General features: G+C 38.2%; 2 protein-coding genes across 8 annotated transcripts in view; one reads left to right on the top strand and one right to left on the bottom strand.

The window, feature by feature from the left end:
- The window catches only part of DOCK8 (dedicator of cytokinesis 8), a 94,141-nt gene extending 57,011 nt beyond the window's left edge, over window positions 1–37,130 (bottom strand). Inside the window, exons 1-14 of one of the 3 annotated variants that reach the window (XM_081940981.1) lie at window positions 36,231–37,130; window positions 26,097–26,199; window positions 22,153–22,328; window positions 19,070–19,141; window positions 16,939–17,062; window positions 14,951–15,163; window positions 13,507–13,592; window positions 11,458–11,524; window positions 10,265–10,414; window positions 9,815–9,895; window positions 9,005–9,164; window positions 7,430–7,569; window positions 5,824–5,914; window positions 2,958–3,120 (exon numbers count right to left, since the gene is read on the bottom strand). In XM_081940981.1, coding sequence (XP_081797107.1) covers window positions 2,958–3,120; window positions 5,824–5,914; window positions 7,430–7,569; window positions 9,005–9,164; window positions 9,815–9,895; window positions 10,265–10,414; window positions 11,458–11,524; window positions 13,507–13,592; window positions 14,951–15,163; window positions 16,939–17,062; window positions 19,070–19,141; window positions 22,153–22,328; window positions 26,097–26,199; window positions 36,231–36,283 — 1,679 coding nt within the window. In that variant the 5' untranslated portion in view covers window positions 36,284–37,130. Of the gene's footprint in view, window positions 1–2,957; window positions 3,121–5,823; window positions 5,915–7,429; window positions 7,570–9,004; window positions 9,165–9,814; window positions 9,896–10,264; window positions 10,415–11,457; window positions 11,525–13,506; window positions 13,593–14,950; window positions 15,164–16,938; window positions 17,063–19,069; window positions 19,142–22,152; window positions 22,329–23,562; window positions 23,611–26,096; window positions 26,200–36,230 lie in introns of those variants that run through there. The other 2 variants (XM_081940982.1, XM_081940983.1) reach the window with 2 other exon arrangements.
- A 4,120-nt stretch (window positions 37,131–41,250) lies between these two features.
- LOC309386048 (zinc-regulated GTPase metalloprotein activator 1A-like) lies at window positions 41,251–70,899 on the top strand. Of its 5 annotated transcripts, none has more exons than XR_014174339.1 (16): window positions 41,251–41,364; window positions 42,322–42,478; window positions 44,431–44,517; window positions 44,948–45,044; window positions 45,834–45,925; window positions 52,345–52,404; window positions 53,375–53,412; window positions 56,664–56,710; window positions 57,872–57,958; window positions 60,165–60,209; window positions 65,343–65,399; window positions 65,528–65,579; window positions 67,160–67,228; window positions 67,420–67,456; window positions 68,749–68,875; window positions 70,649–70,899. XR_014174339.1 is itself a non-coding variant. In XM_081940987.1 (16 exons), the coding sequence occupies exons 2-16, from the start codon at window positions 42,337–42,339 to the stop codon at window positions 70,720–70,722; spliced, it is 1,140 nt and encodes a 379-aa protein (XP_081797113.1). In that variant the 5' UTR covers window positions 41,251–41,364; window positions 42,322–42,336; the 3' UTR covers window positions 70,723–70,899. The 5 variants fall into 5 exon arrangements, 4 of the variants coding, with proteins under 4 accessions (XP_081797113.1, XP_081797115.1, XP_081797116.1 ...); XM_081940987.1 differs by having other exon boundaries at window positions 67,420–67,485; XM_081940989.1 differs by having other exon boundaries at window positions 41,259–41,364; window positions 42,330–42,478; window positions 67,420–67,485.
- The last annotated feature ends 1,190 nt before the right edge of the window (window positions 70,900–72,089 follow it).

The raw sequence follows: 72,089 nt of genomic DNA, 5'->3' as shown, positions 1-72,089 counted from the left end.
GGAGCGCGAAGAGAAGAGCGCGAAGTCCAGCAGACGCAGGAATGCAAAAATGACACCTACTACTCCCTTGCAAGGGGAGCGAAGGAAACCGCCTGTGTCTCCACTCCCCGCCTCACCTGTCTGGAATCGCCGAAAGCTTTAGATTCTGGCAGTGGTGCTGGTTTCCTGCCACTTCAGCGTCCCTGAAAGGCGACTCTGCACTCTCCCTTTCCTTTGCCCCTCCTTCCTTCAAAAGCTGTGAGGAGCTTTCTTAGAGCCTGTTGCCCAGCTGGCATGGCCCCGCCCGCACGCCTCCTCCTCCTCACTCCCCAAAGGCTCTTCTCCTCCCTCCCAGAGCTCAGCGGGAGCCGGGCACAAAGGATGGGAGGCTGCTTTTGAAACCACACCTTGGAAAACTTTGCTGGGAAGGGAGGTGGAGAACCAGTGAGGGGGGACACCCTGGAATGCCCCTGTGCTTTGCCGGCAGCCACGCCTCCTAGGCAAGTTCAGGGAGGTCCTAGAAGGCCGGCCACACCGCACAAACTACCGTCCGTGAGCGGCGACAGAATGGGCGGGGGAAGCAAGCGAGGGGGGCAGGGCAGGTGCTCCATGAGGAACCTCTTCTAACCGGTTCGGTAGATTTGTGGAACCTCTTCTACTGAAGAGGTTAGAACCGTCAGAAACTCACCCCTGACAAGCTCTCTCTAGAAAACAGTGTGCATATACAAATCAGTAATCCTGGTTCTCTAAGTAGCAGCACTGTTTTCAGCAACATATATAAACTCTACCATACAACACTTCAGAAGCATTTCTGTTGAGGAATCTACCATAGTCATTCTCACAACATAGGCCTCAAAACAATTAAAATGGACAGCAAACCCCCCAAATCCCCATGTCCTTGCTCTTCTTTTAAAACCAAGCTTATTTCTTAACCTGTTTCAGAGAGGTATTTGTGTGAATTTTTACCTGTTTAAACTTGCATCAACCCTGCAGATAATTTTTGATGCATAAAATATTGAACATAATTATTCATGATATTTCATTAACTACAGTAAACAAAGCCTTGACTTTCTCTTTATTATATGTAATATATATAAATATATATCAAACACACACATATACATACATACATACATACACACACACACATACACGCACACACACATTTATTAGGAAATGAGTTTGTTTAAGCCTATTCAAGTCTCTATTTCTAGAGCATTTCTAAAGAATTTTCTGAATTATTTCCTAAACTAAGAAAAACATACTAGTATAACCCTGATATTGCTGGTTCTTCCATTTCTTCCTGCTCTGCTACCTTTCATTTAATGAGGTAGTGAAGGATATAGCTACCGAAGACTCCTGTATGTTTTTTCTAGCTAGGAAAAAATAATGGCTTAGGATAAATTAAAAAAAAGATCCCTTCAGACTAGATCTTGGTTTTTATTTTTATTTTCCACTGAATTTCAGCAGGAAACAGAAAGAGGAAGGACCAGGGGGGACTACTTGGCACAGACCCAAATCATGCCATAGCTACTGAGACTAGAGCCATTTCCAAAGTTGGCAAGGGGAATATAGACTGAGTTCTAATTTACCATTTTGGTCATTTCCCATTATCTTTGTTTCAGGAAAAGTACTTTCTGCTTTCCAACCAAGCCTTGACCACAATGTCTAACTGGTCAGAGCAGGATTCAGTAGAATCGGTGAATTTAAGAAACTACAAATCTGTACAAGTTTACTCGTGCAGAATGTTTTTTTCTTTTCATTTTAATGAGAGTAATCCAATCAGGGCTAAGCATATTCAGAAATCGTTCTGTGTAATTCTGGGGGAGAATAGAGGAATAGGAAATCCTGGGAAACAACATGGGCTAATTGGCTGCTGCTCTGAATAAAAGAACTAAAGAACTTCAACTTACAAATACTGCTTAAATTGTAAGTTGAAAGCCTAGAAATCCAAACAGTAAAAGCGACAGAAACAATTCTGCGAAAAAGCATCATATTTTTATTTTGAACTGATTAAAAGGGACACACTTTTTTTGAACGTTTGAAAATAAACAAAAATCTTTGCTGCTTAAACACAAGAACTAACTAAACTTCAATATGATATTATTCCATAATAATCAGACCCCCATTTACAATTCCCTTTATTCCGTTACCTTCCTCAATACCTTGGAAGATACAGAGAAGAATCTCTCATAACATCACAATTAGTAGGGTAAAAGAAGCATAATAATTAGAGAACCAATAAAAAGCTAGAAGGGTCTTTCGTTCTTCCTTGTCCAGTTCCTGTTATGTACGTATTTGTTCCTGTATTTATTTTAACATGTAGTGTAGGAGACTCCAATTACTGTAGCTCTAACAACCTAGAAACAGTCTTACATAGTAAAATGTATGCTAACCATTAAACACGCTGTTAGATATTAGCAACTGTCATAATGGTTTCCACCAAGGTCCTCTGTTCCGGGAAGAACAGAGGTTTAATCTCATTGGTCGAAGGGTCTGACAGCTCCCTATAAAAGGGCTGCTGTCAGACTGAACCTTCGCTGGATTGTACATAGTTGTTCTTTTACAATAAAGAGCTGTTGTTGCCTTTAGCCTGAGTGCGCCTTCCCTTTACCCAATCTAACACACACCATCATAAAAACTCTAATTTAGAGAACTCTGAATGGGTAAAACAGAAACTGTCATGGGAAGGCAGTTCCAGAGGCAAGCTGTTCCACAGTCTAGTTCCTACCATGGAAAAAATAGTGTTAGCTATTGATGTCAAAGGTACCTATGAAGGGAAAGCTGCAGAAAAAATACAAAATAATTATCGGTATCTTGTTACAATAGTTCTCTAGCAGCTGTTGTTTCTATTTTCCAAGGTAAATACAGACAAAACATGTTTTCAATCTTATTTATTCATGAAAATCCAGATAACAAAACTATTTCCATCTGTTTTGATTTACACCTGAGTCTCCTAATTCAGCAAGATATCTTACCTATATACAGTATGGGGCACATAGACTTCTCGTACTGGAAACTCCAAAATCTCTTTATAAATACGGCTGCGATTCTCAGTTAATGGCTTTACTTGTAACAGTTCTGGGCTGAGACAACAATTGAGGCCTTCTGATGCAGGGGAGATCTCCAATTTAAGCAAACCTTAGGAAAATTAGTAAAAGTGATGTGGTACATTAAAAGTACAAAAGCCATAAGAAAATTCCTAATCTAACAAGCCTGGTTCACATATGGCCTAGAACTGTGATGGCGAACCTATGGCACGCGTGCCACAAGTGGCACGCGGAGCCATTTGTCAGGGCACGCGAGGCGCTGCCCTGTCAGCTGGCCAGCGCGCATGCGCGCGCTGGCCAGCTGACTTCACCTTTTTAAAAGCTATTTTTCGCCTTCCCCAGGCTCCAGAGGCTTTATAGGAGCCTGGGGAGGGCGAAAAGAGCCTCCCCCGCCCCCCTGGAGGTTTTAGGGACCGTCCCTGAAGCCTTCGGAACGCTTAAAACCACCCTCCGAGCATACCGGAAGTGACTTCTGGGTTGCTCGGAGGGTCGTTTTAAGCGTTCCGAAGGCTTCAGGGACCGTCCGAGGCTTCCCTGATGCCTTTGGAGCGCTTAAAACGACCCTCCGAGCAACCCGGAAGTCACCTGAAGCCTCCGGAGGGCCTCCGGGGGGTCGGGGGAGGCTCTTTTCGCCCTCCCCAGGCTCCTATAAAGCCCCTGGAGCATGGGGAGGGCAAAAAAAACATGTAAAAATGGGTGGGGGTCGCGCGTTTTGCGCGCATGCGCACTGGGGGGTTGCGCGTTGTATTATGGGTGCGGCACGCCCACACTCGACCCCCCTGCGCTCCCCTCACTTGTGGCACGCGAGCCAAAAAAGGTTCGCCATCACTGGCCTAGAATGTACCAGTATATATCCCAAGTCAGCTGACAGAACAAAAGCTTGTTATTTTCCCCTTCACAGAATATTTAGCATGCATTAAAATTCATATGAGCACAAGTGTATGAGAACAGGTTCATCCCTTCCATCTAAGCGGGAAAGAACAGAAAAATCTTAGGGTAAATATGGCCAGGATGTGTTAATCTGTAATAGGACGGCACATTTCCTCTAAGAGAAATGGGTCTAAGAGAAGCCCCTTGGGGAAGGCAAGACTCCTCATGGGAATTCTCCATTATAAGGGCCCAATGTCTTCACTACTATAAGACAAAGACACCTGGATATCTTTAAAAGAGATTGGATAAAATCACAAAGAACAAGTCATTGAACACTCAGTGCTATCTCTAGGATGGAGGCAGTATGTATCAAAATACTAGTTGCTGGATAATAAGGAGGGGGTTACATCTTCAGCACCTATTTACAGTATAAGCATCCCCAAAAGATCTATTTGGCTACACTGAGAAAGAAAATGAAGAACTAATATTGGTTTTGGCTGATAAAGAAGTCGTTTATTATGGTCTTAAGTCAGAGTCACACAAAAATACAAACCACATAAACCAAACTTAAAACACTGTAATTTACTTCACCTCAGTCATTTAAAAAATGCCATAGTCCAGCAAGTTTCTTTTGCTAAAAGGCAAAATTATGTGACTACATATGCAGAAAATGTTTAATATAAAAGTTATTTATATATATGAAGTGGCCTGGTATGTGTTTTTATTATCATTGAGGGCGGAATTAAGCTTGACTTAAAATCAGAATAAACAGAATAGAATAATAGAGTTGGAAGGGACCTTAGAGGTCTTCTAGTCCAACCTCCTGCTCAGGCAGGAAATTCTATACCATTTGAGACAAATAGCTGTCCAATCTCTTCTTAAAAACTCCAGTGTTGGAACATTCACAACTTCTGGAGGCAAGTTGTTCCACTGATTATTTGTTCTATCTGTCAGGAAATCTCTTAGTTCTAGGTTACTTCTCTCCTTGATTAGTTTTCACCCATTGCTTCTTGTCCTTTTGAGAATAGCTTGACTCCCTCTTCTTTGTAGCAACCCCTGAGATTTTGGAACACTGCTATCATGTCTCCCCTAGTCCTTCTTTTCATTAAACCAGACATCCGATTCCAGCAACCGTTCTTTATATGTTATAGCCTCCAGTCCCCCTAGTCAGTTTTGTTGCTCTGCTCTGCGTTCTTTCTAAAGTCTCCACATCTTTTCTACATCGTGGCCATCAAAACTGGATGCAGTATTCCAAGTGTGGTCTTACCAAGGCATTATAAAATGATATTAACACTTCATGTGATCTGAATTCTATCAAGATCACGTGAATAAAACATGCAAACATCATGTTTAATCAATTCAGCCTTTCTAGATTTAAATGACATATTATCTTGAGGGGTATCATTACATCTATTATCTAAAAGTGTCAAGAGAGCTCTATTAAACTGAGCTTTACAGAATTCCTAATATTATTCAGAATAAGTAAACTTAAACTATTTGCAAGAAAGCATCTCTGGGTATCTTCTTAAGGCTCAGTAGATGTTTGTGACTGGACTCAAATCATTTTGGAGTTCTGTGTCCTCAATTTTCCCAATAACGTAATTAGCTCTTTCAAGGCCAGAGAATAAAATGTTCTGGGGTGGTAAGTCATATTACAGCAAATTTTGAATGATATTTTATAGGAAACCTGTCCAGATGTTATTAATGGAAACAACCCAATTGTGGCCAGGCAAAAAGCTCATCCTTACCTTTGCTTGTTGGCTTCTTACATTGCTCATATTAAATTGTAGTTCCCTCAAGCATTTGAGCAGAGGAAAATTAATAAATAAGCCATTGTTTTTCTTGGGGGGAAAATGGTTATTCAAATGTAGGTGAGATTTTGCCATTATAAAGTATGAGTATCTAATATTAATATCAAGCATACCTGGTATAGATTTTGTTCTTCTCTGCAACGAAGACCTTTTGTAGTCAGCTAAAAACTTGAATAAGTCTTCATCACTAAGCCTGTCTCCTTCCTGGAAAGAGCAAGATATTGAATATGATCTGCTGAAAACTAAGTTGCATCTTTATTTGTAATTAACTACATAATTAACTACATATAAAAATATAACGTATGACTTAAATTTATTGACAATGTCACTTTCCTTTTTTCTGGTTTCCATTTATTGTACAGTATTGAAAAATACATTTATCTTTTAATAATTTTTCATAGAGAACACATTTTCTCTTCCTGAACTTCTTCTACTCTGCTTTCTTTTACTTCTTTCCTTTCTTTCTATATCCTTTTTTCCAAAATCTATTCTTGACAGGGCTTTAAAAAAGTATTTTTTCCCACATTCAGAAGTTTTCATCAACTTTTTATGCTTCACTAATTTACTTAAACATTTATAATGAACAATCCAATCACGTTTTTACATTAAATTTCATTCTTTTTTACACATTTGGATGTTTAAACCATGTTTTTAAATAGGTTTTTTTTCTGAGTAGATGCCCACAAATACCAATTAGGTTGCTCAACAGTCCAGATATTTATGTACAGATAGTCCTTGCTTACCTATGGTAATTGGTACCAGGAATTCCATCACTTGGTGACACAATCATAATATATGAAGTCACATGACTGTGCTGAACTATAATGGCAGTTCCAGCAGTCCAGTTGCCATTGTTAGGGTCACACAGTCACATGATCACCATTTGCAACTTTCTGCCAACCTAATGTAACCTAATTCCTACTTTCATATGTACTGACAACCATTTAGATGATATCACAGTAATTCACATTTTTGCAATCATCTCTGATTATTTAACCTGTATCCTCCCTTCCCTTTCCTGAATGTATTCACCAACCACTCTCCACAACATAGTCCACCTTCTTTCCAAAATTTATCATTTTCTCCTTTTATTTTCCAGATTATAATCTTTCAAAGCTACTGGCTCTGCAGTTCATCATAGCATTAATCCATCAAGGTTTTATTATAACACTTTTTAGAAAGTTAGGTAAGTTGTAGACTACATTGGTGCTATATTTGTGCAGTATTCCTTGTTGACTGTAACAGTGTAACCAAAGCTTATTTTTTCCCCATGTAATCGATTTATTCTGTGAAAGGCAGGACCACTAATCTAGAGATAACCATAGACTCTCATATATTTTTGCCAGTTAGAAATCATCCTCATCCTCATCAAAAAACTTTGTCCAATTTCTGATTAGCCAACATTCTAAAACAGGGGTCCCCAAACCCCAGTCTGTGGACCAGCACTGGGCCCGGTATGCTAGCAACCGGTCCATGTAAACAAACGAAGCCCATCCGTGAAATGGAAATACCTCTCTCCATAGAACTGATCCCTAGAGCCCAGGGGACCTCTGTTCTACCTTATCAATCTATTTTGACAAAAGTTAGAAGTCTATAAATCAGGACAATAGTAGCAATATGGACAGACCAGTACTTAGAATCCCTTTATACTACCACAACAAGGAATGAGTGGCCCTTGGAATTACTCATGTGGAAGAACTTCCCAACAGCGTACTGTACCTGTTTAAAAAAAGTGTTGAGAGTCAGAGTGGTGGTTCTGAAGTTCATTGGGCCAGGAATGTCATCTGAGCCAAGGCCTCTTTCAGAATATCTTCTACATGGCAGTGTCAACGCTTTTCGATCGCCACAAGACCCTTTTCCTTCAAATGTAAAAATTTAATTGGATTTTATTTGGCTTAATGAAAAAGGCAATCGTACCTATTACTACATTGTACTATTTCAGAAAATTAATTACAGGTAATCCTCGACCTACAGTCACAATTGAGCCCAAAATAGTTGTTGCTAAGTGAGACATTTCTTAAGTGAGTTATGCTCACTTAATGTATGACTTTACTTGCTAGAGTTGTTAAGTGAATCATGGCAGGTGTTAATGACTTTTCTTGCTAGAGTTGTTAAGTGAATCATGGCAGGTGTTAATTTACCATACATTGTTAGGTTACTCTGGTTATATACATATTCATATACGTGTGTGTGTGTGTGTGTGTGTGTGTGTGTGTGTATCTCAATACAGGTAATCTTCAATTTACAACAGTTCATTCTGTGACCATTCAGTTACAACGGCACTGACAAATGTGACTTATGACCATTTTTCACAGTTATGACCTTTGCAGCATACCCATGTTTTCATGTTATCAAAATTCAAATGTTTGGCAACTGGCTCATATTTATGACCTTTGCTATGTCCCAAAGTCATGTGAACGTCTTTTGTTACCTTGTAATAAGCAAATTCAATGGGGAAAGCCAGATTTACCTAACATCTGGGTTACTAACTTATCAACTGCAGTGAATCATTTAACAGCTGTGGCAAGAAAAATGGAGCAAAATTCATTTAACAAATGTCTCACTTAACAAAGAAATTTTGGACTCAGTTTTGGTCATAGGTTGAGGACTATCTGTGATCTCATTTATGCAACAAACCTGTAGGATATACTGCCATTTTAAATGAAAACAAAGGATGAAACCTGGTAATTTGCTCAACCTCTTACAGGATTAATAATTAGTTTGTATGCTAGAATGTTGAAGATGCTACTGTGATGACTTAATACAGTATAAAGCATAGTGCCAATAAACACATCCTTTTTTCTTATCACAAATGCATGTTCAAAGATTATTCTTTTAATAAGGCAACAGGATGAGGTAGTAGTAGGAGTCTTCCTGCAATTGAACTATTATTTCCAGAGCAAGGATCTTTGGATCAGCTAAAGAAAATCTTTGGATCCAACTCTTTAATAATATAGAGTATAATATATTATGGTAGAAACAAAACACCATGAAGATTTTTTTTTCAATTGTCCATCAATTATGAGGATTAGCTTCCATGCCAGAACACTACTGATTAAACTTGTTTAACTAGCTAGCTAGTTAAGGATATCCTTCAATTTTTGTTCAGTATGTGTCCACATAATTCCATTAGTACTGTTATAAAATTACATAATTAAGAGAGGGTAGACATTTTCTTTATAAAGTAGAATAGAAATAATGGCATTTTATGTATTTATACAGTTAGTAGAAAATAGTTAATTACAGTATCTAGGATGAATTACAAGATATATACACAATCATATTTAAACTTACCATTTAAAACTTCTAACTCAGCTATATCTTTCTCAAGTGTTGGAATACTAAAGAAACTTGCTAAATTTATGGGTATCCAAGCAAAAGGCATGCGGTACTTTCCTAAACGTTGACAAAAGTTCTCTGCTTGTTGTTTTAATTTTTCAATCTTTTCCTTTGTCTAAAAAATAGGCAGAAAAAGATATGCTGGTCAAAATCATAAACATTGATTAAACAGAAAAGACATGACCTAACATACTGTCACGGCAGTCATAACATACTTTTTTTGCAGAATTAAAACAAAAGCCAACAGAGTCAGGAACAAATCTAGTTAACTAAAGCCTCATTCAATAAACAGTAGGCAGAAGTTAGGTGTTATGTTTAAAATATCAGTGCAAAGAAACTGAGAATAACAATCAAATGAGAAACCAGAGATTTATTTACGAAATTTAAATCTGGTATCCCAGATTTTACATCATCAGATGAGATTAATTTAACAACTATCTTGTTTAGCAATGGAAATTTTGGGCTCCATTGTGGTCATTAGTCAAGGATTACCTGTACTGTGTGCTAATTTTTCAATTATTGGAGAGTGCAAGCTTACATCCTAGGACACATATTACCCTATAAGACTGCTGTACTTGTAGAATAAAAATTGCGTGGTAAGATCAATCTTGGACTTTCTGATTATGTACAATTCAAGACATGGGAAGAAAAACTATACCTTGAAATAACACTTTAAATGTCAAGAATAGAGAAAGATGGCTACATAAACATCCCCATTATCAGGGTAATAGTTTTGCAGTTCCAGTTAAAAACGGTGGTATCTACCTTTCCACTTTCACTTTCTTTTAGAAAGATGTAGGGTTCTGCGCAATCTCCAATTTCTCCTTGCTGAAGGACTTTTTCAATCTACAAAAAAATTAAAGGATCTAATTAACAACAATACAATTTTAATAATAGTTTTATCCAGAATAATCAATGCTACGTTGCTTAGAAATAAAAAGAACTGTGGGCTATCACCACCAAAGGGTGCTAAGCTGGTCAATGTTGGTTATAGGCCAGGGGTGTCCAAACTTGGGAACTTTAAGACTTGTGGACTTCAACTCCCAGAATTCTCCAGCCAGCCATGCTGGCTGGGGAATTCTGGGAGTTGAAGTCCACAAGTCTTAAAGTTCCCAAGTTTGGACACCCCTGTTATAGGCTGTCTTGCTTGCTTCCATTACAGTCAATTCTGTCTGGCTCAAGTCAGAAAGTAAGAATAGAAATAATGTGACTCACCTTCAGCACAAGATAGATATCCGATGAAGGATATGTTACCGAAAATACAGCAGCCCTTGCCTGAGTGGAGGAGTCAATACATGGTGTATGGGATCGCAAAAACCCTTTAAATTGTTCAGAGTTCAAATCACAATGAAAACTTTCAGAGATCTTTAAAAAAGAATAGGATGAAAGAGAAGGTGCATTCCATGTCAGTTACAGCATGCATTCTACAATATTGTCACAACAAAAGCTGCAATGATTACACTATATACCATGGTCAAACCTTACAATGCAGAGCTAATTGCTTGAATCCATGAATGTTGTGGCTTAGGAAACAGCAGGGCCATGCCTTTTAAAATTATGATACAATTTCTAATCTTAACTTTCCATTCAAGGGATTATTAGGCAGTTATAAGCAAGATTGCCTGCCCAATAAAAGAATATATAGAATCTCCCACACACTTTACCATCCAAAAATGGATGAATAAATAAGAAATGACTAAAAGGCAAATTCTAAAAATTGCTACACTCCTTGCTTATTTTGTATTATATACAGCATTGCAATCTACTAAGAGTCAGGTTGGCCTTGACAGGTTACATGTGTGTTGAATAAACACATAACATAAATCATTAGCTAATTATATTTTCCAAAACTACAGGCAGTTGTTGAAAATGTGTTTCTGTATGTCCACACCTCAGGTGAGGTAGAACAAAATAATTTCAAAACAAAATCATGAGGAGGAATAAAGTAATTCAGACTGGAATTTTCATTCCCTTGGATCAAAGCATAATTTATAAATCTACATTTTATTATCCTTGGCTATCAAGGAAGTTTCAATCCTGTTCCATTTCCCTGGAATCGGAAGCACAATATCTTGGCAGCCAGGGTAGATGAAGACAAAATTCCAAACCTTTTGTTATAGGTAACTTTTTGTTGCCCAAAAGTTACCTATAACCTTCCAATGTATAGTCTTTACAGTAAAATATAATAAATATTAACCATAATAAATCAGATAATAAACATAAATCAGAACAATCCTGATCACACATAGAAAGCCAGCAAACTGTCTTTCTGCATCAAAACATGACAATGATGTCTACTTTGGCAATGAAACTTCTGCAAAAAGGAAACCAAGCTTAGCAAACACCCAAGATCTCAGCAAAATGTTAAATACTGCATTTAAATGAAAATAGTGCTGCTACGCTCTTACCTTTTTCCTTTCTCTTATATCATAAAGAGCTAAGGTTACAAATAATGGCTCGATTTCAATTTCAAATCTGCAAAGGAGAAAATAAGGCACTAACTATTAATAAAGTAATTCAGGTGACATGAAATCAAGGACAATGGCCACTTAGAATAATACATGTACTGGAAAAAATTAACTCAAAACGTAGTCTTGCTTTATCTACTTAAGTTCAGTGCCAACACTAAACAATTTCAAAACGTAGATATAAGTATATACCGTGGCTGTTTTATTTTTCTATTGTTTTGGCTGGAATCTAACATTTTCTATGAGCAGAGGAATGTTTGCTGTTTCCAATAACAAAATAATGATCGCTTAATAATCAATTAATAATAAATAAATAAATGGTCCCATTTCTCTTTATAAACCAAATCTTTTGAGAACAGAGCAAATTAGATCTAACTAGTCTGTGGGAAGAAGATGCTACAAAGCTGTTTGCTGATCCTCTTTCATCTAGATCTAGAAACTCCACCTATAATGATACGAGGTTTTTGCAGCCATCTTGATACTTTTTTCATAAGGTAGAACAACAGGGACAGCATTTTACATTTATCATTCTAAAAAAAATATGCAGCAATGTTAACAAAGACTAAATGTGTTTAATCCATGTTAAGCTTCAGTTAAACATAGTAAGTACTACACCTAAAATAAAAACTCATTTTTAAAAGATCACAACCTGGCTAAATAACTCCAATGACGTGTGGTGAGGTTTATGGCTGGTGAGGCACTGACACAGTGGTGGGTTTCAATTTTTTTTAGACTTGTGGACTTCAACTCCCAGAATTCCACAGCCAGGCATGCTCAGTTCCAATTTAAAGCGACAGCACTTGTTTTTCTCCTTTGCAAAAGAAGATTCCTTCTTTCTTTTTCTTTTTCTTCTCCCTTCCCCTCCTTCCTCCCTCTCTCCCTCCCTCCCCCCTCTCTCAAACACACACACACACACACACACACACACACACACACAGAAGTTGGATTGGACTATCTTTCCTACCCCCTTCCCTCTCTCATACACACTCTCTCTCAAACAAACAAACAAACACACACACACACACACATACACACACACACACAGTTGGATTGGAGGGAAGAGCACCAGCGAGGAGACCACAGGAGGAGGCAGGAAGCCAGTCAAAGAGCCATACTGGAGCACACACATTTTCCCCCAGCCCTGGAAGGATCCAGCCCAGCTTCACTGATTACAGGTTTGAAAAGGCAATGTTGCTCTGCCTGCAATCAAACCCTAACCCTTCCCTCCAGCCTTTGCCCAAAGCCCCGCACCAGGAGGATGAAGTTTGAATTCCTCCCCCCCCCTTCGACCCACATGTACCTTTTCCAGCTGTTTCAGAGAGGATTTCAACTCTGCTCTTGCCTCGGGTCCTCTGAAGAAACCCCACCCAAACGCACGCCCTCTACTATGAGGCAGGAGAACTGCGTGCCTCACCTACGTCAGGAATTTTTAGGCTTTTAACCCTTGCTTAACTTTGCTCCAGTGATCATAAAACGCCTAAAGTCAGACTAGATGAGGCATGCAGTTCTCCTGCCTCATATTAGAAGGCGCTTTTTTAGAGGCTTTTTAAAACAGTTAAGCAGAGTCATCCACGGTGAGGCAGCAACTAGCTCAGCCTGACCTCAGCTCTCGCCTTTTTCCTTTTACATTTTTTTTTCTTTTCATGATGACAGTGGTGAGGCTGTGCCTGTGCCGTGACCTGACTGCACGTCACTGGATAACTCTTACTAGTTGGATATATATATAAAGATAAGAATAAGCAGAAATAGAGAACTCGAGTGTTTTGCCTACTGCACATGGTAAGTTTTTTAAGTACTTTCCTAAATAAAAAAGTTTTCTGAATGAAGAAAACTAGCACATGGAGAAAATTTATTTTACACCTGTCATTTTCTTGCTTTCTATTTTATAGATTTCATTCTCTCATTCTGTTGTGTGGGTTGCTCTATATGTCATCTGATTGACCCAAACCCTTAAAGCTGTTCCATTCACACCAATGATGTAGCACTTACTTCAGTGTCTGTATTTTCACTAATATCCTATTACCTAGATACTCCTTTGGGCATTCAGGTATTGGTCGTATTTGTACGGAATCCTCCTATTAAAGACATTAAGAACAGTTACTTGTTTTGGTTCATTTTAGCTTCCTGTACTTTGACAGACATCATCTATTGCCATCCCTTCATTTCTTACTTTACAATCAGGCAAAAAATTAATGCAGAAAATGTAGGAAGTCATCAGAATTAAAGTCAAGCCAGGGAAGTTTGTTTAGAATGCAGCATTCTGCACAGTCGCAGGGACAATTATGATACAAAGACTTTGCATCATTGCTGCAGGAGCTGCAGTGGTACTGGTATGCAATTCAGCAATCAGCAATTCAAAGCATTCTATCAAGCCTTTAGGACTTGTCGCAAATAACTAATAGAATCATAGAATCCTACCTCTGGAAGGGACCTTACAGGTCTTCTAGTCCAATCCCTTATAAGAAATTATAAAGCAAAAGACATTATACCATCCTGGACAAATGTTTGTCCAATCTTTTGTTGAAAAACTCCAGCAAGGGAGCATCCACAACTCTGGGTAAGAAAGCTGTTCCACTGTTAATTGTTTTCACTGTTATGAAATTTCTCCTCGGTTCCAGGTTGGATTTCTCTTAACCCACACACTGCTTCTTGCCCTACCCTTGGGTGCTATGGAGAATACATCAATGCCCTTTTTTTCTGTGACAGCTCCTCTGTCAGGCTTCCAAGTAATAAGTTCCCCAAATGAATAATCCAAGGCAGTCATATTCAACCAAAGTCTATTTATTAGGAATGTATCAAATTGGCAAGGTCTTGGTGTAATTCCAGTTCTGACCAAACCCCGGAATTACACCCAGCAAAAAGCAAAAGTTTGAAACTTCCTCCCAGAGTCACATTCTCCAACCAGCTCACAGTCCAACTGTCCAGTGACTCCAAAATCCACCTTCAGCCATCTGCAGGCACATTCTCTGTTCCCATGGGAAAGAATGCTAGCTAGCCATAACACCTCTTCTTATCTCTACAACCCCCCCCCCCCCTTCCTACTGCTAGAACGTGGCAAGTCTGAAGCCTCGTTAGATCCCCTTACAGAATACCTAGAAAAAGAATAGGAAATGACTACAATAAAACATGGCTACACATATGTCAGCTTCAGGGTCGACATCCTCAAGACTAGAAACCTGCTATCATATCACCCCTAGTCTTTCTCTTTGTTAGGCTATACATATCTATTTCCCTTAATGATTTAGTCCTCAGACTCTTTATCATCTTTGTTACTTCTTTTTCTTCAAATGTTTTTGAATGACAATTGCCATAGTTAATTACACCATCTGGGCTGAGTGGAATTAATGTCTAACATATACCATCCTTTGTATTATAGTTCCTTTGAAAACCCAGATGGTTGAAGTATAGTTGTGCCAGAAAATATACGGCTTACCTCATCTATACTGGGATACAGAGCAAACAACTCAGTAGGCCGGTTGGCTTTCCGTGCCTCTTCATTTTGCCTTTGAATGTCTTCTGCTTTAGCAGTCTGCAATAGGTTGGTCAATCGGGGATCAAGTGGTAGGCTGCGCAGGCAGATTTCTCCAGATGTCAAGGTGGCTTTATTGGATTCATCACAGAGGACTTTTAAGTGCCTGGGACCTCTCTGCTCAAGCAAATAGGGAATAGTTGAACAAATTAAACATACCGAATATTGAGCGTAAAGGTTTGTTCTCTGAGCCTAAACTCCACTGAAGATGTTACCTAGTCTGGTAACGAAATGTTCAGAAACCCAACCTACAAACTCAGAGAATGAACCTTCACCTGAGCTATACATATTCGCCACCATTGTAATACTGAATATTTCTATCATATTTCTGTGTCATATTTCCATATTTATCCATTGCAATAACAGATATTAGATTTCCAATACCATGAAATAAATGTTAAATAGAACTATTAACTCTCCTTTTAACACAGCCATTTATTTCACGCAGAATAACGGAATTACAGAGTTGGAAGGGACCTTGGAGGTCTTCTAGCTCCTGCTCAAGCAGGAAACACTATACCAGCGATGGCGAACCTTTTTTGGCTCGCGTGCCATAGGGGGGGAGTGGAGGGGGGTCATGCGTGGGCATGCCGCATCCATAATGCAATGCATGACCCCCCCCCAGTGTGCATGCATGCATGAGAGGCGCTCCCCCTCATTTTTTACATGCTTTTGTCACCCTCCCCAGGCTCCAGAGGCTTTATAGGAGCCTGGGGAAGGCGAAAACAGCCTCTCCTGCCTCCCCCGGAGGCCCTCCGGAGGCTTCAGGGACCTTCAGGAGCCTCCGGAGGGCTTAAACCGACCCTACGAGCAAACCAGAAGTCCGTTCCCAAACTTCCGATTTGCCCGTAAGGCCATTTTTTTTGTGCTCCGGAGGCTTCAGGGAAGCTCCTGAAGCCTTCGGGGGGCCTCCGGGGGGAGGGAGAGGCTCTTTTCGCCCTCCCCAGGCTCCTATAAAGCCTCTGGAACCTGGGGAGAGTGAAAAATGGCTTTTAAAAAGGCTGAATTTAGTTGGCCAGTGCGTGCAAGCGTGCTGGCCAGCTGACAGGGCACTGCCTTGCGTGCCCTGACAAATGGCTCCATGTGCCACCTGTGGCACATGTGCCATAGGTTCGCCATCCCGGCCCTATACCATTTCAGACAAATGGCTGTCCAATCTCTTCTTTAAAAACTAGTTTTGGAATTCCCACAACTTCTGAAGTCATTCCACTGATTAATCATTCTAATTCTGAGGAAATGTCTTCTTAATTCTAGGTTGGAATTATATTGCCATCATGTTACCCTTAATCCTTCTCTTCATTAGACTAGACATACCCACTTCCTGCAACAGTTCAATGGTTTGTGGTTTTTTTTGCCCCCAGTCCCCCAATCATTTTTGTTGCTTTTCTCTGCACACTTTCTAGAGTCTCAAGATTTTTTAATATGAAAAAACAGTAGAACAAGAAACATATCATATACTTTTGGAGAAGATTAAGAATTCTTGGATTGCTATAGAGCAGGAGTGCAAAATATGGCAATTTTAAGACTTGTAGACTTCAACTCCTGGAATTCCATGGTTTCCAGTTGAAATTAATAAGTCTTAAAAGTTGACAATATTGGAACCCACTGTTATACAGCTTAACGTTTAAATATGACTTTCTTCTCTTATTCCACACTATTTAAAAAGAATGCTTTATTACTTTTCATGTTCCCTCATCAACCTGTTGCTATTCTTTCTGATTTGGGAAGGAAGTTCAGATGTGCCATTTGAGTGGCCCTGTAGCACGACACACAAATGCTCCCGAGGAATTCTTAGAAAAAGAGATTCCTCCCAATGGCCGCTTTGCTCCACCACTGCCTACTGCTCCATTTTCTTTTCAAAGCATTCTTTCAAGGCTATTCCCTAAGTGTACCTGATAACTGGAATCATGAAAATCCAACGTTTCAGACTCAAATGTTTGCTTTCGAAGGCTTTTGTGGAAATCTGTTCTGGATCCTGATTTCATAAAGTTATACGCCTCATTGCTTCCTTGATTTCTTTAGTAAAATAGTCAATTGGATTTCAGTTTTAGAAAATGAGACAAAATGAAAGATAAATTGTTATCTTGTAAATAAATTATATCAAAAAATATACAATACCCCAAATTAATTTAAGAACTGCTTAAATGGAATACAAAGTTATAATAAATTGCTATATAGAAGAGCTGTGGTGGTGCAGTGGTTGGAATGCAGTACTGCAGGCTACTTCCACTTCTGCTGACTGCCAGCTGCCTGCAGTTTGGCAGTTCGAATCTCACCAGGCTCAAGGTTGACTCAGCCTTCCATCCTTCTTAGGTCAGTAAAATGAGAACTCAGATTATTGGGGGCAATATGCTGATTCTCTAAACTGCCTAGAGAGGGCTGTAAAGCACTGTGAAGCGGTATATACATCTAAATGCTGTTGATATGGGTTACCACTACAGAATAATATGAAGAGCAATTCTTATGCATATTCTTTTTCGAGAGAACACCAACACCCACCAACACTCACTCAACCCCCAAAACCTTGTGTCCCAGATGTTGCTAGAAACATGCTCATGGTACTTCGGGTCTAACCTAGTTTCACTACTCTGCTCTTCTCCAATATATCAGTGATACTTCTTCAAGCCAAAAGGCAGGTGCCAATGAGCCTTTTGTTTTGTAAGCCAAAATAGAGTGGCCATTGATGTGACTGCACTTGAGATTTTTCCTGTCACTTTTTAATGAAGCAGAGTACCGTATTTTTGGAGTATAAGACGCACCAGAGTATAAGACGCACCAAGGTTTTGAAGAGGCAAATAAATAAAAAAGTAGGTAGGTAGATAGAGGGAGAGAGAGGGAAAGAAAGAGAGAGAAATACAGTAGGTAAGTAGTGAGAGAGAGAGAGAGAGAGAGAGTAGGTAGGTAGGTAGGTAGATAGATAGATAAAGGGATAGAGAGAGAAATAGAGAGAGAAATAGAGAAATACAGTAGGGAGGGAGGGAGGGAGAGAGAGAGGGTGTAGGTAGGTAGGTAGAGGGATAGAGAGAGAGAAATAGAAAGAAATGGAGAAATACAGTAGATAGGTAAGGAGAGAGAGAGAGAGTAAGTAGGTAGGTAGGTAGATGTTTCCAGGTGTATTTATCCATGTGCTGGACAAAGAAATCACTGACAATCTGCAGCACCTAAGACTTGTTTCTGCTGGCACAGCACTTGATCAATCTAATTCTCATCAATCACTCTAAATAGGAGCTTTCCAAAAGGGAAAAAAAAGTTTTTGCACTCTGCAAACCTCCCAAAAACGGCTCATTTTTCACGAAAATGGGCCCGTTTTTTTTAAAGGCATGAATAGCCTTGGGGAGGCTTGCAGAGTGCTCCTCGGGGGATGGGGGGCAAAAACAAGCAAAACACAACCCGTTTTTCACGAAAACGGGCCCGTTTTTGTCAAAAAAATTGCATGGATAGCCTTATGGAGGTTTATAGAGTGCTGCTGGGGGCTGGGGGGGGCAAAAACAGCCCCCTTTCCCCATTTCTGCCCTCCCCAGCCCCCAGGAGCTCTCTGAAAGCCCCCTTAAGGGTATGCATGGCCATTTTGGTGAAGGGGCGGGGCTTTGGGAAGCAAAAAATGCTGTATTCGGTGTATAAGACGCACCCAGATTTTCAGGCTCTTTTGAGGAAAAAAGGTGCATCTTATACTCCGAAAAATACAGTACTTCCACATGAAGGTTTGCTGAAGCACCAAGCACAACTCTAATCTGGGAAATGCTGCTGCGTTTAGACAAATGTAAGAGTACGACCATTATTGTTTCCTTCTCCTGTCAACAATAAACAATTATTTTTGGTTGGATCCTAATATTGTATGATTGATGCCCCAATCCAACTGTAGCAGACCATTATTAGTGCCAATAACATTTTCTGAACTTGATCCATTTAGTAAACCTAATGAGAGTAATTACCACTTACTTCTTGGGTAATTAGATAATTAATCAAAACAGTAGGTTTCAACTTTTCCCTGGGTAATTATTGAGTTATAAATGAAGGACTTACTTTCGATTCACAATCAGCCAGTCACGAATATAAGTCTGAACACAGTCCCGGACATGTAAATCCAATTCAGTCCTAGGGAGACGCAAAAATATTTCAATGCATAATTAGTGATCGTACATAAAGGTAGTCAATCTAATAACAGCAACATGGCTATTCTTCTCATGTAATAAAAAAAATGTTATTTTTGAAGTGATTTTTGTTGTCTCCAAATCTAGTTTTCAAGTTAAATTTTTGAACATCTTATTCAACATGTTATTAATAAGAAAATATCATCTATAAAAAATAATTTAAAAATTAAAGTATACTGATAGCATTATGAAGTATAATGACTATATTTTAAAGTACAAGCCACACAATGTAAATAATGAAACTAATATCAAAGAAAGGGACTGGGGAAGCACTGGTCTGCTAAAATGCAGTTCAGAAAAAAAGGGACACAGATAACATAATCCCTTTGTTTATCTTATCTGAGGAAAAAGATGCAATTCATTGATGTAGCACATGCTTTTCGTGAAAATGTTCAATCCTGGGATCTCCAGATCTATTAATAGAAAATACTTCCGAGAGAGAAAAAATGGTTTGATGAAAATTAAAATGTTCTAATGTTTGGGATTGTTGGAGTTCTCTCTGGTAGGCTACACCGGAATTAAATAGGTATGCTACAATCCAAAAATGTCAAAGAAGAATTTTAATTGCAGAAAAGCTGAAGGCGGGGTGAAAGAAATTCCAGCAAAAGTTGCATATAATAGTGAACTCAATGTTCAGACTTTTTACAATTTTTGTCCTGGCCATACTATACCATATGCTAGCCAATACCTTCTTTAGACATAAGGCTCAATTTCCATCTTTTTCTTGTTCTGGAAACTTTAGGTTTATTACATTTTTCCTTCTATGTGAAGACTGTGTCCCTGACCCCTGAGTGGAAGTTGTGCAGCAGTAGACCTTGGATTATACTCACAGGTGATCAATCCTCAATCACCACAGTCTGGGGTCCAATTATATGTGCTAACTCTAATCCTGGGTCAGAAGGGAAGCAATTTTCTTTAGAATAGAGAAAGAGAAATAACTTTTCCCATTCAATATAGTCTCAATATAATCTCTCATTCTTTTTCCATAGTTTGTATCCTTATAAGGTAAGCTCTTATAGGTATTGGAAGAGAGAATAGTTCATGTGGCGAAGCCAGAAAAAAATTATTGCTAGTATACTGCCCTGCTTGCCACTAGATACAGTTAAGAAAAACAAAGAGAAATCAGAGGAGCTTGTGACAATAGGAATGACGCCAAACCTTAAGGTAAGTAAAAATGTAAGGTCAAAATGGTTTGTTCTGGCTCCATATTTTAAACTGGGAAAATCTGAAACTGTATCAAACTTTGTACTTATTTTATTTACCATCATTCTATCATCATACATTTTACAAGGAGTTTGCCCTGGGTGAATAAATGCTTAGTCAATATACATTTATGAGTACAATGTTTGAAAACAAATTTATTTTTCCATAACTTCTTTAAAGATATCCCAGAATATGTAGATCATATTCAGACAAAATGTATGCAGTGATCTGCAACTCCTACACTGCAAAAACATACAGACTACACAACTCGATCAGGGTAAAGCAATAGATGCAATTTACATAGACTTCCGTAAAGCTTTTGATTCAGTGATACACGACAAACTACTTCTAAAACTAAATTCTTATGGCATCTCTGGAGCCCTGCATAATTGGATAGCAGCGTTCATGTCAAACAGACAACAAGTGGTCAAAATAGGGAGCACCCTATCAAATCCTGCACCTGTTAACAGCGGTGTCCCCCAAGGCAGCGTTTTGGGACCAACACTCTTTATACTTTACATAAATGACCTTTGCAATCATATTATAAGCAACTGTGTTCTCTTCGCTGACAATGTAAAACTATTTACACCACTGACAATGCTGCTGCCCTTCAAAAAGACCTTGGCTATGTGTCAGAATGGTCAAACAATTGGCAACTTCAAATCACAACCAACAAATGCTGTGTCTTACACAATGGCAAAAAAATCATGACACAAAATACAAGCTAAGTGGACACGACCCTGTAGATGACCCTCTCTGTCAAGGACCTTGGAGTACTCATATCTAATGATCTAAGTGCCAGAGTCCACTGTAATAACATTGCCAAAAAGGCATTAAGAGTTGTTAACCTAATCTTGCATAGCTTCTTCTCTGGTAATATTGTACTGCTAACCAGAGCATACAAAACATTTGCTAGACCAATTCTTGAATACAGTACATCTGTCTGGAACCCGCTCTGCATATCGGACATTAATACAATTGAGCAATGAGCAAGTCCAGAAATATTTCACAAGAAGAGTCCTCCACTCTTCTGTTCACAATAGAATACCTTATGCCACCAGATTTGAAATTTTGGGCTTAGACAACCTAGAACACTGCCTTCAATGTGACCTAAGCATAGTACATAAAATTATCTGCTACAATGTCTTACCTGTCAATGACTACTTCAGCTTCAACCACAATAATACACGAGCACACAATAGATACAAACTTAAGGTAAACCGCTCCAAACTTGATTGCAGAAAATACGACTTCAGCAACAGAGTGGTCAATGCCTGGAATGCACTACCTGATTCTATGGTTTCTTCCCCAAACCCCCAAAACTTTAACCTTAGACTGTCCACTGTCAACTCACCCCATTCCTAAGAGGTCTGTAAGGGGGGGGGTGTGCATAAGCGCACCAACGTGCCTACTGTCCCTGTCCTAATGTTCCTTTTTATTCGTATCCATTTCATGTATTCAAAATCATGTTTATACTTATACATGTTATCTAATACATGCTTGACAAAATAGATAGATAGATAGATGATAGATAGATAGATAGATAGATAGATAGATAGATAGATAGATAGATAGATAGATAGATACACAGACAGACAGACAGACAGACAGACAGACAGACAGACAGACATTTGTCAGAACACTGGATAACCAGAATACATTGATGAGAAATACTTCTGGTTCACCCCCCTCCCCCCCAAAATGGGAACATTAAAAGCAGGTTTCAACTGCTTGCTTTAAAGGTTTCCTCACTTTTCTTCTGGTAATGATGGTTCCAAGGTTCTATGCTCCTTTGCAGCATAAACCACCTCCAAATCATCTTCAGGAAAATCACCCAATTCTTGCAAGAGATCTGAATCTAGGCTATTCAGCTGCATCATTAAGAGACCTTCGAAATCCACTGGGTCTACAGCATCATAAAACTGAGGCTAAAGAAAGAAAAGAAAGAAAAATGTTTTTTTTTTTAGGAATATACAACACATTTCTGGGTTTCCATTAAATATTAACCCCAAATGCACTAACACCCTAAAAAGTTCATTTTATGGATCAAGAGCAAAGGGCATAAATCACATATAAATTCTTACACGTAACCCTAACAGTTAGGCCGACAGTTTAAAAAAAAATCAGGCTACTTGAACCTTAACGTATTGGAAAATGACGAGAAATTCTTAGACAAATAATACATCTTCTCCTTTCTTCTACCTTTTTTCTTTATTTAGTAATGTTAGGCAAAATTATATAAGCAGTTTCATAATTAAAAACAAATTGTATCTAGTTTCATTAGGGAAGTGCCATGTGCTGCATAACTTAGCCAAACGGCAAGATGCGAATGGAAGAGGAAGTCAATTTACCTTACTGAGAATGTGGTCACAAAGGAAGATATTGTCACAAGCTACCAAATTTGAGAGACATACAAACATTCTTGCCACAAGGAAGACTACACTGAGTAAACTAGCATTGTTCTTCTCCTGTTTTATTTTATTGATGTGTTTTTTAACTCATCTCATTTTTATATTGCCCATTTCACATAAGTGACTCCGGATGGCTTACAGTAAAAAAATTGTACTCTTTAGAAGACTTTGCAGTTGAAAATATCATCTAGAGAAGCTCTTCGTACAAATGAGAACTTAGAAAAATCAGGATCTTCAGTCAGTAAAGAATCTCCACCTGCCTAAAGTCTAATTATGATTCATATGTTAAGCCCTTCTATTCAGCCATTCTAGCCGTTAAAGCAAGGAAGCTGGGTACAGTTAGAATTAGCATACATAATTTTTTGAGGTAGAAACAACCTTTTTTTTCTGTTGTAATTTTGACTGACAGTGTCTGGAGACTGGGATTGTCTTCTAAACCACATTTATGCCCATTGTAATTTTTAATGTGCATTTAGCAGATTAGACTAAAAATTATAAAAATTAATATATATTTAAATATACATATTGTTAGCTAACAACAGCAGATTTCTTTGTTAAATAAATAATACTTCCCCAAAGGTCGTATACATAGCACATGCCCAGACCAACCAGGAATTATTGAGAGGTGACAAATATGTAGAGGAAAGAATTGTTATGGAGAGATAAAAACTATTAGTAAAAAGAAGCAATTCAGATTTTGGCAGTGTGGTTTATCTATAAAAAGCAGCCTACAGAGAAACAATTAACATACCTTCTTAGTGCAGTAAAATTAGCAGTATGATGCAATCAAAATGGTGGCTAGATGAAACAAAAAGTAAGCAACTTGGCAGAAAGCCTTTTGAGAACAAAATACACACTTTTTTTATCATCCAATGAATCTCCAAGAAAGTTAAACCGACAGCTGCTCAAGTTGAGGAAGTGAATTAGATGTCTTCAAGAGACAGGAAATATATATTTACTATGTTTCAGTTTTCAGAACTGTGGGTTCCTAATAACCTGTTTAGTCTTATTAAAATATAGTCAAAAGGTTTGAGGATAAATATATAAATAAATAAAGTTCTGCAAAATTCCATTCACTTTAGCAGATATTAAAACCAAGAAGGAAATATTGTCTCTTAATAGTAACATTTGTATTTGGTGATGTCTACAGAAAGATTCTACAAATGACAACAATTGGCTTTCTCTCATCCTTTTATAGAGCATTATAATATCTACAAAATAGGCTACAAAAGGAACAGAGTTTGCAGTCTGATGGTGTGATAAGGCTTTTGTCATTTTGATAAAAGCAGCAGAACCTGAAAACTCCTTTATAATGTTCTCTTAAGATACATGTATTTCATAATATTCATGTGTTAAATGTCCACACAGACATTGTACAATATTAATTGTGAAAGATGGTGCTCTGTTTCAAACAGATTTGAATCAATTAAGAAATAAGTTGTATGGGACTGTTTTTTAATAGCACAGTTCCGCAAAATCCCATAACATAAAACGTACATTAGAATGAAATCAGATGGATTCACAGGTGGCTGAACACCAGAGCCAGCACATGATCCTTGGTCTATCTATGCCCACATGGAGAAGCATATGGAGTGGTATCAGGGTTCTTTCCTGGGCCCAATACTGTTCAACATCCTATTAAATGACTTAGATAAGAAAACAAAAGGCATGCATATAATATTTGTGTATGACACAAAGCAGGGGGAGGTTGCTAATAATCCTAACACTGGCTTAGTAACAGTACTTGTGACAGAGGTTTGGGGGTCTTGGTAGACTACAGATTAAAGATAAGCCAACAATGTGCAGAAGCTGCCAAAAAGCAAATGGAATTTGGGGTTACATCAACAAGATCACAGGAAGTGATAATACTGCTCCATGTTTCATTAGTAGGACCACATGTGGAATACTGTGTCCAGTTCTCATCATGACACAAAAGATGCTGGTTAACTGGAAATAACGAAGGGAAGAATGACAATAGCTTGGAAGCTAAATTCTACAATGAGTGGTTAAAGGTACCTGGTACTTCTTGCTAAAAGAAGCAAAGAAGAAGGGAAAATATGACAGCAATCTTTTGATACATGATAGAATGTCATACAGAAGAGTATATTTATTTTCCCTGAAGGAAAAACAAGAACCAATCAGTGGAAGCTTTACAGTGAGATCCAAACTAGAATTAACAAGGAATTTCTTGATTGTGAGAAGTATTAAGCAATGGAACAGACTGCCTTCTGATTTCGTGGTTCTCCATCATTGAGAAAGCATTCCCCAGACAACTTCATAGTTATTATAGTTTTATATTAAAAAGACTAACCTGTTGTCTTTCAATTCAGATTAGATCATATCACTTTTAAATAATCTATTTTTTTCTAGTTAGGCAAATTTCCACTTACTTACATGTATATACATTTATTGGAGCCAATGTCTGTCAGGGCACCTAATAATCATAAACTCTATATCAGGGTTCCAACCAATGCCCTAATAAAATCAGGAGCCTCAAGCCATTTTACAAAAAAAATCAAGTTGTTATTAGGAACGCCATGTCAGCACGACCTAAGTGAAGCCAGCTCTGACTTCACCCAGTTCGTGTTTTGCCTCTGACCCTGTTGCCCTCTTCCCCCAAGGAGTGTCACCAGTCACATTCCCCAAGGAAGCAATTTCACAGGTCATAGAAATCACTCCCTCCAGCCATTGCGGGTCTCCATGGAGATGGCCTTGACTTCAGCCAGCTGGGATGTGTTTTGTTTTCACTGAGTGTAAATTCCTCGGTGCAGCTGTGAGCTCTGATTTCCCATCCCCTTGTCTATGACAACTCGGGAGCAGGTCAGGAAAGCTTCGCGAGTTGACACTCTAAGCATCATTTTAAAATAATAATAAGGGGAAAATTCGCAGTGGAATCGTGAGAGACATAATCCTTTTCTTCAAACACTATTCGAACTTTCCTTTCCTCCTATCCTTCCTATGTGATAGATATAGTGTCCTTGCTCATGTTAACTGGGATAAATGAAGCACAAACACTAATAAGGGTCAGTTTAGTCTGCTGACTAAGGCACTAGGCTAGAAACCAGGAGACTCTGAGTTCTAGTTCTGTCTTAACCATGAAAGCCAGCTGAGTGACTTTGGGTCAGTCATTCGCTTTCAGCTCAATTTACCACATACAGTTGTTGTTCTGGAGAAAGGAGGAGGAGGAGGAAGGAGTATTAGATACATTTGCCGCCTTGAGTTATTTATGAAAAAATAAAGGTGGAATTAAAAAAAAATATTTAAAAAATAAGTTTTTACACTCACCAGATAAATGGAAGAAAAACCAGGCGTACTATTACTTCGCTGACAGAAGGGTCCAAAGGATGGTTGCTGCACAAACTGTCGTCTTATTTCTGCTGAGGAATGCCTTCAATATAAAACCACAGAATTTGTTATACCTGTTACATTTAACTGAGCATATTTTCTTAATATTGGAACACATTCCATGCAATCAAACTGTTGCCTGTTATTCCAGTTAGCATTTTTACCAACAATATAAAAGTGATGTATGCAGACGTCTCTTCATTTGAGAGTGTTTCTCTGTCAAATCCAAAGAGTAGGTTCTTTCCACAGTTCCACGCCAACTCAGGTGCCTAGTTTTTTATGGGCCATACAGTCTCAACCATATTAGGAAGTGCAGACTTCAACTCCCAGAATTCCCTAATCAGCACTGGCTAGAGCAGTGTTTCTCAACCTTGGCAACTTGAAGATGTCCGGATTTCAACTCCCAGAATTCCCCAGCCAGCGAATGCTGGCTGGGGAATTCTGGGAGTTGAAGTCCGGACATCTTCAAGTTGTCAAGGTTAAGAAACACTGCGCTAGAGAATTCTGGGAATTCAAGTTCATATCTCTTAATGTTGTGAAGGTTGAAAATCACTGTTCTAAACATTTAAAAAAAAACACCTTACTTTAATGAGCTTGCTAATTAAAGAGGACTGCTCCTGGTTTCTATTTTTATCTTTTATTAAGCCAGATACTGAAGATATTTGCAACAATTTAAAACAATGTCACTCTTCTCATTAATTTTTTATTTATTAAAAGTACATGTTTTTTCTTGAAAAATATTTTAGTGATGTCAATATGTAATGTAAGCAAGGCAGTTGCTAAATGAGTCGCACCCCAGTTTACAATCTTTTTTTGCCACAGTTGTTAAAGGCCATCACGCGGTCACTAAGTGAATCTGGCTTCCCGCATTGACTTTGCTTGTTGGAAGCCAGCTGGGAAGGTTAGAGATGGTGATCACATGACCCCGAGACAGACCAACTGTCATAAATACATGCCGGTTGCCAAGCACCTGGATTTTGATCATGTAACCATGGAGATGCTGCAACAGTCATAAAGATGGAAAACAGGTGTAAGTCACTTCTCCAGTGCTGTTGTAACATCAAACAGTGACTAAACAAATGATTGTAAATCAAGGGCTACCTGTACGGCAGGCAGCACAGAAGGACAAACAGAAGAAAGATTTGTTACCAAGGCAACAACCAGAGAAATGTGGCATGAGCCATTACCAAAACAGAGATTTGTGACAACGCCTCAAAGAAGCTTCCAATTCTCGTGAAGATAAAGCAGGGGAGAAAAGGAAGCACGTTCCGATTTTCAAGATTCAGTCCCAATAGCCCTTCTAATAAAAGTAGTTTTAGGCCCATAGAGCGTCTGTTTCTTAGTCTTGCATCTTACCACAATCAACTGACATCTCAAATACAGAACATAGCATAACCCATCAACCGTTCTTTGTTGCAGCTTTTCTCTCTGCTGCAGCTGTTTCCCTCCCCCCCCTTTTTTTTACGGCCAGTAAATCATGTTTGTGATTAACAACATAGCCCCAGAAACTACTCTTGAAATGGTGACAGATTGGCCATAAGTCAATCTTGTTATGGACCAGGAAGAGGAGGTGCTACAGTAAGCAGCAGCAGCTCAGAGCTTCTAGCAGTGGTGGGATTCAAATAATTTAACAACCGGTTCTATGCCCTAATGATTTTTTTCCAACAACCAGTTCACCAAACTGCTCAGAAAGTTAACAACCGGTTCTCCCAAAGTGGTGCAAACTGGCTGAATCCCACCCCTGGCTTTTAAGGCTAATAGTACTGAAGGGGCAGATTCCAGCAATGTTGAAGTGAATGACTCCCCTTTGGTTGAGAGAAAAACCCAGGACTCCCCACCTGCACCCACAAGCAGCCCTCAGACTCTATGATTTTCACCCCATCCAGTCCCAAACAGGGGCCTGCCTTAAATATACAACTACAGAGAGCAGATCAGATGGATCAGCCAAGAAACAGGCTGGCAAGAGAGGAAACTCCAGCAAGTAATGTACCTTTGGGTGGTGGCTCAGTGCAGCTTCTTTATTAACCTCCCTCTCCGAGAGAAAACGCTGAGAATAACTTTTCAAGTCTCAGCTCTGGTGCCATGCTTTGACCTCTGGATTCCACCTGGCTGCATCTTTCGGCTTTTCCCTTGGATTTGTCATGTGTTTGTTTGCTTCAAAAGAAAACCGTTCCGAGTTTGCAGAACTCTGGACTGTGGCAGCCAGCCAGCCAGCCAGCTCCCTTGTTGGTTGGCAGCCAGAAAGGCTGGCATCATAAAGACCACGCCAAAATATTTATATGACAATAATCCATAGGAAAGTGTGAGACAAAATTCAAAATGCTAAGAAAATGCCTAGAAACACATGAAAGGAGCAGTTAAATGTTCAAGTTAAAAGACACAACACAGAGGGGAAAAAAGAAGCTTGTCAAGATGAGCCAGCTATGGGACAAAGTCAAATTTAACTTAAGTATCTTGGTAGCTTAAATTTTTGCTCTGCAGAAGATGAGCACCCTCTAGTGGCTGTCACAGAACAGAAAGTTGGTTAAGTAAACTGGCCAAAGGAGGATCAAGCAAGAATGAATGAAGATGAGAATGAAAATGAACTCTGCTTTATTTTTCTAGTTCATCAATCACAATAATGAGCTGTGTGACATACATAATTACTCCAAACAAAAGTCTGATAACAATGGGATCTGATTAGTCACAGCAAATATATACATCTTTCTCTTTAAACTCTTATATCATTCTCTCTCCAAAATGTTCATTTTGTTGCATAAGGGAGCTCTGACTAAGCAAATACTTTATCTTTCTCTCTCTTGCACAGTGTTTCTGTTTAGTGAATAAGTAGTCCAAGTTTTCCCTAGATATAAAATTAGATTCCGCCCAGAGTCGTCTTATTTAGGGAGATAGGGGGGTATATAAATTTAATAAATAAATAAAATGCAAGCTTTGTGAGAAATAAGATTTTATTAACTTCATATACAGCCAGAGCCAGCTCTCGAGACTCTGCAAATATTTTTCCACTGTTTTAAGATTTTGCTCAAAAGTGGAAATCAGCAATAGGAAGTAAGCATGTCACAATATGCCATGGTTGCTACAAGTCAAGTCACTCAGACACAAACTTCTGGAAGCCACTAAACAGGAAGGCCTGCTGATGACCACAAATGCTCAACTTACTCTAGTTGAACATTCTTCACTCTGAATTTACAAATCAAGGTCATATTTTGCAGGCCCCCAAAAGCAACTGACGGTTGATACTATCATACGCTAACAGGATGGCCATGAATTTATCAGCAGACTCCCTGAGCACGATGTAAAACAAAAGCCAACTGCTACATGGGTAAAAGAAAAGGCTGACCTTGTTAGACTTCAAAACAAACAAGAATTCACAACAAACTAACTTGTTGCTTTTAATGAGCTTTATAGTGTAAACCTATATAAAACTACAGGAAGAAATAAACTTCATTTTCTATTAGAACACATATATGGGCAAGATAGAAGAATCTGGTCATTTATCAACAGCAAGTCAAAAAAGGAGTTTCAAATACAACCTATTTAAATCTTTTTGGGCTCCTAATGTGTGGATTTCTTTTTTATTGTTAACATGTAGTTCTGCACCCTATTTCTCTTAAAATGTGTACTCTAAAATAATCCTTTAGATAGCTTGCTAAGATGGTCAGGGTGCAAAATAAAATCCAAAGTATACAAAATAAAATAAACACATTAATATCTGGAGATGATAAAATCCCAGTAAGCATTAACCTATGAATGTGAGGTCAGAGTGTGCTTCTCTTTCAGTACGCTATGAAAAAAAAAAACCAGACAGCTGAGAAGCAGCTGTTAGCAGGAAGATTTTAAAAAACTTCCTTCAGCTGTTCCTTCAATGACCAGAAGAATGGAGGGTTACAACTTACAGGCCATTTTAAATCAACTTGGCTAACAAGAACTAGTAGCAAACCTCAGCCTTTAGCTCTCTCTTTGTGGAGACTTTGTCTATGACGGTTTAAAGATGCCAGGAATCACTCTATAACTGGGAAACTGGTACTTCAAAGCAGAGGTGGGCTTCAAAAATTTTAGCAAGGGATTCTTTCTGCCTGGTTGCTGGGTGGGTGTGGCCATGGTGGGCGTGGCATAGTCAGCCTCCTGCACCATGGCGGGATGGGGCGTTTTTGCCCTCCCCGGGCTCCAGAGGCTTTCTTCGAGCCTCCGGGAGGGTGAAAATGGTCTCCCCAGGATCTGGAGGCCCTCTGAAGTCCAGCCTTCCCAAACTTCCGGTAGACCTGTTTTTCGCCCTCCCTGAGCCACATCTGTTGTTCTTTTACAGGGAATCTAAAATGACATTCATTAATCCTATTCTAAGAAATACGCTGGCACAAAATATGATGCTCATTTCATCACTTCTATCCAACCAGGATTCTGATGTATTTTTCCAGGTTGCCCAATTCTACACCTATGTTCGTTCTATTTGACCTATTTGTGACAGAAGATTATTGTTAAGTTTCAGTGGTGGGTTGCTCTTACTCTACCAGTATGCTGATCACGTGCTCACACGTTCTGTTCGCGCACACGCCTGACTTGTGCTGTGCATGCATGTGCAATCCACTGCCTCTGCGACAACCAGCTGCTTGTTGGGGCTCACACAGGCACCAAACTCTGTGTGCACATGCGCTCTTTGCCGTTTGCCATAAAAACAGCTATAGAGTGCGGGCGGGCCAAACGAGTCACCATACTGGTATGCTCTCAGCTGCTCCCGGCCACTACTGGTACAGCTGTACCGTGCTGTACCCGCAACAACCCACCACTGTTAAGTTTGGAAATCATCACTATTGCTTGTAGTATTTATTGTTAATTTTATGCCTCTTTTATCCATCTCTATATATTTTAGAGGAGAGAGTGTGTGTGTGTGTGTGTGTGCGGCCTAGTGGTTAAGCACCAGGCTAGAAACTGGGAGACTGTGAGTTCTAGTCCTGCCTTAGGCATGAAAGCCAGCTGGGTGTCTTTGGGCCAGTACCTTCTTTCAGCACAACCCACCTCAAAGGGTCATTTTTTGTGGGGAAAATAGGAGGAGAAAGATGTGTTGAATATTTTTGCTTGAGTTGTTTGTAGAAATAATAATGGGGAGATATTATGTTTGTGTGTGTAATATATTTTTGTGTATGTTATATTTTCTGTCTTAAAGGCCATAATTAAGAATTGGTGATAAATGGTTAGCTTCTCTTAAACAGTACTTTTATAGGAATGTAACTTTTTTTTTCCAATATAAAGATAGTTGGAAAAGGAAATGCTAAATCTAATTACAAGGGTACACCGTAGAGACTATCATGCATTGTTTACAATTCTTTTAAAGAATAAGCCCAGCTCATGTATTCCATAGCTATAATACAAACAGAAAAACAGCATTTTTTCACTGTGGTGATAGCATACAATAGCTAGATTTTTCAGGTTGTGAAGTTAGTTATACATTCTTTCAACTGTTTTGATATTTCAACAGAAGGAGACTTCAACCCATTGTTGGAAATATCTGAGATTAACCACAAAAAGGAATAAATATTTCGGGTTATTGTTTTAATCCCTTAGCTATCAGAAACTAAAGTTCTACGACTGAAGAATGTGAATTGAAGAATGGAAGAATGGGTAGAAAGAATTTTGCATCTGTTTCTGCTGTTCAAAGCTTCACTTAGGATTACTACGTTTGACTTTTCAGTAACCAGTTTTTCAGGTAAATCAAACAGCAGCCTGACTATTTCCACACTTAAAGAGAATATCAAATGTCACCATTTTTTCCTCAGATGTCACATAGATGTGGGCATGGGGCTTGTGACACATAAAACTCTGTTTAGTTGCCATCTAGATTCCATTGATTACATTATGTAGAGGGGATTATTCTATTCTCGGTCTGTACTTATGTTGGCTGCTTTGCATATATATAATTCCTAATGCCTCATTTCATACAGACCTAGGGGAGGAATTAACTTATGGCTCAAGAACCATTTTGGCCTCCAGACATGAAACCAGGAGACTAAGTGGGTCTATTTCTCATAGCAAACCATGTCACCTACTTTTAGAAATGTATATTCTCTCCTGGCACATATAAAAGGCAAAGCAACAATAGCAACTGAATTGCTAGAAAACAGAGTGACCCAAATCCAGGGGCAGGCTGTTACAGTTTCACCTGGGTTCAGGAGCACCCATGGCTAACGTTATGGACGGTTCAGAGAAGCTCCAAATCCCACCCCTGGCTGGCTCCTCCCAAGAGTCTCCACATGGCCTGTTCTGGATGCAAGGTAAGTACAGGGCCCGCACAGAAGCTTGAGGAGAAGGAAAAACAGACTTCCGGCAGTTCTGACCAGCCAGAAATGGATCTGTTTCCGGCCTCTTGAAGGTCTCCAGAACCTGGGGGAGGCAGATTTCGCCCTTCCAGAGGCTTGAGGAAAGCCTCCAGTGCCTGGGGAAGGCGAAAACGTCACCCCCGCTGTGGTGCAGGAGACTGACTAGGCGACGCCCACCATGGCCACGGCCACTCAGCAACCAGGCATAGAACCCATCGCTGAAATTTTTGAAGCCCACCGGCACCCAAATCCCAATCAAGCCAATGCAAGCTTATCTGCCAGGCAACAATGAAAGAAACCAACAATCTATGTCTGGCTGCAAAACATTCACACATTCTCATGTTATCATCATTAGATAACATTTGCAGGATATATTGCATGATATTAAACTGCTATTCTGCCATCATTAGACTTTCTCTTATTATGCACAAATGTCTATCCAGTGACCACCAGGGTTTATCATGAGAAAAATTATTAACAGTCCCAAAATTTAATGATAAAAATGTATAAATAGAAAATTTGCAGACCCTTTTCAATTTTTTTTTCTGAGCTGAACCCTGGAACATTACAAATATTTTAGTTTTTGACTCAGCCAGACTACAACTGACTTGAATAAAACATATTTTCTACTTTTTGCACAACCTCAAGATGGAGCATTTGGAATTTGCAGATGTTGTATAATACAATCATTGCTATTACAGCTTTAATTCAGGTTTGCAAAGAACTTGCATCAGCTGACAGAAATAAAAAACAGATACATCTTCCATTAAGAAGGACAGACAATGAAAACAGAAAATGGTTTTATTGTTTGACAACGTAAGTCCTTCAAAGCTGACATGATAAGGAAACTGACCCCACAAGCTTTATTGAGATGAGCCAAGGGTGTCCAATCTTGTTCACTTTAAGACATGTAAACTTTACCTCCCAGAATTCATGGCTGACTGGGGGATTCTGGGAGTTGAAGTCTACAGGTCTTAAAGTGAACAAGATTGGACACTGCTGAGATAGACTCTATTAGCACAATTTTCAAGCTTGTGTTTTTCCTCCCATTCATCTTACAACTCAATATCAGAAAAGAGCCAACCTGAGCGTCTTCCTAAAACCTTCTTCTTCTCGCAGGTTTAAGGAATGCTTCTGCCCTTTCTGTTTTTGTAACAGCCTCTGAATATTTCACTCAAAGCCACTGCTATGAATCTCTGCAGACAATAGGTTGGGTCCTGCACATCACATGAGCTGGGCTCTTTCCACAAATGGAAAGAATGAATTGAACTAACAAAAACCAAAAACCCAGGAATTGTTTGCATTCATTTTCTGGGTTTTACTCCAAAAGACTCCATGGTTTATAACCCAGAACAATCTTTGCTTTATGTTCTATTTTGTAAAGAAAACAATGAGTTTAGGGACCTGACTTGGATAACATGCTGAGAAAGATCTTGGAAAGATTTTCAAGTGTGACCCCTAGATATGAAGTATGGTTGCTTTTTAAAGAAATAAAGGAAACACCCTAAAAATGCAGAGGAAGAACTATAACAGGCAAGGCAAGGTGCATTATAAAGTTCAAAAGTCTGTTGTAAAGTATGTTGTAAAGTACATGTAAGGTTTTGGTCCTTCTCCGACAACTCTGATGTTCCCTCTTGATCTCACAAACTGCCATAGTTCCAGTCCAAAAATGTAAGAGGTCTTTTGTTTCACTTTGTTTTCTATAGTGAAAAATAATTTATTATTCAAGGCTGTAGTCTTTTTTTTTTTTTACAAAATTAATTTATCTTCATCTTGGGAAAGGATTTTAAAATTAAAATGAAGAACAGTAGTTACAAAATATGTTCTTGTCTTTCATGTGATCTAACGAGATTACAGAATCTAGAGTTAAAATATATAGTTGGGCTTTTATCTATATTGCACTCTGTAAATAAACATAATACTGTTTATCCACAATATGTAATATCACGACTTCGGATGGCCAAAAACAACACTCCATAGTGCAATCTACAATATCATAAGGATTTGAATGATTATAGCTGTAGTATTAATATTAGGGTTGAAATATTAAAATAAATATTGTAGTGCCATACTGGATTAAAAGAAAATAGCCTGGGAGATATTTCAGTTGTAAATCTGGCAATATACAGATAAATAATGATAATGTATCAATATCATTACTACAGTTTGACAACTGCAACTGTCCTGTCTATTTGCAACAATTCAGTACTATTTGCAAAGCAAAATGTATAATGATTTAAAATGCAATTCTGTAAGAAACATAAAGGACTCACTGAAGTATAAAATCACATTATGAAATAAACTGAATAAACGCAATGAAGTATAAAATGAATTCATTGACTAATAATATTGTTGCAATGGGTACTGAAAAATACAGTCTAAAATCAAAAGCAAAAAGTATAGGTTTACATATATTATTCCTTTTGGGAAAAAGTATCTCACATGAAATTAACACTTGCTAAAAGTCTGGTCAGTTCTAAATGTCAGATCTATTTTTTGTGTGTGACCACATATTCAGCAATTCAATCTATTTAGTGATGTTTAATAAAAGTCTGCCCTAAATTTCTGTCTGCTGTGCGATTGCACAAACCCTAAGACATGACACACTGTAACCACAAATTGCATGTTATTTCCTCACTGTCTTGCCTCCAGCTTAATCCCGTAATATTTACAGAAATTCTTTTTTTTAAAGGGCAAAAACGACTGATTTGTGGATTGCAGAGTTTAACTACTGAAAAAAGCCTCAATATACCGTGTACGCAGCTCATAGGAAAACTCCGAGAAGTCTTTTGAATTTTTCCAAATTAAGTTATCTTAAAGAAGTAAGCCATCCCTGTTAAAAGATTTACTGATAGCATTATAAACAGGCTCAGAGCAAGTTCTGACCAAACATTTGGCCTTTTCTACTTGCCAGAACTATAAAGATGTTTTACGTCTTTGCATAATTATTTATCAGGGAGGGTGCTTTCCGAAGGAAGAAAACTGTGGACTCTAGAGCAGATGTGTCCAAACCTTGGCAATTCTTAAGACCTGTGAACTTCAAACTCCCAGAATTCCCCAGCCAGTCTTCTTGGAGTTAAAAAGTCCGCAAGTCTTTAAAGTTGCCAAGGTTGAACACCTTTGCTCTGCTGTTGTTGTTAGTTGTGAAGTCGTATCCGACCAATCGAGACCCCATGGCCAGCGTTCTTCCAGGCTTTCCTGTCCTCTACCATCCTCTGGAGTCCATCTAAGCCAGGGGTGTCCAAACTTGAGAACTTTAAGACTTGTGGACTTCAACTCCCAGAATTCCCCAGCCAGCCATGCCCATGCTGGCTGGGGAATTCTGGAAATTGAAGTCCACAAGTCTTAAAGTTCTCAAGTTTGGACACCCCTGATTTAAGCTCACGCTTACTGCTTCGGTGACTCCATCCAGCCACCACATTCTCTGTCGTCCCCTTCTTCTTTTGCCCTCAGTCTTTCCCATCATTAAGCTCTTCTCTAAAGTGGGAATTAATCTGGCAGAGGGGAGTTCTGTACACAGCCAGAATAAAAGCCCTTGAACGTGCGCGTCTCTACACACTGGCGCGTGGCTCTCTCACCAGATCCGCAGCTCACCCTCACTCACACCTTACTCACTGCTCAAGCCGCGGTTCTCCGTTCCGCCTCCCACTCCACCCAATCAGCCTCCAGGCGCGCCAGCAAAAGCTGCCCGACTCGCGGAGCCGGTGAAGGGCAAGGAGAAAACAAAGCCCCTTCCAAGCGCAAGGAAACCAACCAAGCCTACCTGTTGATTTTCAGGGCAAAGGCCCTCCGATCGGAACTGGGCAGAGTAGCCATGGAGGCTTCAAGAACGGCGGCGACTGCTCACTTGAACAGACAGCCGAGCCGGGGCTGCTGTCAATTCGGCGCGGGAAACTTCCGCATTTCACACCTTCCTCGTCGGAAGCAGCCAATGGGGGAGGGCGCAGCTTCTGCAAGGATGGGCGCAAAGCTCCTCTCGGTCTTGAAAGGCGCCAGGAGTCCCGGGGTGCTCAGGTCACTTTGGGTTCCCTTTTTAAGGGAGTTCCGCAAGCGCCAATTTCGCTGAACCGAAAGGCTTCCTCGGCTTACGGGGTTCTGGCTGGAACAACAGCCGAGAAGTAACCGCACCCTCGAGGCCAATCCCGAATTTTGCTTCGACGCATAGCAGCCCGAGTTGGAACTTGCAAGAGGAAGCCCAGGAACAAGAAGTTGAGAATGGCGCTTCAACAAATATTTAAATCTTGCCTCGCTTAGGCGAAAGCCGTTCTAAGGCTTTATGTATGAGCACTGCTGGCTGCTGCGGGAATATAAAGCCCAACAGACCAGGTTGAGGATGATGGTTTTAAATAACCCGCGCTGAGACCAAGCCTGCCAAACGATCAGCAAAACTCCACCCCGTTGAGATTCCACGGTTATTTCTTTTGTATTCTTAGAACAATTTGCAAAGCGAGGAAGAATCGTTCGCAGTCGAAAGTTCCAACTATTGACAGGCTTGTGCCAGCGCCTTGCAGGTCGGTTAAAAGTGCGGTAGATGTCACTCTTGCTCCACTTAAATCGAGCGCCAGCGAGTCTTACGGGAAGCCCCAATTGTGGACGGTCCCTCAGGGACTACACGCCGATCGAGGAGAATTCGGGGTTCTCTCTCCTGAGTCCAAGATTCGGGTTTCAGTCAAAGCAGAAGAGGTGGTTTCTGTAGTGACTCCTGGAGGTGAGACTTGAGATCAGGCTGCGGGGTCCTTGGTGCTCTCTGAGCTTGGTTGTTTTCTTGCAGGCATTTAATTAGACTAGGTTCACATATGTGCTAGTCGTTCCCGACTCTAGGGGGCGCTGCTCATCTCCGTTTCTAAGCCAAAGAGCCAGCGCTATCCGAAGACGGCTCCATGGTCATGTGACCGGCATGACTAAAGGTCAAAGGCACATGAACCGCTGTTACTTTCCCACCAAAGGTGTTTCCTATTTTTCTACTTGCATTTTTACATGCTTTCGAACTGCTAGGTTGGCAGAAGCTGGGGCAAGTACACGGTGCTAGGGATTCGAACTGTTGAACTGCCAACCTTCTGCTCGACAAGCTCAGCATCTTAGCCACTGAGCCACCGCGTCCCCGTACCCAACTAAGTAGCATCACCAGTGCTAGTAGGGAAAGGAGTTTGGTCTCTGTTTAGAAACCCCACTCCCTTGTAGTTCTGATGATGTTACCTAGTTGGTCAATGAAACATCTGCAAGAAAACAACCAAGCTCAGGGAGCACCAAGGACCCCATAGTTACAAATGTTCTCTTCTATTGGGATGGGCTGTTAGGAAGCGGCTGCACCACTTATTGAACCCCGAATCAACACCAGTGGCTTGAACTTGCCACCTACACCTGAGTTAAGAGCACCTGGAGTTAAGCACTGAGACAGTCAAATGCAAACAAATTAATGATAGATTATAAGATTATAAAATCCAGATATGTTGTACGTCAATCATGCCCTTTGCTTGCCATGGGATCTGGGAAAAGAATCTGGAAATAAAAAGGGGCAATTAAAATGACATTGAATTAGGTCCATTTTACAATAAAAGGGCATTTTTTAAAAAAATCCAGAATATCTAATATCTAATTTTCAATGGGGGCTTGGAGCAAGAACCTCCTTTTTTTTGTCCCAGTGCTAATATTACCCATGTGTCATTGCCCTCTCTCATTGCAGCGCGATTAGTAGTCACACAGTATACCATCAGCCTACTTGATTTCTCACCTTTCATAACTGCTTTGAGTAAAGCCAAATGACCAGTGAATAAAGATAAACATCCTTGCTTTGTCTGGATTATGATATAGAAGGAAATTATTAATCTGAAGTGCCATTTAGTGGGTTCACAAGTATAATCAGTAATCAGTCAAGATAATCTAATGCTTTCAAGATTATAACTGTCAACTAAAAAGGGGAATGTTTCTTTGGTGGGCAGAAGTGGATCAAGATCTATGAAGATGTCTGCATAAAGGGCAGAAAATCAACAAGGTTTCCAACTGCTGGGCATTGAACAATATATATCTGAGTCTATTAATATATCTATTATTTCCCATAATAAATCAAAATACATGAATATGTAGATGTGATTGCAGCATTCACTTGTTGCAAAACAACAATTACCCTTCATGTCACTTTACAGCACCTAACAGTGTACAGAATTGCACAGTGTCCTTGTTCTTGTGTCCGGAAACAGAGTGTTCTTCCCTCTGTGGCCCCAGAAAGGGTTCAAGTTGAATGTTTCTTTTTTCTGGCAGGCATTGGAGTTAGAAAAAGCAAGCTCCCTCCAACTTCTAGTTCTTTCTGTGTCATAAAACAGGGAGTACTCTGAACATAAATTTCCTCTAAACATGAATCTCATAATAGGAAAACACCTCTTACGCTTTACTGTGAAGCTTGGAGATTATCATTGTATACACCCCTATCTTTCCACCATATAGTGCTGTATGAAACGAGTGAGTATAGTACATCTGAATCTGGAAGAAATAGGCTGAAGGCAGATGGGATCTACAACGTGTTGTCTTGTGGGTTGCAAGTATCGAGGATTCTACCTCCAATCCATTCTCTCCCTCCCCTCCCAGGGCAAGCCACAACCGATAGCTGTTGGGAAAGCTTATTAACCAGACTTCTGCTTAGTGTTCTTCCCAATATTAATATCCTGTTTCCCCAAAAATAAGACCTCCCTGAATAATAAGCCCAATTGGGCTATTGAGCGCATGCGCTAAAATAAATCCTCACCCCAAAATAAGCCCTTCCAAAAATATTGCAACACAGCAGCAGCCATAAGGTGACCACACTTGCCACCTACTGTACCTCAAAAATAATAAGACCTCCTTGAAAATAAGGCCAAGCGCTTATTTTGGGGGTCAAAAGAAAACACAGTATATTATTTGAAAGTCCTGAAATCTGTTGATTCTGCCCTCGAGTGGAGCAGCTGCTCGGGCTTCATAAGCAATGGCAACTGCAGAAAAAAACCCCTCAAAACTATTCTGGCCTCCAGACAGGTTTTTTCCCCGTTCTCCAGAATCAGAGCAACTCATTTCAAAGTAATCCCACTACAAACTGAACTTCTCAAAAATAAATAACTTAAGGATCCTGCTATGCATTTTTCTTCTAGCTGGCTCAAATATAGAACATGTCAGCTCAATGAGTACTTATCCGTTTATGAAACCCAAGGCCTTTTAAGTGTTTCACATTTCTTCAGTAGGCTGGACAGTGACGAGACCTCAAACTCAGTCACTGATTTCCTTCCTTTTTTGTAATACATGCATGGCAGATGGTTGGCCTTTTTTGTTCCATAAAGAAATGAGGAACATACACACAAAAAAGTTCCATGTAGTAAAGATGCCAAGACATTTAAAAAAAAAGCTTTTGCTGTTAGAAAATAAAAGTTTGATCTTGTTGATAAGAGAATATTGAAACTGCAATCCTATAAATCTGTCATGTCAAATTTGAGCTTGATACATTTTGTGGCTTCTGCCCACACATTTTGAACAGTGAGAATATGTATGTCATTCTCATGATTTATTATTAATATTGCTTCTCATCTGGAACAGGAATTGAGCACAGCTCATACGAACCCCTGAAGTAAACTGGAAAAATGTAATTCTATATAATCTTTTGTTCTTGCCACACATCAGCAAATAAACCACTTTTTCCATCTGTGTGTCTTTGAGTGCTTTTACAATATGACAGAACCATGTGGAAAAGGGCAATTCACCTTAGTGTCCTTTTTGAAATTAATGTTAAAAGCAGTCCACACTTCTGTGATTGAATTATTTTCCCACTCTTTAGGAAGAAATCAATTTTTCTGTACTTTGAAACAAAAAATGTAAGGGCAACAATTTATTGATGGCATGTAGGTGCCTGGTAAATCTGGAGAAATATGACAGTTCTACTGCAAGCACCTAATACTGAACACATTTTGGAGAAAGGGGAATTATCAAATTAGGATAAAGACTGATATAAAAGTAAAAGTCACAATCAAGTGTAATAGAGGATTGATGAGAAATAGAGGATTAATTCATTGTAAAAAATTTAGAAAAGCCAATTCAAAGCAGTTTTAATGAAGCATATGACGTCAATAAAGCTTGATTTAAATAAATACAGTAGTGGGAGCTTTGTTTCAAAATGAAAGATCATTTCTGTCATCCCTACTTTGCAGACTTGGCTGTAAATCAGTTTCCCAAGGTGCAATCGTTAAATTGATTTCAACACAATCAAGCAATTTGGGATATCCTAATTTACTGGACCAGGTGCAATTTTTAGCCCCAGTATGGGCTGCTGTATTGTTGTAAAATAATCTCCATTGCTTACAATTCAATCACAATGTAAGTATAATCTTTATTGTCATTGTACTCAAATACAACGAAATTGATAATGTTTGGAATCTATTAAGCCTGGTGTTGCATAACTTTTCCCTGGCTTAATAGATGCGCAGTTAAGGTAAACGCGTTACTCTGATCCATTTATAATCCGCCCTATTACCTTTGTCTCAGAGTGCAGAGAAAAATATTTATTACTCCCTGGTTGAGTAGAGATACTAAAACAGGGGTGTCCAAACTTGAGAACTTTAAGACTTGTGGACTTCAACTCCCAGAATTCCCCAGCCAGCATTAGGTATCTCTTTAGGTATCACAGTGGAAGCTTTTGTGCAGCTCGGGCGGGGTGGTCGGTCTTAAAATTCAAGCTTCCCTCTACTCAGTCTACTCCGTTTTGTTGCCTTACCGACTCAAAACTGTTTATACGGTTAAATGCAGGAAGGGCGGAGAAATCCCGCCTAGGGAAACAGGTTGCCTCTATCAATGCACGAAGAAAAGGAGCGCATGCGTACCCAGGGTAGGAACTTGTCAGTCGAGAGGTGGAGTTACTACAGCGGGAGTCCAAAGCACCAGCGGTAAGCGGAAGTGGGGTTTGGGGGAGGGAGGTGTTGGAAAAGAAATGCGTTGGGTCGGAGGAATTTAGAAATGCATTGTTTGGCTTGGTGAATTAACCCCAACGTGAGCATTATCGAGGGTATATCTGGGCTTACAGAGCAGCTCGATGGGGTTGAATAGGTTTTCCCGGTTCGCGCGGTGCTTTAGTGTCATATTTCTTCAGTTTCGCGCGAAACAGTCCCATTCGGTCTGTCAGAAAGTCTCTAGCTCGGGGATGTCCCAGCCTTGGCTATTTTGAGACCTAGGGACTTCAACTCCCACAATTCCCCCGTAAGCATGGCTGGCTAGGGAATTGTGGGAGTTGAAGTCCACAGGTCTAAAAATGACCAAGTTGGATGTCCTTTCTGTAGCTCAAGGGAAAACTGCATGAAGGTGTGTCTCCTGTTTTCTACAGCTGTTGGCATTCTTTCTGAAAAGGCATAAAATGGTCTGACTGCATCATTGTCTTCCTGAACCTTTTTCCTTGAAAAAGAGACTTTGCTGAGGTCAAGCCCCCTTCCAAGCTATTCGTCATGAGCTGCATTTGATCTTCAGGCTTCCTTAAGTGATTATGGTTGCTTAAAAGTAGTGTTCAACCTGCATTCCTCAAACTCTATGATGAAAGAGGAAGAAGCCATAGGACGCTCCTGTTTGGAAGTTCATGGGGGGAGGGAGTTTATCCAATACTTAGCTACTTGTTCCAAAGGTGCTTTTTCAAGAGGCAACTGGATTTTCTGGTTTTTCTTTGAAGACGTTTTGCTTTTCATCCAAGAAGCTTCTTTAGCTCTTGAAGCACCTTTGGGACAACCATGACTTCGATGACTGTGAATCTCCATAGACATCCTCCTCTTCCATCCCTCTAGGCTCCTGTGTTTAATATTTTACTGAAATCTAGACCGGAGACTTTTTACATAGTATTTCTTAAATGCTATCTTTAGTTTGACAGGTGAGAGATGGAAAGTTCATTTATAGATGATGAAGAGGATTGCCCTGAATTGATTCCCATAAAGGAGCCAGCAATAAAGGATAATGTAGAGGACATCCAATCTAGCAACAACTTTAAGATTCCTGTTACTATCATCTCAGGATATTTAGGTAATGAATGGTAGATTCACTCTGATCTGTCACAGTTTTTTGTTTTTAATGAAGAATTACTTTATTTGAACTTTGTTGTCATAATAATAATTTTAAAAAAATGGATAGCAATTTTGGGAATGCATGTTACGGCCACGCGGAAATTTTTGCATCTCTGCAGGTGCCTTCTACTCCTTGGCAGAATATATAAAACAGGATTGACAGAATAATTTGGGAGTTAAAATGAACTTAGAAATATTCCTTTCTGTGAGCTTATTTCTTCATAAGATGTGATGATATTGCAAGCATACCCCAACTATCAAGACTTTATGTCTGCCCCTGGACACAAAAGAATAAGCAGAAGCCTTATGCGGACGCTCAAGTCCTGTGAAAGGAAGCTAACTTCAATTTTGTCAAATCCACTGATCTTTCTTATTTGTATAGTGGGCTCCACCTATTTATTTCAAACATTAGGGTAAAAAGACCTGCAAGACTTCTCCCATGTTCTAGAACATTATAATATGGTACGGTGTTTCTTAACCTTGACATCCTGAAAATGCATAGACTTCAACTCCCAGAATTCTCCAGCCAGCATGCTGGGGAAATCTGGAAGCTGAAATCCATATATCTTCAAGTTGCTAAGGTTTGGGAAACACTGATATAACACTGATATAGCATATTCCTTGAGAACCTATCGGGCTGGCTAGTGGATAGTGTTGTTTGGCTGCTTATTTTTGTTAGAGTAGCATTTTGAAGACCTAAGACATTGAGATAGCCACTATAGCAGCCCTCTTTTGCCTTTCCTTTACTATGGTTATAATGATTACAGTAGTTCCTGGCATGGGCCTGTTGATCTGATTGTTTTGGCCAAGTTTAGATTCAGAATCTTTTAAGTTTCAGAATCTCTTAAGTTTCATTTATATTATATAACTGTGTCACATGATATACTAATTCAAGACAAACTTATTTTATAGTTTAATGCAAATGTTTTCAAGGTGAGGTGTGCAATGTTCCAGAAAATTACAGCAAATTTGAAGCAGTTTGCATGTTTTGGCGAGCATGCACATGCAAAGCAAAGAATGCTAATAAGATTTACTCTTACTTTGCCTGGGCAAGTCAGTAACAAATTAGTTTTTTTACAGTTTTGGCAGTAAACTGTAAATATAAATGGAGAAAATGAGAAATGAGTAGCTGTCTCAAAAATAGAAATAGAATTCCAAGGAATTCCTGATTCCTCAGAATTATGTAAAATTAACTAAAAAGAAAAAATAATTAACTATTGTTTTAAAATATATGTTTAATGACTTCCAAAGAAAAGGTTTTTAATTTGTATCATAGTTAGGTAATTGTGGTACTGCAGATTTTGACAATCCCAGCATAGTGGTTTGTATAAACTCACTATTAGTATTCCTAGCTGGGTGTTAGAAGGCAGTTTCTCAACAGGGCTATTTCTGTGCTCAAATTCTTTTTCTTTGTCTACTTCCAAGTAATAGTTGAAGGAACATGGAGTCTACTGATAATGGTTCCATCTCAGACCATAAGCATCTAAGGAAAATTTATAAATCCAAAATTGCATTTTGATACTGTCTTAAATAGAAGTTTTAAAGTGTATAAAGCATGAAAAATTCATTTTAATGTTTCTGAAGGTCTCTGTGTTTTATTTTAATCTTCTGTTATAGTTGGCTGATCAAGTAGATTAAAAGGAAGGAAATCTTGCAAAATGTTTAAACTGTTACAAATATAACTGCATTTAACTTATAGTGTCCATAAACATTTCCGTTATTGTTATTGTCTCAGAATAGACTTACAAACAGGACCTGCTTTTTCAAATATAGGCAATTGCTGGCTTAAAAACTTAGAAGGGTTGGATTTTTTTTTAAATTATTGGCATGGTATCTCAAATTATCTCCTTAGTATAACGAATGCGGCCTCATTGTTCTTTTTTAGTCTAGTGAAATTTCTGCTTTCTTTAGGTGCTGGAAAAACTACTCTTCTTAATTACATTTTGACTGAACAACATAACAAGAGAATAGCAGTTATTTTAAATGAATTTGGTGAAGGTATGTAAGAATGTATGTGAATGGAAAACAAAGTTTCATGTTGAAACCTAAGTGTGTACTTTCATAAATGTATAATGTTTTCTTCCATTTATATTCACACATTTTAAGAGTTGCAATGCAAACTTTGCTTTACAAGTAATATAATGCACTCTTGCTGTAATCTAAAGACTGTGCTTTAAAGTTTGTCCTTTTGAATAAGGACATTAGGATACATGAAGTATAATAACTGAGAAAGTTAGTTCTATTTACTAAATTACACAAAGATTGATGTTGCAGGAAAATTAGGGTGTGGCTTAATTCTCTGGCTCCTTGGGCATCACTTTCTCACAAACCTTCCAACATCCAAAAGTTGAAATGTGTTATTTTTTCACTGTTTTATTTTCTTTCAATAAAAGTGCTATTTTTATTATAGCTTTCCTTGTTTTCTCAGGTAGTGCGTTGGAGAAATCCTTGGCTATAAGTCAAGGTGGAGAACTTTATGAAGAATGGCTGGAGCTCAGAAACGGCTGCCTTTGCTGCTCAGTAAAGTAAGGATTTTTTTATTTGGTAAAATTGCCAATTCTAATATTGAGGATTTAAAGCTACAGTTTACATTTCTCATGATGAAGGCCAATTATGCTAGGGAAGATCTAGTATTGTACTACAGGTAGTCCTTGACTTACAACCACAATTGGGACCCAGAATTTCCATTGCTAAGCAAGGAAAGTTGTTAAGTGAGTTGTATTCAATTTTATAACCTTTTTGCCACGGTGGTTAGGCAAATGACTGCAGTTGTTAAGTGATTTGCTAGCAAATCTAGCTTCTCTCATTGACTTTAATTGTCAAAAGCCAAATAGGAAGATCACAAATGGTGATCACATGACCTTGGACTGTTGTAACTACCTGATCTATGTGTTTTAGCAAATTTAGCAAATCATAATAAAATTAAGTTCTTAAAATTAAAATTAAGGTTAAAGAGTCATTTGTATTGCAAATTGGATCTATTTTAAGAGAATGGGTATTGAGAAGTAACTTCCTTTTTGACACTTTCTTTTAAAGTAATAATTTAGAGAAGATATAAGAGAACAGACAGAATGCAGAGAATTTGAAAGTAAACTTTTAAAATTAACGGGCCTATAAATTCATTGTAATTAATTATTTACAAATTAATTTTAAGGAGATTTGCAAATAGTTTGTAAACTTATTTAATAAATAAGCTTACAATCTATATTTCTGGATACATACATGATTGGGAGATAATAGTTTACACAACATGTAGAATTTGATATGAATGTAACATTAAAAAAATAATGCTGTTTGTTTAATTTTCTCATTAGAGACAATGGTTTGAAAGCAATTGAAAATTTGATGCAGAAGAAAGGGAAGTTTGATTACATTTTGCTAGAGACAACCGGATTGGCAGATCCAGGTATACAGGGAAATGGGAATGAATGTGAAACTCTTTTTTCTGGAAAATCTATTACATATGATAAAAGATATATTGTAGGAAGTTTCAGTGCACTTCTGCTTTATACTGTTATTAATCTAGCTAGAATATAGTTCATAATTAGAATAATCACAGAACAAAGATGGGCAGAGTCAATTAATCTTCATTGTTTCCATCAAGGTAATCCCCAGAAGTGCTATATTTACTTATTAGATTTTTAATCTGCCTTTATTACTTGATAAGTAACTCAAACATATATAATACTCCTACCTCCTCCTCCTATTCCTCACAACAACAACCCCGTGAGGTGGGTTGGGCTGCGTGAGAGTGATTGGCCCAAAGCCACCCAGCCGGCTTTCAGGGCTAAGGCAGAACTAGAACTCACTATCTCCTGGTTTGTAGCCAGCACCTTCACCACTACACCAAACTGGCTCTCTTCTATACCAAAACCTCTACCTTCACCTACATAATATTATTGATAAGCAGCGCTATTTGTGTAGCTAATCTTGAAAGTGCTGATAGTATATGGTAAATGGTACATGACTGGTGGGTTTCAAAATTTTTTAGAACCTATTCTGTAGGTGTGGCCTGTTTTGTGGGCTTGGTGGTCATGTGACTCGGTGGGAGTGGCTTGGTGGTCATGTGACCAGGTGGGAGTAGCTTGACAGTCATGTGACTGAGTAGGAGTGGCTTGGCAGTTATGTGACCAGGTGGGAGTAGCTTGACAGTTATATGACTGGGTGGGTGTGGCCAAGTCGATGTCACTGAATTCTTTGCCCCAAAGAATGACCTACAAAAAGAAGATATAAAAAAAGGAAACTTATTATTTTGTGCACTTACTACTTAAATAACAGTAAAATAAGTACACAAAACAATAAAACAGCTACTTACAGAGGAAATATGGCTTTCCTTGCTGGTCTTCAACATTACTGACCACCTTACACAAACACTTCCAGCCCCTCTGCCTCTTCCCTCTTCCTGGATTCACTCAGATGCTTTTTAAAACTCACAGTCTGTGCACATGCACACACTCTTCTAGCAGCCCCTCTGCCTCTTCCCTCTTCCCCAACATCCTTCCCCCCCACCCCACCCCAGCCACTCACAAGTTCTTTCTTCTTCTGGTTCTTCTTCTGAGAACTTTTCGGCAGCATGGTAAGGATGGGCGGGGCGAGTGAAAGAACGAACAAGGGGAGGAGCGTTCCGGTACGGGGCCTCTTGACCAACGGGTACAGGAAGAGACACTAAATTTCACCATTTGAAACCCACCCCTGGTACATGAATTACTCCTGACTAGAGTTCACTTTCCCTGTTTCATCTAGGGCAGCGATGGCGAACCTTTTTTGGCTCATGTGCCATAAGTGGGGGGAGCGTAGGGGGGTCGTGTGTGGGTGTGCTGCACCCATAATGCAATGCGCGACTGCCCAGTGCGCATGCACGCACTACATGCGCGACCCCCCATTTTTACATGGTTTTTTCTCCCTCCCCAGGCTCCAGAGGCTTTATAGGAGCTTGGGGAGGGTGAAAACAGTCTCCCCCGCCCCCCCGGACACCCGCCGGAGGCTTCAGGGAAGCTGATGAGAGTTGGAGAGCAATACCATCAGAAGGGCTGCAAGGGGCGTCCCCTTAATCTTCATCAGTTAGTTCTGTTGGAAAGTCAGTAGCAAAGTTGTGCATGAAATAGGGTTGAACAATTCTGTTTACTTACCTTTACTTCCTGAGAATTTCAGAATTGAACTTCAGGATTGTTAGGGACATTGACCAACTCAGGCATCAGGTTAACACTGAACCTTACCAGAACTCGGTTTTATTTAAAAGGTAAGTAATTTTCCCAATTGAAATCCATACATGATCACCTATAAAACAGAGGAGGCCATAGTTCAAGAAATGGTGGATTTTTCAAAATTGAGGCATTTTACATGGCCTCAAATGTATTAGCGTGATGTTGGTCATTTTAGGATTTATTTTGCTACTTGCAATCATAATTCTTTTCAGCAAATCTTTCAGTACCTTTCAGCAAATCTTTTAGCATATAGATAGCCAGCTATTGTCCAATAGCGTTCCCATTGTCTCTGTCCTGGCAGGCTGGAAACTTGCTAAGTACTTGCCATCCTTTCATCTGGTTTCATTTTTCCATGCAGCTTTAAAACCTCACCATTTTCAAATCTCTGCCTTGTCTAAATTATCCAACTTATTCTCCTATTCATTCTCTAAAATGTTCATGTTGTGTTTAAGGCACCCAAACATAATTACTTTTAACGCACATAGATACTTTGGTAAACAGCAGGTACCTGTTGTTATAAGAATTTGATTAAACTAAATAGCCACACAAATCACTTTGTGATTCATCATTGTATTCTCCAAATAATTAAATTACTTCCACATATAACCAGATAATAGCATAGGTCATGAATATAAAAAGTGGTTGCATTGAATAGCATTTTCTGATCCTCTGGTCCTGTTGTTGTCTACATTAATATTTCTCAACCTCAGCCATTTTTAGTTATGTGGACTTCAACACCCTTTTTTATGCCAGAAAATAGGGCATAGAATAATGGATTTAAATTACAGGAAGGATGATTGCAGTTGAAGGTACTGTAAAAGGAAATCCTAACAATAAGAGCAGTTCAAGAGTAGAAATCATTGGTAAAGTCAAAGTCTTTATTGTCATTGTACATCATGTATACAACGAAATTGGTTTAGCTTCTACTGGTGCAGTCCATACAAAAATACAAGGCAACATGAATAATATAAAGAATAATCCTTATACAAGTAGTTAGGAAAAAAAAACTAGTCATACGTTTCCATATGTACGCCATATTTGGTGCAACATGTATATTACTCTGGTGTATGATCTTATACCCTGGTATATACATATTACACACTACACTGGCACCAGTGAAATTTGTCATATTAATCTGTTTGTGGTACTATATTGTGTTTAGGAGTCTGACAGCCCATGGGTAAAAGCTGTTTTTAAACCTGTTTGTCCGGCTAGCTATAGTTCTGTGTCTTCTGCCCGATGGTAAAAGTGAAAAGACATTCTGGCCAGGGTGTCAATCATCCCTAAGTATCTTCCTTACTCTGCTGAAACAGCGAGACCTGGCGATGCCATCCAGTGATGTTAGGGAGCAACCAATGGTTTCTTGTGCTGAATTAATCACTTGCTGTAGTGCCTTCCTGTCCACGGCTGTTAAAGCAGCGTACCATACTGTTATACAGTATGTGAGGACACTTTCTATCGTGGACCGATAGAAAGAAGTCACCAGCCGTTGTTCCACCTGATTTTTCCGCAGGACTCTAAGGAAATGAAGTCTCTGTTGAGCCTTATTAACCCCCAGGGACTTGCTGTTTTTCCAGGTGAGGTCTTGACTAATGAGCACTTCCAAGAATTTAAAAGAGGAAATCCTCTCCACATGGCTCCCCTTGATATACAGAGGGGAAGGCTCCTCTGTGTGCTTCCGGAAATCCAGCACCACCTCCCTTGTCTTGCTAGTGTTTAGATGTAAGCAAGGAATGGTAGTGGATCTCCATCACTGGATGTTTTCATGCATAGGCTAGAACAGAATTCCCTAACCTTTTTGGTTTTGCGGACCAGCAGGGGGAGAGGGGATGGTTCTGTGCAAGCGGCGGGTAAGCGCACGTGTGTTCATAACTCCATTTGCACAAGCGGCAGGCACGTCTCATGCGCCTGCCCACTGCTTGTGCAAGTGGGGATGCACACACATGCTTGGCCACTGCTTCAGGCAGTCTGGTTGTGAACAGCTCATGGCCAGATAGTGGACCGTGGCTCAGGGGTTGGGAACCCCTGGGTTAGAGGGCCATCTGCCTGACATGCTTTAAATTGGAATCTTGCAAGGAACAGGGTTATCTTGATAAACTAAACACCCTACCCTTCCAACTCTGTAATAAAATTTTTCTTTGCCATGAGTTTTCACTAAAAAATAATGAATGAAAGCTAACCGAAGAACCCCAGGGCCTTTTAAAATTAAAACTTAATTGTAGCTTAAAGTAAAAAAATATTTTGGCATTCCAATTGTTTCATACTAAGGAGATTGAAATTCTCCGGTTTAGAGCTAAATTGCTGTAATGATAAAATAAATGATAAGATACCCAGTTTGTTAAAGTGGTTGAGACACCAGGCTAGAAACCGGGAGACAATGAGTTCCAGTCCTGCCTTAGGCACACAGCTAATTGGTTAACCTCGGCCAGTCCCTCTCTCCCAGCCCTAGGAAGAAGACAACAGCATACCGCTACCAAAAATTGCAGTTGCCAGGAGTCGACATCAGTGATGGGTTGCAAATATTTCTACTACCGGTTTGGGTGCTCCCACGTGGGTGGGTGGGGCCTCCAGGTGGGTAGGTGGGGACTCACATCGCTGCTACTCCCGGTTCAATCGAACCGGGAGCAATCCACCACTGGTTGACATGTCTCAAAAGCACACACACACATACACCCCCCCCCCATTTATTTAGCTTTTGTTGTAAACAAATCTTATTTTAGTTTAGTTGGATACTATTAGGCATTCGAAGAAGAAAAATAATAGATACCTGGAAACTATTAGATGTTAAGGCCTTTGCTATGTCTTGCCTGAGTGATTACTATAAACAGTTGACAGGTGCTTCAGTTTTGACACCACTGATGCTTGGGAGGCTACATCTTATCAATTCAGTTGGACAGTCAGATATTGAAACAGCTTCAGATACCATTGTTTTATGCATGTCTGATTCATTTTTTAAGACAGCCCTGACATCTGCTAGATTTGTGAGCTTTTGACAATACTTTAATTGTTGTCAAATTCTCACGGCCTTCGTCTTGTGGCATTTGGATGTATTGAATCAGCTCACGTCAAAACAAATTGATTTCTTATTTTTCCAAAACTATCATTTTTCAACAACCTCAGTTTTCATTGCCCTGTAAACGGGCAGACTGTTTTTGTTGCTTTTTAATAGCAATGTTTTCGTAGATGTGTTCAAAGACAAAATGAATATTGCTCAATTTCATTTCATAGTTTTTCTGCATTGTTCTTTACAGATAAAATCTATGTAAATAGCTATTAGTCACCAAAGATTCTAGCATGCTTGGAGCATTATAATTATGTTTTTGTTACTGATGTTGCTATAGAGTAAGCCCAAAAATTGCTTTGTTTCATACTGTTTGAAGTATATCTGTGCAGAAATGTTAATTCTAAAATAAGGAAAAAGCCAATTGTATGAATTCTATTGTAGGGAATAGAATTTATATCTGGTATTCTATTGTTTAATCCTTACTCTTTAAAATTCTACTAAACTAGAATGGAGTTAAGTAATTCATTGGGAGTACATCCCGTTACGATTTCTGTTGATATAAGAAAATGTCTGTAATTTAAACTGAGCATGAATTTTAAATATACAGAAAAGGAGAAGAAGAAAAAACAATTTTTGAAAACGTTATAGTATATAATTAATGTTTATTAATATGTATCTTGAAAATGGAACACCGTAGGTTGATCAAGAAGTTTTCTGTAAATGATATTTTCAGTTCAGTGATACAATAGTCCTCGACTTACAACCACAATTGAGCTCAAAATTTATATTGCTAAGCAAGACAGTTGTTAAATGAATTTTGCCCCATTTTACAACCTTTCTTTCCACAATAGAGAAGTGAATCACTGCAGTTATTAAGGTCATAAAACTATAGTTTAGTGAATCTGGATTTTCATTGACTTGTCTGTCAAAAGGTGATCACATGACACAGGGGACATGGCAACCGTCAAACGCACACCAGTTGCCAAATGTTGGAATTTTGATCATGTGACCACAGGGATGCTACAATAGTTGTAAATGTGAAAAAAGGTCATAAGTCACTTTTTAAAGTGCCGTGGTAACTTCAAACGGACATTAAATGAATGGTTGTAAATTGGCCTAATCCCAGCTTTCCCACCTCAGTTTTATTTTTATTTTTAAATTTTTCTGATTGGTTTTATGGTCGAAGTTTTTAATTTTTATAAATTCATACAGGGGCTATTTAATCTAATTTTAGCTATGTATACTATTGTTTGTATGGTTTTTTAAATTTATACCTGTACACCGCCCCGAGTCCCTTCGGGGAGAGGGGGCAGTCTAGAAATCTAATTAAATAAATAAATAAATAAATAAATAAATAAATAAATAAATAAATAAATAAATAAATAAATCTATCCAAATCTCCCTAAGCTACTGTTGAAGGTTTTTTTATACATAAAGTAAAATGTACTCTTATAAAAAAATGTGATCAAAACAAATACTTTATAATTTTTTTATTTTATAAGAAATTATAATTTGTAAGCATTTATCATTTTTTTCTTGCTCTTTGATTTCCTCCCCGTGTTTGGAATATAAGAAATGGAAACATCTGTTCAATATTCTACATGTTTTATTTGCTAGGTTCTGTGGCCTCCATGTTTTGGGTTGATGCTGAATTGGGAAGTGATATTTATCTTGATGGTAAGAAAATTAATATTTGAATATCGTGTGTGTGTGTACATAAAGAGAGATCCTGATATTAAGTGAAACGCAATTGTGTTCAAAACAATTTTGCTCAATGGGGTTCTTTAACCTCTTTAGATATATTTGGATTGTTGAGAAAATGTTGTGCATATTATCACAAAATGGCTGTGAGGCATGGGATATTATAGTGTCACCAAATGTCAGAAGATATTAAATTGATGAATCTTAAATTTTAGATTTTGTACCTTTCCACCTACTATTTTCTTTGCTAAGAAAATACTTATTTCACATCTCAGAAGACAAAGCAATTCACCTCTTATTAAATTTTTATAACTTAATTTTATAAGCAAGAAAATGTTTCCAGATTGCTTTCTTTCACACAAAGAAAATGTACACGAACCACATGGCCAGTATTGGTTGGAGTCAGATTTTCTCTCTTCCTTTGTCTCAGGATTATCTCCTCTAAACAAGGATTGGCTCTTTTCCTATGGAACAGCCCAATTCAGTACATTCAGACATGCACCTAAACATTTCGTTCATTATAGAAACATATTCAGTCCTTCCCTTCCCACTCCTCCTTACTTGCAGTAGCTTCTTAGTTTTTTATTTTTGGTTCTTTGATTGAAAGGGAAGAAAATTGATTGATTGGAAAGTCCCAGCTTATTGCCATCTCCTCTTGTTTCTTTCTGGAAAATGTTCTGGATTTCTTTGGAGCCATGAGACGTATACCGTAGGAAGAGGAAAAGGCAAGACTTGTCTGCTTTCCAAAAGTTCGAATTCAAATCATTTTTACTATTCCTGAAAGTGCCTACAATACTTTTTTTAAAATTAACCTCAGCATCTAAGGAAATGAAGGGTTATTGCATCTTAGGTTATTTATTTTCTTAATTCCATGTAAACAGGTAAGACGGCTGCGAATTCTATTGGTATTCTTCAAATCAAGACTCTTCCTTTCTTTCTTCTTTAGGTATAATATCTGTTGTTGATGCAAAGCATGGACTACAGGTAACATAAGATGGTTATTGTCAATTACACAGCAAAGAAAACAAACTGATGATTTTTGTATGCCTAATAAACTAGGATGCTTGACTATGTGTGCCTCTTAGAGATAGTCCTTTACTTATCACTGTAATTGAGCCAGGAATTATGGTTGTAAGTTGTAGGTAAATGGGTCACCGTGTGATCCCATCCTTATTTTATGACATTTTTTGCAGCAATTGCTGCAGTCATTAAGTGAATTTGTTTTCCCCAATGGGTGCTTTTTATTGGACATTGGAAGTAAATGGCTGGAACTGACCAAAAACAATGGCAAAAATCACAGTCACACGATCCCTGGTCAATGCAAATGGATATAAAAGTGAGCAGCTTGCGAGGTGGTGGTGTTGCAGCCAGAATTTTGAAAATAAGCCATAAGTGGTTCTAGGGAGATCTGAATGATCACTAACTCAGGACTAGAAATTTGTGCAAATCTGAGCAGTTAACTTCTGTACATACATTTATTTATATCATGATTTGCCATACCACAATGGGTTTTAAGGTTCATGCAACATGAATAAATTGTCTGGTTTTTTTACGTGACAATAAATATACTTAGATTAATTGTTTTATATACTGTATAGGGAAGTATTTTTTATAATTGACATTTAAAAAAAACTCGCCAAAAGTTTTTGAACTAATAAATGTATAATGTTTGATATCTTTGGAATGCAATCCGCCATGCGTTATTCAATCAGCAGACATGTAAAGAGCCTGACACATTGCTAGTTAGATGGCGGCCTTTACATTTTCTCAGTCATGCGCCAGATAAATAACTTTTGCTTTGTGTAGGGAATTTGCGATCTTGTCCAATTCCTGTGGTTTCAAAGCCTGACCTTTGCCTTGGCATATGATTAAAAAATGTCCGGAGGCCGTACAAGTGATGACACTGGGATAATAGGTAGCAATTTAGAAGTGTCATGCTTCGAGGATCCAACCTAGTCCATGTGAAGCTGAGAAATTGTACCCTGTGGCTAGCAAGCCAAATTGAAACTGAAATGGTAATTGATATCATGGACTATCACCCTAATGGGATTGACACCTAGGAATCTGAAATATTCATGTTTTAATCTAAAGGCGAATGATTGGACAGCTTGCAATGACAGGTCACAACACTGAGGACTTAAACCAGGGGTGCTGTTCTTTTTAAATGTACAAAGCTTGGCAGCGTTTCATGGAAAAGAATCAGTGAAAAGAAATAAAAGGTCAAAAGAGAGTTCTTGTGCTATTGTACATCCTTGTCAAAATATTTAATCAGAAAATACTTTTGAAACTTTTTTTTTTCAAATTTGTAATATGGTTTAAAATATTTGCAGCTGCATTTAAATCGCTTCTCAACCTTTTGGCCAAGATCAAATCTATGAAAAGAACCTTTCCATTGCATGTTCTTCTTTTCCATGAAATACTATGTTACACTGTAAGCATCTATATCAGGAGTGAAATGCTACCGGTTCGGGCCAGTTCGGGCGAACTGGTAGTAAAAAATGCTGCCGGTTCGCCTGAACCTGTAGTTAAAAATACCAGAAATCACGCGGCATAGCTAATTGTCGGACAGCTGATCGTCGGAACTTTTACAAAACTTTTTAAATCATTTTTTTACTACCGATTCGGCGGAACCAGTAGTTCCAACAATCAGCTCTGCGGTAATCAGCTGTGCCATGTGATTTATATTTGCTAGAAAGCAGGAAATCCTGCTTTCTAGCAAATCTATAATGCGTGGCAGAGCTGTCCCCACCCCCTGCTGTTCTACTTACCTTTGCAGACTCAGAAAAGGCTCCTTAATCCAGGGCACATGCACACGAAGCGAACCGGTAGATTTCCGAGCATTTCACCCCTGATCTATATTGCCAGGGTAGTATAGGGTTAAGGGCAGAAGAAGGTTCAAGACCAGGCTTAGCCATGGAGTGACTTGGAGCCACCAACTCTTCAGCACAACCTACCTCAAAGATTTCTTTGTAGATGAAGTGAAGGGAGATCCCTGCACAAGTCATTCAGAGCTCTTGAAGAAAAAGAATATCAATTTAACAAACTAATATTCAAATTAAGTGTTGAAATACCATAGCAGTGATTAACATGAATACAGGTAGTCCTCAACAACTGTTTATTTAGTGGCCATTCAAAGTTACAACAGCACTGAAAAAAGTGACTTACTACCAGTTTTCCCACTTATGACTGTTGAAACATCCCCGTGGTCACATGATCAGAATTTGAGCAGTTTAACTCAACATTAAATTAAAATGGCATTGTAAAAGCGACTTATGATGGTTTTTCACACTTACAACCATTGTAGCATCCCCATTGTTACATGATCAAAATTTGGGCACTTAGCAATTGGCATGTATTTATGACAGCTGCACTGTCCCGGGGTCATGTGATCATCATTGCCAACCGGCATCCAGTGGGAAAAGCCAGATTTACTTAACAGTTGCATGGTTCATTTAACTGCAATTATGGCAAACAAGGTCCTAAAATGGGACACCATTCACTTAACAACTGCCTTGCTTAGCAATGGACATTTTGGATTCAATTGTGGTTGTAGATTGAGGATTACCTGTAATTGTGAAGTGCTGGTGGGGGTGCATTAATCCAGGACCATTGACAGCGAAGTGAATGGATGATGACAGTCTAACACACGGGTGTCAAACTCACGGCGTCACATGGCGTATTGTGACGTTTTTCCCCTTTGCGGAGTTGGGGTGGGCATGACCTGGGCGGAATGCAGCCGGTCTATGGGCCGCCAGTTTCACACCCCTGATCTAACAGAATGTATCTCAAGCAGATAAAGCAATGAAATATAGGTACCTTTATTAGGTTTTCTGTGAACATTCAGAACTTTAACTTTCAGAAAGCAACTTCAATTTTTTCTGTAAAATTTTAAAAAAAGTTATTAAAAGACAGATTAAAATTTCTACTAATGTTATAATTATAGAGAGAATGAGTAACATCAGTCTCAGTTCATTTGAACTGAGTATAATATCTCTCAAGGCCACTGACAAATAGAAGCAGCTCGGAGGCAGCTATTTTAAGTACGTTATATATCTGGTTGGGAGTTTTTCTCTTTAATCTTTTCTTCACCTGATGCTCGAGACTGAAACATGAAAAACAATTAATGATATTCCAGATATTTTCTGCATAATGTGTACTCTGTAAATATCAATGATTCAGTTTACAACACAAAATATTCCTCTTTATAATGGCGGTTTTGAATTCTTCTTTTCCAGCACCTGAAAGAAGAAAAACCAACGGGCCTTATTAATGAAGCTGCTAGGTATTGGTGTATTGCAGTTTTTTTCTCTAAATCTTACAGTTTGTTTAATGGGAAGTGTATAAACAATTTTTAGATTTCTGCTCGGTGTATTCCATCAGAATAAGTAAGTGTGTGCTACTTTTAAATGACTTCTTAGTTCAGCATTTTACCTTTTCTTGTACAACGGGTTCTCTTTATTGTAATGAAAATGACAAAGAATCTTAAAGTCTGAATATTTTTTTTAATTAAAAAGGTACATTTAATGTAGTCCCCTTGAAAGATAAATAAAAGTGATACTTGTTATGTTCTTGGTTTGAGCTCCGAGCATGGCAATTTACAATACAATAGTAGAGTTGGAAGGGACCTTGGAGGTCTTCTAGTCCAACCCCCTGCCTAGGCAGGAAACCCTATACCACTTCAGACAAATAGCTATCCAACATCTTCTTAAAGACTTCCAGTGTTGGGGCATTCACAACTTCTGGAGGCAAGCTGTTCCACTGATTAATTGTTCTCACTGTCAGGAAATTTCTCCTCAGTTCTAAGTTGCTTCTCTCCTTGATTAGTTTCCACCCATTGCTTCTTGTTCTACCCTCGGGTGCTTTGGAGAATAGTTTGACTCCCTCTTCTTTGTGGCAACCTCTGAGATATTGGAACAATGCTATCATGTCTCCCCTAGTCCTTCTTTCTCTTAAGCTAAACATACCCAGTTCCTGCAACCGTTCTTCATATGTTTTAGTCTCCAGTCCCCTAATCATCTTTGTTGCTCTTCTCTGCACTCTTTCTAGAGTCTCCACATCTTTTTTACATCGTGGCGACCAGAACTGAATGCAGTATTCCAAGTGTGGCCTTACCAAGGCATTATAAAGTGGTATTAACACTTCACGTGATCTTGATTCTATCTCTCTGTTGATGTAGCCTAGAACTGTGTTGGCTTTTTTGGCAGCTGCTGCACACTGCTGGCTCATATTTAAATGGTTGTCCCCTAGGACTCCAAGATCCCTTTCACAGTTACTACTACTGAGCAAGGTATCACCTATACTGTACCTGTGCATTCCATTTGGTTGCCAAGATGTCAAGGAGACATCTTCAATGCACATTTCAGGTGATACTTAAGTTAGTAAGCACCCAAATGCTTTGTGTTTACGTATTTTACTTATTTTTCACTCATTCATTTTTCCCTAGGCAAGTGGCCCTAGCAGATCTTATCATTATCAATAAGGTAGACTTGGTTTCACAAGATGAACTGATGAAATTAAGAACAGCTATCTGGTAAGCATACATTTATTTCCAATATCTATTTAAAATATTTTTATACTGTCCTTTTACTTTAAAAATATCCTTAGTTTAGAAATCAAAACAAGTACAATTAAAAGAAGTTCAGAGGTTTATATTGCATTTCAACTATCTAATCATTTAGGTCAGTTGTTTCCTAGCCTGGTCCACTTCAAGACACGTGGACTTCAACTGACATGCTGACTGGAGAATTCTGGGAGTTGAAGTCCTCATATCTTAAAGTGGACAAGGTTGGGAAACACTGATTTTGGTGAATCATGCCAAAGCAGTAGAAAAATAGGCAACTTTTCACCTGGGAGAAGGGTTTTGTTTTGTTTTGTTTTTGCCTTCAGGCATTAATGAGTTCAGCAAGATAAAGTGGCTCCTGGAGAATTTGTTGAAATATTTATTGTTGTTTTCCTATGACTGTGGCCACTGGAACAGTAGATTACATGGGATTAAACGAGTACATTTGATTTATTGTCAGGTATTTAAATTAATACCTTCTCTTTGGATTTACAGCTTTTTACTTGCTGTAGGCTTGACGTTTTGTATGAAGTGAAACTGCTAGAACAAAGATTAGTCTCCACTACAGTTTAATGAAACCAGGAAGCTTTTGACTAAGGCAGAATTACAACCACTGTCATTAATCATCTGTTAATCCTTTATTGGAAGAAAAAAAGATGCCCAGCTATTTCTTCTTTGGCAGTAGAGTTGGATTCCGCAGTGTGGAGGACTCTGCATACTGTAGCTGAAATCCTTTGTTTCATTTGTAAGCTACCCAGTGTGATCTTATCAGTGAGATGGGCATATAAATTTAATAAATAAATAAATAAATAATGTCCAGGTTAAGGGCATAAACTGGATTATAGAATTGACAGGCCACATGCTGCTTAGTTGTACTGCTATGTGACCAATGTGATAACTTTAACATTTGGGGTAGAAATATGATTTCAGAAGTTCCCTGACTGGAAATTTAGTGGGCAGTCCCGTGCTATAGGCCCAGAACCCATTTTTCTCTCTCAGAGCAACCTCCCTTTTTTGCCCTTAAGCCTACAACTCCCACCAACACCAAAGGCTCACCTGCCTCCAGAAGTTGTGAATGCCCCAACACTGGAAGTCTTTAAGAAGATGTTGGATAGCTATTTGTCTGAAACGGTATAGGGTTTCCTGCCTGGGCAGGGGGTTGGACTAGAAGACCTACAAGGTCCCTTCCAACTCTACTACTGTATTGTATTGTATTGTTTTCAACATTATCGTCCTATCATCAAGCCTTTCCACAACCTTCAGAAGCCAGTTTTATAAACTGTGAAGCATAGTTCTTGAGTCCAAAAGAAGCTCTCCCTCTCTCAGCTGAGGGATTATATGAAACTGTAGGATTCCTGGTTTCTAATGTTCTTTTCAAACAGCAGATTTCTTTTACATTCAAAATTCCAACAGTTAAATAAATCAGAAAATCGGGTAGATTGGGGAAAGCTTCATTGTGTCTATAAGCACCAGTATACCTGCAAATACTTTCTTGGTGGCAATCAGTCTCCCTGCTACGCCAGATCTATAAATCCTCTTCTGAATCCAATTTAATTATAAAAAGGAGCAAGAAATCTGTAGAAAAAGGAAACTATATATTATTTTTTCTCCAGAAGAAGAACCCTGTGAAGTAGATAGGCTGGCAATGAGTGATCAACCCAAAGGGATCCACCAAACAACATAGATGAGTTGAGTTTTGAGCCTTAGTCTCCTCAGCAAAAGTTCAAGAGTTAATCATTGTACTACACTGGCTCAATAAATAACAATCATCTTGGAGGATTTGCACAACAATGACATTTCTCTACGAATCTCTAAATTATCTGCCTCTTTGAGGGTTCATCTTGCAGGAACTTGAAGTCAAGCATTGCCTATAGCTATTTCAGTTCTTTGGAAAGTCCTCCCTGCTGAATTTGAGGAGCATTTAAAAACACACCCTGCGCGTTTGGTTTTCCTGTTGAACATTTTAAATTCATGTTTAATGTTCTAGAAGTTGTGGTTTTATATTTTCTTTAAACTTCCAGAAAGCCTTGTTAATTCATAATATGTAAAGTCTATTATTATTGCTTTTGCGGGGATCAGATTAAACATAAGAATCTAATTTTTTGTCAAGTGAATTGCAAATTATTTCTGATCATAAGTATTCTATCTTTTTTCTTCCCTTCTTCAATAATGTTAGCACAATAAATGGAGTTGCCAACATTTTAGAAACTCAGCGTTCAAGGTAATTAAAACAATGCTAAATTAACCACTTTTTCCTGCTATTGCAAATACTATACATGAATCTGAAAAGTGTATTTTATTCAGGAATATGTTCTTTATGCAAGATATGAACAATTTAGTAAATTGCATAATTTTATATAATTACATAACCTTTTATTTCCTATACGTTTGGCTATACAGATACTCCCATCTGGTTCAAAAAAAAAAGATGTTTTAGTGTATCAGAATGGTAGAACGTATTAATGTGGGTTTGTGTGTGTGTTAACGCCTTCAAGTCAGGTTGGTCTCTGGCGACTGCCTGAACAAGTGACAGAAATTGTTTGCCATTTATTTCCTCCTTCCTAGGAGTCAGAGAAAAGCAGCTGACCCAAGGTCACAACTGTCTGAGTTTCTAAGGCAGGATTAGAACTCAGTCTCCTGTTTTTAACCTAGTGAGAACATATGATAAGATATAATATAATACATTATTTAGTCCAACCCTTAGCTGGCCATTCAATCCCCACTAGATTGTCCAAAACATTGTTACAGGACCCTTGGACAACCAGGTACATTTATAATTAAACTGAGTAGAGTTTAGGTAACAAAGCAAATAGGATTTTATTAACTATAGAATGTATCTCATTAATACTGTAATTATGTAATTAACCTTACTGTTTTTTATATTATATTATATCATATTTATATTATATTAATTTAAATTTAATTTTACTAAATTGATTAAAGCTGAAGGGTATACATTTTATTAATTCATTTGGGAAAAGGTACATCAAATAAGAAAATAGTATATCAAACATTTAACAGCCTTTCTTTTTATTCTCAACCCCTAAGTAACAATTGATATATAGTAAGCAAAGCCTTAAACATTTCCCAAAACCAAAATGCATGCAGAGAAACAAAAAAAGAATGCAGAGAAGAGCAACAAAGATGATTAGGGGACTGGAGACTAAAACGTATGAAGAATGGTTGCAGGAACTGGGTATGTCTAGTTTAAGGAAAAGAAGGACTAGGGGAGACATGATAGCAGTGTTCCAATATCTCAGGGGTTGCCACAAAGAAGAGGGAGTCAAACTATTCTCCAAGGCACCTGAGTGTAAAACAAGAAGCAATGGGTAGAAACTAATCAAGGAGAGAAGCAACTTAGAACTGAGGAGAAATTTCCTGACAGAACAATTAATCAGTGGAACAGCTTGCCTTCAGAAGTTGTGAATGCCCCAACACTGGAAGTCTTTAAGAAGATGCTGGATAGCCATTTGTCTGAAGTGGTATAGGGTTTCCTGCCTAGGCAGGGGGTTGGACTAGAAGACCTCCAAGGTCCCTTCCAACTCTGCTATTGTATTATATGCAATTCATAACAAGATCTAATGAAATTATCATTACATTCTGAATTCTTATAATGCAGTGTTTAAAAATTTGCTAACATTTAAATGTACAAAAGGTAGTCCTCAACTTATGACCACAATTGAGCGCAAAATTTCTGCTGCTAAGTAAGACAGCAAGTGAGTTTTGTCCCATTTTCAAACCTTTTTGCCACAGTTTTTAAAGGAATCACTGCAGTTGTTAAATGAATCATGCAGTTGTTAAGCAAATCTGACTTGACTTTGCATGTCTGAAGCCAGTCGGGAAGGTTGCAAATGGTGATCACGGGACAGTGCAACTCTCATAAATACAGGCCAATTGCTAAGTGCCCAAATTTTGATCATGTAACAATGGGGATGCTACAATGGTTGTAAGTGTGAAAAACCATCATAGGTCGCTTTTACAATGCCATTTTAATTTAATGTTGAGTCACTAAAATGAATGGTTGTAATTCAAGGACTACCTGTATAGGAATATGTAGTCCTTTAGATATTGCTAGTCAATAACAGAAGTTATAAACATCAGTAGTTGCACTTTACATATTGTTTAACATAGTACTAATTCAGGAATGAAGAAAGCACAACGGATGTTAACAGAAGAATGTAGGCAATATCACATATCGCCAGGTGTTCATTTAGTCTAATGCAAATAAAGTTCTTGTGTAATTTTTCTTATCTAAAGATGCTAGAAGGCATATATTTAATCCCGTATGGATTTAGATCTATCGGATTATTACACTCATTTTCTTCCTGCATAACTTGTTCTAGAAAATATTTTTCCAAATAGTATATGCAAATTTACAACAGAGATAATATTATGCAACAGGATGCAAAGAACCTTGTAGATATCACTTATGAAGTGCAATGCACTCATATTTTGCCTTGAGAGCAAAATGTTATGATACAATTTTTTGTTACTTAACAGCCGAATACTGCATTTTCAAACATTTTAATCCCATTAACAGGTCCATTGATACAATTTCATTAGAAGTTCAGATCAGCTCCAGGCTAGAGGATTTATGTCCTGCTGCTAAACAGTTGCTGTACTAACATTCTTTTCTGTAGTGACTGTCATGTTGGCTTACAGGGATTACAGTCTTTATCATTTTTTTTTTTAATATAAAGTTTTTTATTGAACACAAATTAAAACATTGGACACAGTGTAACCGTCCTGGCAAAGTCTTTGCCATACATACTAAGATATAAAGTTATACATTATAACACCATGCTTATTTAAAATTGGTCTATTCAGTATTTACAAATATAAAAATATCATATTTCCAACCATGTTGCTTTGTTTTTATCTTATACATTTTCACTGTTATAGTTTCATACATAATTCTAATCTCCATTCTATTAGTTATTGCTTATTTTGAATCTTTCCTTTTTTGTTCCAACCGTCGATAAAATTTATCCTAGATCTTATAATATTCTGATTCGTCTTTATTCTTCAATTCTCACATCAATTTATCCATTTCAGCACAAATCAGAATTTTCCTAATTACTTCCTCTTCTTGTGGAATTTCCCTGTTTTTCCAGTTTTGGATAAAGACCATTCTTGCTGCCGTAATAATATGTATTGTTAAGTAGATTGCCCCCTTGTTATGTTTATCATTTATGATTCCCAAAAGAAGTAGTTCTGGTTCGAATTCTATTTATTCTTCGGTTATCTCTATCAGCCACCTTTGAACTTTCCACCAATATTCTTTTTTTTTGGCATGACCACCACATATGGTAGTACGTGCTTGATTCCTAATCACATTTCCAGCAATTTGGCGCTAAATTTCTAAACATTTTTGCTATTCTCGCGGGGGAATCATTCTTTCTTTTGTTGAGTTAGGAAGGTGGAGTAAAATGTGTGAAATAGTTTCAGCAACTTAATACTTTAACTCAGTCTTTCTCAACCTTGGCAAGTTAAAGATGGATGGACTTCAATTCCCAGAATTCGGAATTGAATTTGGAAACTCTGGGAGTTGAAGTCCACCCATCTTCAACTTACCAAGGTTGAGGAACACTGCTCTAACTGGATAACTTAAAGCTCCCAGAATCGATATTATAGCTTTTCTTAGTGCCCTATTGCCCCTGAATCGATCATAACTATCCCGCCAGCATGACATATTGTAAAGTGTACTGGTATTTAATTTAGATTTTTAAAAAGGTCTCTACCTTCAAAACTAGCATTAGAAATTGTTTGAGGATGACGAACCATTCTTAAGTTATAAAGATATTGTTGAAGTGTCTACAGTGATGGTAACTATTAAGCACTCTTCGTAATTTCTTGTTTTCTGGACTTTGCTTTTTGAAGTCAAAAGTCGGTTTAGATATTTCTGAACAAACTTTGGAATAAGAGAAGTGTCAGTGTTGTAATGACTATGCTGCATGAGTTTCCTGGCAGCAAAGAATTGTCAAGGGCTCCGTGAAGTTTCTTACAGTCCCACAAATTTAAGAGTTAAAGTAAGCCATTCCTGAAATGCTAGAGAAACTGGAAGAAGACTGATTTTCTCTGAGCAGTAATTAATAAAGGAACATGCTTTCAATGGGAATGGCTATATGTATAACAAGTGTCAAGCCTCTACTGCTCTGAATTCAAAATAACAGAGTTCGGAGGGACCTTGGAAGTCTTCTAGTCCAACCCCTTGCCTAGGCAGAAAACCCTGACAAATAGTTATCCAATCTCTTCTTAAAAACTTCCAGTGTTGGAGCACTACAACTTCTGGAGACAAGTTGTTGCACTGATTAATTGTTTTAACTGTCAGGAAAATTCTCCTTAGTTCTAGGTTGCTTTTCTCCTTGATTAATTTTCACCCATTGCTTCTTGTCCTGCCTTCAGGTGCTTTGGAGAATAGCTTGATTCTCTCTTCTTTGTGTCAGCCCTGAGATTTTGGAACACTGCTATCATGTCTTTCTTAGTCCTTCTTTTCATTAAACTAGACATCCAATTCCAGCAACTGTTCTTTATATGTTATAGCTTCTGGTCCCCTAATCATCTTTGTTGCTCTTCTCTGCACTCTTTTTAAGGTCTCAACATCTTTTTTACATCATGGTGACCAAAACTGGAGGCAGTATTCCAAATGGGGTCTTACCAAGGCATTATAAAGTGCTACTAACACTTCATGTGATCTGGATTCTATCAAGATCACGTGAATAAAACTTGCAAAGATCATGTTTAATTAATTTAACCTTCCTAGATTTAAATGACATATCTTGAGGGGTATCGTTACATCTATTATCTAAAAGTGTCAAGAGAGCTCTATTAAATTGAGCTTTACAGAATTCCTAATATTATTCAGAATAAGTAAACTCTTCCAACTCTGCTGGCACTACAATGGAAAAAAGTATTCTGCATTAATTTTCAAACAATGCTTTTCCTTGGTGTGCCTTAAGTAAAAAAACCAAACAAAATTGGTTAAATTAAATCAGGATTACTGAAATTTTAAGGATCAAATTGTAGTTTCGAATCCTAATTTATTCTCAAATCATCACGGTTCCCTAAATTTGGACATGCAACTGAGGTTCCATGTGAAACTGAATGCTTGGCTTTCCAAATTAGCCCAGAAGTAAAGGGGAGGAAGATGTGGAGAAGATACACACACCTCTATTTACTTTCTTCCAAAAGTTTTTCAAGAATTCTCCAAGCATTCAGAGAGGCTGACCAGAAAGAATAAAAGGCTACAGTGGAGAGGAGCAGTCACAGGAAAATACCATTGAGTAAGAGGCAGTCTTAATATATCCATAAAGTGCTTTTTTAAAAAAGACATAACTTTATTTTTTTCCCCTAGAGTTGATCTCTCTAATGTGTTAGACCTGCATGCTTTTGACGGTGTATCAGGAAAAAGGTAAGATTATATGTAGCTCTTTGTTTTAGAATTCAACTTGTATTTCTGCTACACCATGATATTGACAATTGTCCAAATTATGTTTTGTGCTTGCAATGCTATGGTGTTAAATGTATTGTCCTTATAAGTTTGCAGCAGAAACTTCAGCTTGAAGAAGAAACTCGTCCACATCTAGATAAGGTGAGCAGTAAACCTGCACTAAGTATGTGATTAAACTTTTGTTACTGGTATGTATGTGCCTTTTTATGTTCCTTTCCCTTTGTCGTTATATCAGCTCCATGAAGTAAACCAGATCCAAAAATCAACCTTATGAAAGACTAGAAATGTGCTGTATTCGTTGTCTATAATAACAGAATTTTGCAAGTCTGTGCTTTTACTCCTCTCTATACATTATCATTCATCAGGGGAATGAGCTGGTCAGAATTGAACTGCTGGCACTTGGCAGAATTAGCCTGCAATATTGCTAACTACTTCATCACCACAGCTTAAGTCATAATGAGATGGGAAATAAAAAGTAAGAGGTTAGATTTTGGATTTGAATACTTTCTCCCCAGGCTCCTATAAAGCCTCTGGAGCCTGGGGAGGGCAAAAAAAGCATGTAAAAATGGGGGGATCGCGCCTGTTGTGCGCGCATGCACATTGGGGGGGTCGCACATTGCATTATGGGTGTGGCATGCCCGCACACAACCCCCCTGCGCTCCCCCCACTTGTGGCACGTGAGCCAAAAAAGGTTCGCCATCGCTGTTTTAGGGCGTGCTGTAATAATATGTATAGCCTTTTTAATTGATCTGTGTTTCAAAGATTTAGCTTTTTTTAAAGGTTTCTAAATAGTGTTAATCTGAATCTTGCTTTATGAGGCTCCCCTTAAGTTATTTAGGATAGTTGAAAGGAAGTGTTTTGTTTCTCACGAAAGCAAGGTTTAAGTGGATTAAATGGTAAGTAGTGTAAAACAGGGTGATTCTAATTTCAAAAGGCTTGTGTAAGTAATATGTTGTACTACTAAGTGGGATTCCTTGGTAGCATCATGATTTGGAACTGTGTCAGTACAATTGTGTTTTGTCAATGCCAGAAAAGGAGAGTTCACATTAGAAGATGGCTTCATTATAGCTATACACAGGCATGCACTGAAAGTAGGTGTGCATTTAGTTATTGCATTTAGGCTTCTAAGTGGTTACAATTTATAATGGAAAGAAATGTATATGATCATCAAATATATACCGTAGTTTATCCTTTTCCTCCTGACAGTCCTTTTTTAAATTGTATTATTATTTCGGGGTATTTTAATGACTAATTTAATTTTTATTATTATTAATGTAATGTATTTTTAATTATTACCTCCTCCATGCATGTATGTATATGTATGTATATGTGTGTATTTTTATGTTTATATGTATGTATGTATATTTTATTGTACGCCGCCCCGAGTCCCTTGCGGAGAGGGTGCGGCTAACAAATTAAATTTCTATTCTATATAGTTCAAGAAAAATATTTAAAGTATCGGTAATTTTTATGCAATATTAGACATTGTATCGTATTGCATCGCATTGCATTAATTTGCAGATTTCATGGGTTGCTACTATATAATTTTTATTATTAGATTATTATTAATTATTATTAATTATTATTACTAATTATTATTATTATTATTGATTATTATTGATTATTATTGGTTATTATTGATTATTATTATTATTAATTATTATTAATTATTATTAAAACTAAAAAACAGAATATTGCAATTTTTATCTTTCAATTTTCAGAGTATTGTTACATCCACTTTTGAAGTGCTAGGAAGTGCAACCGAAGAAGACCTAAATGTGTTTATTCAAGTAAGTGCTGTATTATTTGCATGAAAAATCCAAATTATTTCATGCTTGCTTTATAGACTAATGCCGTCTTTAACTTTAAAAAAAAGAAACACAATTTGAAAAAAAAACAACCTTGGCTTATTTCCCCCCTCCAAGAAGTTTATTTTATTATGAATGTATAATTCTTCCTATCATTTTTTAATCTCTTTTAGAATCTGTTGTGGGAGAAAAATGTAAAAGACAAGAAAGGTAACCCCATGGAAGTAATAAGACTAAAGGTTCAGTACTCAGTATTATCATTCTTATTTTCAAAAACGTTACTGTTTTTATTTGGATGCGGAAAGTGGTTGAATATGGAAAGTGGGGCATATGCTAATTTGGAGTCATCGTGTGGTGCTCAAACACTGAAGGACTAAAATTCTAAAATTTTGATCTGGGAATTACAGCCACACGTGGTCCTTTTTCATCAAATTTTAATAATATCAAAATGTCTGTACTTGCAACTTCTGTACCTTTTGGAAGAAATGTATGATATAGTTTCTTCCTGCACAGACATTAAGCTAATGATAATGACAGAAGGAACTCTTTCATGATATTTGGAATGACAGATAGTCCTTGACTTATGACCAATTGCTTAATGCCCATTTGAAGTTACAACAGACAATGCCAGGGCACGGCAACTGACCTGCATTTACGGCTGTTTCAGGTGCTAGGAAATAATACAATAGTAGAGTTGGAAGGGACCTTGGAGGTCTTCTAGTCCAATCCCCTGCCTAGGCAGGAAACCCTATACCATTTCAGACAAATGGCTATCCAACATCTTCTTAAAGACTTCCAGTGTTGGGCATTCACAACTTCTGGAGGCAAGCTGTTACACTGATTCATTGTTCTAACTGTCAGGAAGTTTCTCCTCAGTTCTAAGTTGCTTCTCTCCTTGATCAACAACTGACCTCTATTTACAGCTGTTTGCAACATCCCGTAGTCACATGACCATGCTTTTGCCAAAACAGCCTTTACTTCTGGTTTTTGGCAAAAGTGGTCCACAGAAAACAATTGGTTTGCTTAACAATTCTGCAAAAAAAAAATGTCGGAAAATTGGTGACCCACTTTACAACTGTCATGACTTACAACCATAATGGGCAGTTTGAAATCAAGGATTATCTATACAAGGTTGTTGATATTATAGCTGTTGTGAAAACATAGTTTACATAGTTTTGACCACAACAAACATTTGCTTTCTTACATATGTTATGCTATCCCTTCCTATGTTAAGCAGTGAAGAATATTTATACATGTAGGCCTCCCTTTAAGGTTAATATAGCACCTATTTATTTATTTATAAAATTTATAAGCCACCCATCTTATCTCAAGGTAACTCCTGTCTATCACTGTTAAGATGAAAGCAATCAATTCCTTTTACACCAAGGATCATAGAATATGTTTTATTTATAGATTCTCTGTATAGTATTTCTAAACTTTATATTTAATTTATAGAAGCCTTCACTAGCCACTTTACTTATTTTGTTTTATTTTCTAATCAGGGATTGGTGTCCATCAAAGATAAATCACATCAGGTGATAGTTCAGGGTGTTTATGAGCTCTACGATCTAGAGGAAACAACTGTGAAATGGAAAGAGGATGAACGAATGAATCGATTGGTCTTAATAGGTAAGAATATCGGCATTACCTAGGCCGGTTGTAGAAAACTATCAGTTCTACCAAAAAATGGAAACATAATCAGTATAATGGTTCTTGATACAATCTTACAGAAAATGATTTAACCAGTTATCTCTAAAGAGATATCCTGACATTTGACAGTACTAAACGTTGCATTGCATTGACATAAATCTTCCTTTTTAGTAGCTTTGTAATGTGTGTGCATGTGAACATTTTCAAAAACAATTGATTCTGCATCCGAATTGATTTGCTTCCATGTTATTGTTATTGGAATGTGTTCTGAAAGCAGTTTCTGAATAATATATGACAGTCTTGGACAGTTCTTACCCAGTCTAGGTGTAATTGAAAGCAAAAACATTTTTTTCCATTCTCACATAAAGCTTTTGTATATTTTAAAAGGTATGGTTTTCAACCAACCATGTTTCAGTTACGATGTTATCCCTGTGAACTGCTGATAGTTCCTTGGGATTATAGTGGTATATAAATATAATAGTAAGCAGTACATAAATGAAGCCAAGAATAGAATGCAGCTGTTTATCATGTAGATTTCTAATGCCACTCAACAAAAACAACATGCAAAGAAGGAATGCTGAGTTACCCTCCCATCTATATGTTATATCTTAACATAGATATATGTTTATCCAATAATTCGTTTTGCTGGTTTTTGGTAGCGCTATGTGCATTTCAGAATGACTTGGAATAAATTATTTGGACCTCACGCACTATCTTCCTTTTAGCCATTATAGCAGCCCAACTTTTGTTGAAGAGTAAATAATCTTTTGTCTTGTTTTAACATTGATACATCATGTTATAGTTGAGATTTTGGCACTGAGCTAAAATAATCATACTTCTTTCTTATATCATAAAAGCAGTATTTTGCCTGGCATGGTTTTTCCTTTATTAACTGAGCATTACTTGTATAACGTCAGCAATTCTCTATCCCTTTCTTGATGCTATCTTTTTTAAAATAAAACTTTGTTTTATTATATTAATAAAAATACAAGAAAGAAACAATGAAGGATAAGGGATATAGTACAGTATTCTCAGCTGTATGATGCTGCTGTTGTTAACCCTGCTCCACTTTTTAAGTGATTAGTACCACTTGTATCTGCCATAGTCTACGTGTAGTTCAGGACTAAAAGTTAAGTCAAATTTCTAATCTGTAATCACTTGTTGATGCTCACTGCATAGTAGCACTGTTGATTGGGTAGAGTAAACTACTTTTTAGAGAAATAAAACATTCCCAGGGGCTTAAGGTCTGCAGTTGTTCTTGGATTTCCACAGAGTTTGCAACTGAGGTAGCTCTAGAAAGATTGTTAGAGAGGAATAATTCAAAGCGTGATAGCTTTTCCTTCACTAATTTACTAACAATTTAGATAAAAGGCAAAATGTTCCTGCAGCTCAAGCTGGGAGAAGGAATATTAGAACTAGAACTAAGCCAGCCTTCCATGGAATAACAATGTGGGGAGAAAAAGAAACGGTGGGAGTTGCATTTGAAGGACATAACTCTTCCCCCAGCATAGTCAGGACAACAAGCGGATCTGACCAGTCTCGTCTTTGCAAGGAAGTAACTGACGTAGACTACATGAGAAGAAGTGAATCCATACTGATTTGCTGGGGCTTTCCTTTATCTCTTTAACATCTGGTTTTAATAATTGTTTTGGTCAGCATTGGTTGTATTTCAGGAAACACTGATGTTTCTCCTTAATGCAAAGTATTGTAAGATATTAAAAATGTTTTCAATTTTATGTTATTTGTCCCTAGGAAGGAACCTGGATAATGATATCCTTAAAGAACTCTTCATAGCAGATGTGACCCAAAGAGAAGAAAATAGTTGATACCAGCTTCTGAGGAAAAGTGCTTTTTAACCCTGCATTTTTTACCAGTGGATTATTAAAATATTTTGAGCCTATTTTTCTTTTTTAATAGTTGAGCCTTACAAAACTATTGCCCCTATATAGAATATCAAGTCTGAATTTGTCTGAAATTAGCAATTAATAAAGTAAATATGTGTATATCCTTGAAATGTCATTTCTTCGTCTTTGTTCCGAGATGTTCCATTCTTTTTTTTAAAAAAAAAAACGCACACATTAATTGTGGGAATGCATTTGCACCTCTTTTCCTTCCTCTAGTCCAGGGGTGTCAAACTCACATCGGCATAGCAGCATCATGTGATGTATCGGGACTCCCCCCCCTTCGCTAAACCGGGTATGGTCAGTACATGAGGCATCCAGCCCACGGACCAGGAGTTTGACAGCCCTGCTCTAGTCCATGTTTGGTAAAGAGTTGCTGGAATTGAGCTCTTGCAGTAAATTAAACTTTGACTAGTACTATCCAATACAACTGTTACCAACTTGGAATTCTCCAGATGCATTCAGCTACAATACCCATAATTTTCAGCCAATATGGCCAACAGACAATGGTGGTTGTTCAGGAGTATATCAGGATATAGATTAGGGAAGGGTGCTATAATGAATGTTGAAAATTGTTTCTTTAGAGCAAGGGTGTCCAGGCTTGGCAACTTTTAAGACCTGTGGACTTCAACTCCCAGAATTCCTCAGCCATAATGAACTCCCTGTTCTGAGAGCTGAACTCTACAAGTCTTAAAGTTGCCAGGCTTGGATACCCCTGCTCTAAATTAATGAAATCACGGCTCAAATGTGAATACATTTCTTTAGTTTTGATACACTTCTGTTTTTTAAAGAACCAGGATGCCTTATCAAAAGAATTGAGGATGACACAACTTTATTTTAAAGGTAGGAGTGTGAGCCTTCTGCTTGAAAGGAATTTTGAACCCCTCAAAGGTAGAGAGCATGACTAGTTCTTTAAAGAGAAGAGAAAAATATTGGCCAGTGATCTATCTATCCCTCCCTCCCTCCCTCCCTCTCTCTCTCTCTGAAAGCAAACTGCAGAAAAACATTTATTTTTCACCCTTTTCCATTGTGCTATAAACTCTGATTTCTGTTCAGTTGCCTAATTGGGTATAAGGGTTGGACTGCCATCCGAAGCACTGATTTTCTGAATCTCTAAGACAGCACTTGCTACTTCTTTCGAAGCCATAGATACAAATGGACCTAAGTATCACACCCTGTAATAAACCACTACTTTATTAACTCTTCTAATGTATCAGATTTCCCATAAATCGTAATAAAGATTTCCATCTACTTTTCAACTATACCAATTTTCTGACTGATTTTCTCATCCT

The sequence above is a fragment of the Natrix helvetica genome, assembly GCF_964273705.1.
Source record: "Natrix helvetica genome assembly, chromosome: 2".
Classification (NCBI taxonomy): domain Eukaryota; kingdom Metazoa; phylum Chordata; class Lepidosauria; order Squamata; family Natricidae; genus Natrix; species Natrix helvetica.
Note: the sequence above shows the minus strand (reverse complement) of the source record. Positions and strands in the feature narration are given on the sequence as shown.

Coding starts and splice junctions, on each gene's coding strand:
- LOC309386048 (XM_081940987.1), top strand. CDS start 42,337: ATGGAAAGTTCATTTATAGATGATGAAGAGGATTGCCCTGAATTGATT. Junction 57,959..60,164: donor AAATTAAGAACAGCTATCTG/GTAAGCATACAT, acceptor CAATAATGTTAG/CACAATAAATGGAGTTGCCA. Junction 67,486..68,748: donor TGGAAGTAATAAGACTAAAG/GTTCAGTACTCA, acceptor TTTTCTAATCAG/GGATTGGTGTCCATCAAAGA.